General features: G+C 46.8%; 1 protein-coding gene across 1 annotated transcript; it reads right to left on the bottom strand.

The window, feature by feature from the left end:
* Positions 1 to 22,757: 22,757 nt before the first annotated feature.
* Positions 22,758 to 59,101, bottom strand: LOC135400571 (uncharacterized). The gene is made up of 4 exons (XM_064632409.1): positions 58,958 to 59,101; positions 32,349 to 32,431; positions 27,376 to 27,459; positions 22,758 to 23,054 (listed from the first exon to the last, which is right to left on the bottom strand). The coding sequence occupies exons 1-4, from the start codon at positions 59,077 to 59,079 to the stop codon at positions 22,912 to 22,914; spliced, it is 432 nt and encodes a 143-aa protein (XP_064488479.1). The 5' UTR covers positions 59,080 to 59,101; the 3' UTR covers positions 22,758 to 22,911.
* Positions 59,102 to 72,089: the final 12,988 nt, after the last annotated feature.

A 72,089-nucleotide genomic window follows, 5' to 3' on the forward strand; every position in this document is an offset into this window, starting at 1 on the left:
GAGATTTCCTTCACCTTCAGACGCCTGTCGCTCAGCACTTCCTCCTCGACGAGAGACAAATTTTCTTGTGTCACCACTTCCACTGAACGACCATCGCGTGGATCATCTTCAGTGGACTCTCGCCCCAGTCGGAACTGCTTAGCCCAGTCCTTTACCTTTGTGTACGACGGAGAGGCTTCCCTGTACACGTTGTCCAGTCGCGCTTTAATTTCTTTAGGCGAAAGTCCCTCTTCTCTTTTGTCAAGAATTTTATCACAGCGCGGTACTCGATTTTTTTCATTTTAACTGAAGAGTGCACTCTGGCTGTTTGAAATGCCGCTCTCCAACCGACAAAAGCATGGAGAGGGTTGAGGGTGGTGCTCCGGCCCTCCAACAGATGGCGCCACGCGTGCTTAATCCCATTTTCAAATTCGCGCGCATTTTCTACCTCGGGCCGGAAACTTATGGAACCACCCTCGTATATATATATATATATAGTTGAAATAAATGGGAGACAGAAGACGAAAGTAGGGGAAGTAACAAAAAAGGGGTTTATTAAAACTTAAAAATCATAAAAGTTAGGGAGGATGTCCACGTTACGGCGGAAGCTCCGCCTTCTTCGGGACAAAAGAGCTAAATGTGGCCACGAGGCTGATAAGGGGCTTGAGACATTTAGCTCTTTTGTCCCGAAGAAGGCGGAGCTTCCGCCATAACGTGGATATCCTCCCTAACTTTTATGATTTTTAAGTTTTAATAAACCCCTTTTTTGTTACTTCCCCTACTTTCGTCTTCTGTCTCCCATTTATTTCAACTATAATTACGTAGTCGTCCGATCCAACTTTTCAAGATATATATATATGTATTTTCACGATTTTTCATGTATTTTCCCTTGGTTTTATGAACCCTGGATTTCGGAACAGTGAACACGTTTTGTGGGTACGAATAGGAAAACCCAACGCTTTTTCTCGATTGATGAACAGATTACGGTCGGTCACTAAAAGGTCAGAGATGAAATTTGGAGAATGACTTGTCCGCGGTGTCCACGGTGAGACGTGGCTGTTTTGAAAGTTGATACCACAGGGGGATACTATCCCAGGAAACGTGACTCATCCTTGGTGTCACGGATTGGCAGACCTCTAAGACAGCTCCCATTTGTTGTTCGGATTTCGAAATGAACACGTCTGGAGTAGCGAGGCGGAAGCGCTCAGCCCTATCGCCGTGGTGAAAAAGGAAATTTGCAAGTGGAAGCAGGCACACCCTTCAGCGACGCTTAGTTGCACGGTAGACTGGATCCGTATACTGAACTGCATCCAGACACAACTGCTGCAGACTACTGTACTAATACCAACGGTGAAGATGTGTTTGAGCCACTCGAGGGTGCACCTTTCGTTCAGCTGGCAAGGAACGACAGCAGTGGACCAAGTGGAGACAGCAGTTACGATGGTAGTGAGCAAAGAAAGTGTAAAAGTGCTACCGTGACTAGTAGATCCGCACGGGACCACACTGAAGCTGCTATAACGTATTTCGAAGAGAAGAACGACCAGTGAAGCACTTGACATCCCTTCTCAGCAAAGTAGACACAAATGAAGGTAATGTGCAGAGCACTATAGACTCACGTCACTGCGTGACGTCACAGCGATGCGGCGGTGCTGCTGCCCTGTTTGGTGGGCAAAAATCGCGTGATCATTGAGTCACTGGGTGTTTGCGGTCGTTATTAATGCCATGCCGCAAAGTGCTGTAGCTATTGCATCTCCTACGCCGTACAGAAGGCCGAATGCGCCGTACACACCATGAGGTTTGCTACTCCCGTTTACCCACCAACGACGCCAGCTCTATGCGCACGCGCAAATGTGCCCTGTTCTTTACAATAGAAGTGGGTCTATAACTCAGTTTTTCTCAAAATAAACGTCTCTGGAAGGTTCTGTCGTTTATAGTGCTGATCGGTCCTTTTCGTTCCTGTACACCTCGCTTTATGAACCCCTCGTTTTACGAACATTTTTGGTGGGCACGGTTGGTGTTCGTGAATCGAGGGTTGACTGTATACGGAAGGAAGGCAAAACGGGCTAAAGTACAAAATCCAAAAGCACTCTGATAACAGGCAGTAGCAAAATGCATTCCAATGCATAACGCATAGAGAAATTCAATTACAAAATATGTGAGATAAAAAAGGCCTTGAACACAGAATCTGATAATGTGACAACGGAGGATGGCTAAACAATTCCACTCAGACATTGCACGGGGGATAGTGGAATTCAGGAAGCTTCACCTACGCACTTTAGGACAGACGACATGACAAGAATGCTTTACGCGCGGATTAGACGGCGTGAAGGAGGAATCAGTTTTAAACGTTGAAAATGAACGACGGAGTAGTACAACTTTTGGAATAAGCACAAATGAGCTATTTTTCGTCCAACTTCGAGAGAAGGAACACCAGCATTAGGTTTCAACGCTGTCACACTTGCGAACCTGGAATAATTCGATGTAATAAACCTGACTACCCTGTTTTGAGCAGCTTCTGGTTCAGCGACGAGAGTGGGTTGATATAAGGGCTCCATATTGCTGCGGCATATTCTAGCTTTGTGCGTACAAAAATTTCATAAGCCATCTGTTTCACATCTGGGGTAGCAGATTTCAGGTTGCGTTTCAGATTGTCCAATAACTTGTTAGCGCAGGAGATAACATACTATATGTTGCATATCCAATTCAAATTGGAAGCAAGATAGACGACTAGATATTTGTACTGAAATCCTGAACTGAGGACGATACCATTTGTACTGTATGAATAAAGAATAAAGGTAAGGTATGCGCCTCCGATTAAATGGAAGGTACCGACACTTCGAGGCATTCAGTGGCATCAGCCAAGTGTCGCACTACTCCTGCAACTGTATATTCACATATCGCAAGCACGGGACCCCAAGAACGCTCCTACGATTTCAAACAAAAGCAAAAATAGACAAATGGCGTTCAATTGCGAATTAGGTTGTGTTCGTTTATTGGACTGGAGCAACTCGAGAGTCGACTCTTGGTTGGCGAAAATAGCGCGGTGCGGCTCTCTTTACGTCATCCCCGTGGCAGTGACTCTCGTTCTAAACTTACAGAATTCCATACTAAAGGTGTTCGAGAGCCGACTTCCACACCGAATACAACTCATCTTACCCTACTTCGTTGAACATTTCGGGATGATTTGATGATGATGATGATATATGATGATATCAGCGACTCTCGCCTGGAGGCTCTTCCTTTTAAGCGGTTGTGACATTTTCACCAGATGTGGTTCATTACATCATGCACAGATTGATTGCACACCGGAGCATTGAGGAAAAAATAATTATGTATCTACGTGTCATACTTGGGAGCGATATATAAACCCTTGAACACACGTACTCGTCAAGCTCTGACATCAGGGCTCCGGCCGTTCCCATTGGTAGTCGTAAGCACGTGACCTCTCTCGCGCTTCCTCAATGGGCGGAGATGCCTGCCGTGACGTCAGGGCCACATGAGTTTCGGTATTCCGGGTGCCGGTTTTTTTACGTGCCTATTCCCCATTTTTTTAGTTCTGCGTTAGAGACGAGAAGAAACTGTGTCTATGAGTTGCATACAGACGTAGAGAAAGGACGGCTATGAGGAGTGGGGAACAAGGGGTTAGTATGCGTCCTGGGCCGACTTCAGATTCCCCCCTTTGGTGTAAAACTTGGAATGCAGGTTCACATCGATACAACTAATTGAATTTTTCGTTTGTCCGGTATAACTTCAGAAGAAGCGTCGCAACCCCTTTAACATCTCTGGATGATTGTTTGTTAAGCCCAATAAATGGATCAACACAAGTAGAAGCGTTGACCCATTGCATGTGTTGCGTGGCTCACTAAGGAGAAATGAGAAACATCTTTTTCTTCACATCGTCATCATCATTATCATCATCATGAAACTGAAAGTGATGCTCGCAATCATCCCCGGTAAATGTTGCGATAGCCCAGCAAAGCTGAAATGAAAAGCAAAAACTGTGCCGTCCCCGCCAGACACCATTCTGAACAATAGATCATGATGGAAAGTAACTGCTCTTGTGGCTAGACTAGTGTTGGAATTCAGGATATCCCGGGACTCCCGGCTGTTTCTCACGTCCCGAAATCCCGGGATTTCGGTATTTGCGGTGAATCCTGCAAACGTATTGTTGGCGTAGTCGCGGCACAGAACAGCGTAACGATTACGAAGTATTTCATTTCTAGCACGCATTTTGAATGACAATTATTTTGTCCTTAGCTGCTTCTCAAGCAGTCTAAAAGCATACGCGTCTTTTTCTATTCCTTGCGGTGTGCCGGTAAGCAGGCTTCAATTGTTGACGCTTGTGACACACGAGCCGGAAGTTCCCTCCGTAAAGCAATCGCTTAAGGTGTATCGGCGGCGTCGAACGGCCTTTATATAGGGGCGCGCGCGTGAATAACAGCACAAAGAAGGGGAGAAAAGCGAGTGTTTTCGAAAACAAGCCCTTTCCTGGACATTAAGCTGGTGGAGGCATCCACATGCTGTTGCTTGGCAAGTTTTGAAACTTCTGTTTTTGTGTCTCTGTTGCGTCCTTTACCATGATGCATACTAACGAACATGCTTTGCACGTCCTCGCATTTTGTGCTTCTGTTTCTCATTTCCCTTGCAAAGTGGGACCGAACATCCGTCTAGGCAGGGCAGCGAGTAATGTTACAATAAAAAAATACAAGGTACACAATAATACAACATAAATAAAACACACCCACCCACACACACACCCACGCACAAAAAAGAAATCGGCATATGGTGCAAGAAAGAATGCAAATACAAGATGGTAAGAGCAAGCTCTCCAATAGGTTGCCACGTAACAGGCGCTTTAGTTCGCCCACTGATTTGCTGGTACCAATAAGGTTTTGGTGCTCGTTAAAAAGTTCGATCGGCAATAAAAAGTTTTGGAAGTCGAATGTTTGTTTCGTATGCAGTGCCAGTATGAAAGAAATCGGTAGACGCTATGCCTGAAAACTGTCATTAAAAGCAAGCCTGAGGAGAACATAAAACGGGCCTTGTTTTTCGATAAAACGTGTCGCACATTAAAAACGAATGTTTTGGTTAACACGTAGTGACAAGCTACCGAGGAGACAGACACAAAACGCACACAGGAATCATTCGAGTTACTACACAAAGGCTGTATGCGTGCTGTTTCGGTTTCACATCAATCCTGAAATCCCGTCTCAGGATCCCGCCACTAGTCAGGAAAAAAACGAAATCCCGGGATTGTAATAGTGGTCCGGTATTCCCAACCCTAGCTAGAACACACAAACCTCTATCATTCTGAACATTTAGTGTATTGTAGCACGCGTATTGGTGTAGCTACACCGAACATTAACTACAAACGTTGCCTCCAGAGGGACGTCAATGTGATTGATGCGCCGCGCATTGTGTAAGGTCATACGTACCTTCCCAATGTTTTGATACCGTTGTAAATCTGGTCGTTGAGCAACTGAGCTGCTGAATGCTCCACGACAACAAACTGCGATGGCCATAAAACTGACGAGCAGCATCGTGCTGACTGTCCGCAGTACCGTCTCTGTACCAGGCCTCAGAAACACACGGCGAATCAGTTTTCCCTCCCTTATGAACATTGTTAAATAGGTTAACCTCAGAGATTAATGAGATTGTTAACCCCGGAAACTAGTCCGAAATACTTCCTACACGCGAACGGTGAGCACGCTTTGCACCCCCCCCCCCCCCCTTCCCGTTATGTTTAATGTACGGCTACGGAGCGTGTTGGAGTTTATTCATTTGGTTGCCGTGCTTTGACTGCACAAATGTAGGTTGTGCACCACACTGTGCTCGTGTAACTCTGCCGGGCCAGATGGCTTTTACCCTGATAATAGAGGGCGGAAACCAGGAAATCTAATGGTATACGTATTTTTACTTTTTACTTTTGAAATACCCTATTGAAAAATATTACAGAAAATCCCACACAATAATTCTTACGAGATTCTGAGAGAATTTGCGTAGGACTGCGTGGATTTTTGGATTTTTCTGCGTGGAAGGAATTTGCGTGGATTATTGGACATTCTCGCAGGAATTTATCTCACACTATCTCACAAAGCAACCTCTCCGAATTACCCTGGCCCCCTAGCTCCTTACAGGAATCCTACGGGATCTCCCTTGGACTTTCCTAGCAGGCGAATAAGAGCCACCAGAGCCGTAGCGACGGGGGGGGGGGGGGGGGGGGGGGGGGGGGCGAAAGGGGCAGCCGGCCCGGGCGCCCTCGCGAGAGCCGAACGACAGGCCCTTGCAGGTTGGTCGGACAGGATAAAGCACGGACGAAGAAAATTTGAATTTACGATCGCGGCAGTGCAAATAAGCGTTTTCATTTCTTTGTTTGCAGGGTTTGTGACGACAGTGGGTGAGGGGGGGGGGGGGGCTTTAGATTTACCCTGCCCTGGGCGCAAACTTGCCTCGCTACGGCTCTGAGAGCCACACAAACCAGCACATGTGCTTTCCATTCTTTATTCACATTACTTGGGAAGCTTTTCATGTGAAACACGGATGAATCAAGCCTTCGTTAGATGCCACACAAGTCAATAAATAACGGCACCAAGTAACTTGATTCAGTTTTACTTACCTTTGAAAATCCATCCGTTTATCATCCACGCACACTGCCGTGAAAGCGCTCAATGCATGTTCAAAGCGACGACCAAACAATTTCTTCATGTGATTATGCCCTGTCTGTGTTTCGCACCTTGGGAACTCCCGTCCAGAAAGGCTTTCATGCGTAAAATCATCATCCAACTTTGTCTAGACGCGAATGAGTTATCGCCACCACCTCGGATCACATGCCTGCCTGCCGTTTCTTACCACGTTAACCTACAAGAAATAGCAATCAAAAAATGACTGTACTCTTTGACGCACTGTCAAAGGCGCGTGAAATGCGACAGCATAACAACAGACGACTCCATTTCGGATGCGAAAGTAGCACACTTTCGGGAGCTTTGGCAGATCGGCAGCGCTCTACGGAAACGATACGATAAAGGATGCTGTCAAATCAAAGATCAACAACATCATGTAATACCCAAAATGCACCGATGCAGGATCCACATCGCGCGCAATCGTGATTAGGCAGCGATTGTGATCGCCCTCAGGTGCGGACAAAGCGAGTCTCGGCGACAGAGATCAACAACGCAGACACTTGTCCCCCGTTCGCGAGCATGATTACACACTTCAAGGAGAGGGTTGGCGCAGGCGCAGTGGCTTCCTTTCGCCCTCGCCTTCTCGCTACTCGCACTGCCGGCTCCGGGTTGGCAAGATGGCGGCTATGACCGCGGCCCGCACGAACAAAACAACATCGACAAACGCCGAAACAGATGAAATCGCATTTGTATTAATGTGAATTTCTTTAAAGTAGACATCCTGGACCAGTGTTTTCTTTTAATTTTTAATTTTTGGGGGTATTGTGTAAAGCTTCCATCAGACGGCTGCAAATGAAAACCAAGATCACGAACGTGAAGTGCGGACGGTACGACGGGCCCAGCGGGATTACGACGACCAGGATTGCGGACCGATCCAGATTGTGTGCGACAGTGCGTTTTGGGTATTAGCCACTTCAAAGGGAGCAGGCATTTAACTTATCATGTTAGCCGAAGCGTTACCGTTAAGACCTTCAGATCTGCTAGAACTCGTTATTTATTCCTATGACCATGAACCTGGGGGTTCATGGCCTGAACCTGAACATCGGGGTGGGGGGATAGGTGCGACCAGCCTGCTCTGGGGTGGCGGCTCGGTGCACCAAGGGAAGGTAAAAGCGAGGAGGGGAGGGTGAATGAGGAAGGGAAGAGATGATGGTGGCAGAGGAGAGGGAGAGGTGTGCTAACCTTCTTGCACCGGGATTTGGGTAGTCCAAGAGACCCACCACAGAAAACATGCGAGCATCCCTCAGTAGTCTTCATTGGGACACTCCCTGTACCACAGTAACCGCCAGGATTATTGGCGAAGTTAGCCCATCAACCTGAGCGTAGACAGGAAAACACAGCGCGAAAACAACAACCACGGGAGGAAACATAAGACACACACGGGCGCTAGTGTGTGTCTTAGCATAGCGCCCGTGTGTGTCTTATGTTTCCTCCCGTGGTTGTTGTTTTCGCGCTGTGTTTTCCTGTCTAGCAATGAATTACCAACAAGCCCAACATAGCATTTTGTTGAACCTGAGCGTAGAGTGTTACCGTACACGACGACTCGGGCGATTCCTCTTCGTCTGGGTAGTCTCCAATTCTGGCGATGCAGAGAACCGGTTTGTGAAAGCTGTAGTAGGGGATGTAGTCCATGCAGCGCACACTATAAACGTTGGTTCACACTACTGCGTTTGTTTGCGCCCAGACACATGCGTGCGTACGACATAAGGAATCCGCTGGACTGTTCAGCCAATGCACACCTTTCACGAAGAGTTATGGCGCAAAGTTTGAAGTCCACGTTTGCTCCTTCGATGCAGCGAAACAGGAACAAAGACAAACACGAGAGACACGCTACTAACGAATCCACGTTTGAGTTCGGCGTGACGGAAACTGCAGTTAGTTTGTGTGTGATTAAAGTGTTAAAGTGTAATTTATCCTGCATCTTTCTTTCTTGCAACCTTCACGCACCCCAAGTTTGCTGCGGCCATGTTGAAATTCACATCACACTGAGGAGGGAGAAGCGCTTCAGCACGCAAATTAGAAGTCGGCAATTGGTTCACGCTTGCGGCTCGATGTGTACGTCGGAGAAGGTTCAGCTCCAGCGAACTCCATGCGTTCTCCTGCAGAATGTTTTGCACGCATCTGTTGCCTAGGTAACTTACGTTCGTCCGCTTCCGCACGTAATCAAACGAAGTAGTGTGAACCATGCTTAACACTTCTCGTGAAGACACAGTATATCGTTGTGTCGTTGCGTGTGGTCGGCACGTTTACATTCCCGGCTATGTCCAAATTTAATGTCTCCTAGCCGCTCGGGGCTGAAGCTGGGTTTCTGTGTGTCGGCGTTGACGTTCGACTTCGGCCGGTGCGTGTTTGTCGGTTCGGTTTGGCAGTGCCAGTAGGCGGGTAAGGAATACACGGAAGGTATAAGGATTACAAGTATTTCGAAGTTTAGTATGGTTTAGTATTTATGCAGCGTCATGCGTATTTGGGCTTCTACTTCGGCAGCAATGGCACACACACACACACACGCACGCACGCACGCACGCACGCACGCACATTCAATGATGATGAGGTGGGCGATTCACCGCCGCTGTGGCAGTACACTGCCCTATTTCACATCGGGAACGGATGAGGGGATGATGATGGGGGATCACTTTCAGAGATCCGTCACCAGGCCGGTAGATCACAAGTACTCCGCAAGAAGACGAAGACCTTGCGTCTGGTGGGCAGCATTTGACCACAGACCGAGGATCTTCGCGATGTTGAACGGCCGTTTGTCAGTACGTTGCATAGAAACTTCCATCAGTGCACGCTCGTGGTGATACTGCCCACAAGCCAGGATGACGTGGCAGAGGTCACCGTGCACTTCACAAGTGGGGCAGAGGGCAAGACGAAGTGGAGCCGAGACGGTGTTTAAAGGCAGGTATAAATGCAACGTTGAGCCTCATGCGGTGGAAGAGTTCAGTAAAGGGGCGCGGTAGTCGCGGAGGAATTTTGAGAGAGAGCGTGGGGTTTACATCCGAGAGAAGGGAGTGGGCTCAGTCGTGTTGCCATTGAGCCTGCATCTCGGGGCCGGTGAGTGTCGAAAGGAGGTGTCTTCGGTTGCCCGGAGACTTCATTATAGGAGAAACAGCTGCGTACTGATGGGCGCTCAAGGCGGTTCTGTGAGCTTCTTCATTACCGCTGATGCCGACATGACCGGGGATCCACTGTAATGCGACAGTGTGCCCTGCAACGGCTGCCTTCTTATACACTTGCAGGATGTCAAAGACAACAGGACTGAGGGACCCGCGTACACCAAGTTGGCCACACACTGGAGCGCGGGTCTGCCCAGGACTGAGAGACCCAGGACTCTGCCCACGACTCAGGACTAAGCTGGCCTGGCTGATATTTGTTGCGCTGATATATTACCTACGCAGCAACGGCAGGGCGCTTTGCAGCACGCCGTTTCCTGGCATTTTCGGGGGCACGTCGCCTACGTTCGTTTTCTTTGGCGAACGCGTACGCATCTCCCGCAGCAGTGGCGGTGAATGTGCATGGGTGGTTTTCAGTGGAGCTGTATGGGTAGCTTTCGGTTTGAGAAGTGGCGCTACGCATGCTGCGTCTTCTGCGGTTCGAAATTTCGTTCAGTTGGAACAAAGGAAAACTTTAGAATGTCTGGCTTAAACGACAACCAAGATGAGTTCGCATGGGACCGCATGTCCCCAAAGAAGTAAGATACTTTAACAAATATTTCGCACGCACTTCTGTTATGACAAAGTTTAGATTTCGTGACACACCGTGCATATTTCGTTTTGGGCTCATATGGACCAATGAAGCGCGATTCGGTCGCGACGCAAATGCTAACACCCAGAATCGGCACTACTGGGCTCTTACTAACCAGTACTGACTTCTGCTCGGTAAGCACCAGTGGCAGTGGTCATTTAATGTCTGTTGTGGCATTCATGGTGACCGTGTCATTGGCTCATACTTTTTTGACGGGCACCTAACTTCACATACATACGTCGGCGAAGTGCTCGGAAACGTCGTCCAAGACTACCTCGAAGAAATGCCTTGGTCCGACCTACGCGGCGTCTGGTATCAGCACGACCGCGCCCCAGCCCATGCACCGCGAATGTCCTGACTATGGTTAGACTACGTTTTCGGAGACAGTTGGATAGGCGCAAGAGCTCCTGTTCCCTGGCCAGCCGGATCCCCTGACCTGACTCCCTTGGACCTTTTTTATGTGGGGATACACAAGGGACAGAGTGTATGAGACCGATCTAGTGACGTCGGACAACTTGAAGCGAATCATCGAGGAGTGTTGCGCACAGATAACCGTGCAGCAGCTACGAGGAACCGTGGAAAGCGGAAAAGCGTTTCCGTACGTGGCTTGCCGCGGAAAGGAGGCATTTTGAACGTGCCTTGTGATTTCTGTGCCACAATAGACCAGATTCGTGTTTTCTTAATTTCGTGGTTTGAACTTAGGAGTTTGCCTTCATTGTAAGTGAAGAACGAAATTTCATTGCGGCTGCAAGCACAAGAATACACCGTGGCGGCGCACAGGGAACACATCGCCCTCAGTGTTATCGCACCACCGTCGAAACATCGTCCAACGGTCATCTATGCACCGTATTTCATACTTCAATCAGAGAATATGCCATTACAGAAGCGTGCCACGAAACCCTGTGGGGAAACGTCCCCAGGCATGACACGCATACTTTACAAGAGAGAAACTGATGTTCTGAGGCTGGAACAACATAGAAGGGACATATACAAACAAAGCCTCAAATTGCCTAAGAAATCAACCATGAAAGATGAAAGTCACTGAAAAGGTTAGCCAGCTGTAGGGATCGAACCCACATCTTCTGGATTACCGGTCCTGGGCTCTACCAATACTACGCATACTTTCTTGACGCAACACGCGTCTCCTACTTGGAAATTGAAAGTGAATAGAAGGTCAATAGTTTGCTCGTTATTTCATGGTGCGAAGGCTCAGGACAACGACGGAGCCCATTTAATTCCCGGTTGACACCTTTCTTTTGCTTGTTTGTTTTGTACCTACATTCTTTGTCATGGCGAGAAAAGCTAGTTATCTCGACTACACGACGGCACTGTAGAGCCCACTGTACATCAATCAGAAAAACAAGAAGGGAGGATGGCGAAGTGGGTTCTGAGGCAGGTACCCCCCCCCCCCCCCCTTTTCTATCAGCACCAGACTTGTGCGTAACGCGTTACTAGTAATTGCGTTACTTGTAATCAATTACTTTTCTGAGTAATCGATTACTCAGTAATTGATTACTTTTCCGGCAGAGATTAGCTTATCTTTCAGATGTTCTGCCCGAAGTCAAGCCCCTGGTGCCAGGTTGTTCTACTACAGCAAGCGGAGGTTGTAATAACGTTGTAATTGTAATAACGTTCTGGAATCTCTCTCTGAGAGATCTCTCTCTGAGAAATAGAGTCTCTCTCCCTAATCTCTTCCTACGCCAGCGTGTGATGGTACCTGAAGCTTTGCAGGTTTAGTGAGTCACGGGGAAATTCCACGCAATGCTCTTCCACACTCGGGTCAACGTTTTCCCGGGCGATAAATACAGTAGACGTACAGACCTCCTTGTCTACGTGTTTTCGTTCGTCTTGTTACTTCAGCTGTTCCGCTGTTGAACCTTTTTCTTTTTCTGTTTTTTCTGAGGCACAACAAAGACGGTTATAATTTGCGTGATTGCAGAGTAACGACCGGAATAACGCGTTACTTTTCTACTCGTTACTCAATTACATTTGAAGTCGAGTAATTGGTAATGCTAATCAATTGCTTTTTCCACAGAAGTAACGGTAACGGTAATCAATTACTTTTTTCGAGCAACGGGCACAAGTCTGATTCAGCACTCCCTACTGTCAAACATGCGGAAGAACACGTAGTTGCTAGGCGGATAGCGCTGTGGAAGAACTTGTGTTTGCGGTCCTACGCGAGGAAAATATGTAAATCTAGACCAATTAATTACTCGCGAAAATGAGTAGACCCGATTTTTTTTTCTCTCTCTCTCTCTGAGGGATATGTAATCAAGCTCCCCAATAGTGTCTAGTAGATGTCGCGACACCGTCAGACGCCCACTTTGTAAGCTGTCACATTCGGGAATTGATTTTTAGTTTTAGGTAATTAATGAGCGTGCGAACATCAATTTCACGCTGCATGGCTGATTGACGATATCTCAGAGATGGTTACAAAAAGAAAATTTCCCGATAGGTGGCGCCGTTCTCGAATTATTCATCCCCGGGATTTATCTGAGACACCGGCATACAGGGTGTATTTTTTTTTTAGCATTTACAGAATTTTTATAGAAACACCATGAGAGCGGCATAGATGTCGTTTTTGGAGTCGAGTTCTACGGCAGGCGGACGACCTCTCCAAGAAAGTGTGCAATTACAAGATGACGACCTACTTAAAATTCGTTAATTAACTTTTTAATTAGAGGATTTCGAAAAGACCACTCTGCGACTGCAGAGGTCTGCAACAACCCGGTGAAATGCGCGATCTGCCTTGGAGAACACCTTGTGTACTCGAGATCTTGCCCCCGATGGCAAGACGAGAAAGGTATTATGAAGATAAAGACCACGCAGAACTTATCCTACAAAGCTGCGAAGAGTCAGTACGACTTTCAGAAGGTAGGAACGTTCGCAGAGGTGGTGCGCAGGTAGGTTGTCCCGCCGCTAGTCCTGGCAAAGACCCAGGCTACCCAAAAGGGCCCTGGGACTTCGTCGGTTACCTCCCACACAAGAAAGCGTGGCACGGAAGCGCCACGCATGGCGTCCGTGGCTTGCCTGACGGATGCGGACAACATGAGGAAGGTAGCAGGCCCTGCGGAGGCTGCTGGTGCATCGTCCTCTTTCGTATTCACTCCAGAGTACTTTGCACTTTCGATGGCAACTGTTGAGGCTGATGAGTGCATATCGCAATATTCAGCTTCAAACATTTCTAGTACACGTTTACAACAACTAGCTCCAAAAGGAAGATCTTCGAAAGGCACAGGTAGAGGTGCTATAGTTACACTCTCACAAAAAACGCCTAATAAATAGGCTGTATCAAGGCCACTACGTACAGTTACGCCTTAACATGAGCCTCTCCATAACACAGTGGAAGGAGGAGGACTGCTGAGCAACATGGAAGATGTTTATACTATATCAGAACGACACAATTCTGTTGTAATCTGCCTACAAGAAACGTTTCTTTGTGAAAACAGCGGCAACCCTTTCAAATACTTTGATTTTTTTTTTCTAAGCCAAGGGCGAACACTGTTCGACCTGTGGGTGGCGTTGCTATCCTCACAAAGAGGTTCCTACCAGTGAAGCAAGTGCTACTCACAACGGCTTTTGAAGCTATAGCAGTGCAGATGTGTTTAGACAGGTTGCTCACAATTTGTTCCTTGTACATCCCACCAAATTTTAATTTCAGTGCTGATGAGCTGGAGCATCTTATATCTCAGCTGTCACACCTTTTATAATCCTTGGCGACTGTAATGCGCATAACCCGCTCTGGGGTAGCGAAAGGTGCGATGTACGAGGTAGAGATGTAGAGGAAGTCATACAGAACCCCTCTCTCTCTCTTTGTTGAACACTGGCTCTCCCACATACTACAGTACGCAACATCGCAGTTTTTCATGCATAGATGTATCCCTTTGTACAGCTTCCTTGTACCAATCTCTCCAGTCGTCTGCCGATGACCATCCATATGGAAGCTACCATTTCCCCATAAATGTGAAGTATTTGTCGCATCGCTCTTGCCTTCCTGAACGACCACAACGATGGAAGCTGTCCAGAGCAGACTGTGCATTATTCCGAGATATGTGCAGACTGGAATCCGTAGATACAGGATCTGACACTATAGATCAGACATATCGAAATATCACCGACACCATACTTTATGCAGCACGTAAAGCTATCCCCCAAACCCCAACATCCTTGCCAAAGAGGCCGAAGCCTTGGTGGAATGATGAATGCAAGAACTCCTTTAAATGTCAAAGGAAAGCATGGGGAAAGTTTCATAGACAACCTACATGGGACAACCTTATTGACTTTAAAAGAAAGCCGGCCATTGCAAGACATACGCAAAGAGAAGCAAATAGGAAGTACTGCCACGACTTTGTAGCATATCTCAATAGAAACACCTCTCCCAAAGTTATATGGGACAGACTGAACAAAATACGGGGAGAATACCGAGGTTTATCTTTACCGCTAATACATACAAACGGAGTACCATGTAAGGATTTAGAGGAGCAGGCAAATGTATTGGGAGCGTATTTTGAAAGAGCATATCACTACAGTTCGTATTTTAACACAAAACAGTCTCGGAAGCAAGGAAGCTACGTAGAAGCTTACCAAACGCCGAGCCGTAGAATACGGAATATACGTTAGAAGACCTACGACGAGCCCTGCATGCTGCTAAACCCACAGCCCCTGGACGAGACACAATCCACGTTGACATGATTAAACAACTGTCGGCAGAATCACAAGCCACACTATTAGATTTCTTCATTAGAATATGGAAAGAGGGGCAACTGCCGTCATACTGGAAGGAGGCTTTTGTTGTCCCCATCTTAAAAGCTGGGAAAGACTCATCTGCCCCTAACAGCTACAGACCTATTGCTCTAACTAATGCTGTTGGAAAAATACTCGAACGTATGGTTAACAACCGCCTGATGTTTGTACTCGAAAGTAAAGGTATTCTCAGCAGATACCAATGTGGTTTCCGTAAGGGTCGCTCTACCACAGCTCATCTAGTTTATTTAATTAACTAATTTATTTATTTATTAGTCATCTCTATTAGAAAATACATACATGTTTACATACAGGTGGAGAACCCAGTAGGAAACAAAATACCTGTTAAAGGGTTCTCCATAGTGATTAACAAATACATCAAAGACAGTTCACCAAGCATTAACATATATGTTAATGCTTGGTGAACTGTCTTTGACTCTAAATCTCTAATCGTTTCACACCTTTAAAGGTGTAAAATAGGTGTATTAACAAAGATCACACCCCTTTCACACCCTACAACATTGTTTTGGAAGTTCGTGAGGGTGTAACAATGGTGTACTACACCCTCAGGTGAAATATATGGTGATAGTGTGTCGCCTGGGTGTAGAAAGGGAGTACGTTTGTTTTCGTTCACATGAACAAAAGTAAATATATACAACAACAGGGAGCAGGAAGTTACATTACAAAAGTGCCTGCCCTGGATTTACAACACGTCTACCATCTGGTAATGCATGCAGATTTAGAAGATCTGATGAGATAGTGCTTAAATTTCTTGAAACACGTTGCCCCTCATTGCAAGACAGAACAAATACATGATAGTGCTCATCATACTCAACTGTAGTTAATGTTTGTATGAGAAAAATGGTATCAGAGTTAATAACATGTATGCCTGCACTCTCAATGAACACGGGTAAGCCCTCCTCGGAAGATTCTTTGGCACGCCAATAGCAAATGTGTTATCATTATCAACTGTACTTTTCACATAGACTATAGATTCTGCGTGAATATCACGGTCATGAATGTAACTCTGAATTGCTTCTGGGGCATGTTGAAGTAGTATCTCCTTGGAACCATCAGTAGATGTGGCATTTCTCATGAAGGGCTGCGACCACACATACATTTGATAAATTTGATGTCTTCTTGCTAATGAAAGGGTTATGTTCTTAAAATGTCGATTTTTTCTAGCAACATCTTTAAAATGCTGGTGTTTCCCTTCGAAACGCGTACAACCATACAGATAGGAAAGGACCAAACATTCCGATGAGTCGCGGATAATGAACAGCGTAATGCATTTTACAGGGGTTAGATATTTGTGGGTACAACACTGCAAAGCCTTGAAGAAATATGCAGCGAATAAATGCAGCTTTCTAAGTAATGAACATGCATATGGGGGAGGTGCCTTCTCATGAGAAGGTCTACAGTTTCACGAAAAGCTATATACAGCTGCCATGCTTCATTGCCATGCACAGCTGCCACGCCATACATGATTGTCTGTATGTCGGCTGTGCATGTTTACACACATATTTAGTCACCTTGATGTGCATACATATATGGACCTCAATGTGATTATACGCAATATGCTGGTAATTGTGAAAACACAGTTACCAGCATACTGTCACAAACACAACAGTTTTATTCGGCGTTACACCCTTTACACCCCAATTGCCATGAGGGTGTTAAAATACACCTTAAAAGGTGTGCGCCATGAACATTTTGATTTACACCCTTTAAGGTGTAAAACGATTTAGAGTGTACATTAATTCGGCATCACACTTCTAGAAGGCTTCTGAAAACTGGTTAGAAGACACTAACACAGCTAAATGTACACAAAAAAGCAAGCGATCCGTATAGCAACTCATTACATAGGTAAAGAAGATAGCAAGAAGTTTCTAGTTTGGAGTTTAAACGCTCTGGGGCTTGCAATCCTCCTTATTTCAGGTGGTAAATGATTCCACTCGCATACACTGCTGAAAAGAAATGAGTGCTTACCGTAATTAGTTTTTGTTAGACTGGGTTCGGCTGATATCCCAAATCCGAGAGGCTTTCGTCCAAAATAAATATTGTGTTTCTATTTTTGCCGACCTCGAAAAGGCCTACAACACAGTATGGAGATATGGAATCATGAGAGACTTGCAGTTGTATGGTTTTTGTCGCCGTATGTAAAATTTTATTCAGAATTTTGTTGAAGACCGTGTCTTCTGAGTGCGTTTGGCAACTACGCTTTCGCGCCTTTTTATACAGGAACCCCAAGGATGTGTCCTAAGTGTCACCCTATTCATAATCAAAATGAATTCTATAACCCAAGCAATTCGCCGCGGTATATCTTTTTCACTCTATGTGGACGATATTCAGATCTCCTATAGCTCGGTCAACTGTGCAATGGCCGAAAGTCAGCTACAGATGGCTACAAATTGCCTTTCCAACTGGGCGGAGAGAAATGGTTTCCGTTTTTCTGCTGAGAAGACTACATGTGTTGTGCGGCGAATTTCCCCATTCATTATCATTAACTTATTTGTTGCTGTTGTTGTGTTCTCCCGTAAACGCGGATTGCTACCGGAACCAGAGATAACCCTAAATGATTATCGCCTACCTGTTTGAACGGAGCAGAAATTTCTCGGTGTTATTTTTGAATATTTAATTATATAAGTTAATTAATATAAATAAATTATTAATTAAATAAATAATAAATAAAATTAAATAAATAAATTGAGTTAATTTTATAAATGTCTCAGACGGAGGTGCAATAATCCCTTAAACGTCATGAAGGTCGTATCCAGCAAGCTATGGGGCGCAGGCTGTGCTACACAACTAAAAATATATAAATCTGTCGTACGACCCATTCTGGACTATGGAGCTGTTGTCTATGGGTCTGCGAGAACCACAGGATTAAAAATCCTTGAAGCTATCCAAAACCAGTCTCTTCGTCTGGCGACAGGTGCATACCGCACCTCTCCCATAGATAACCTTCGTGCAGAATCTGATACCTGTAGTCTGAACAGGAGAAGACTGTTCCTATCACTCACATATGCCGCAAATGTAACAAGCAACCCAGGAAACCCTGCCTTCGAATGTGTCATGGGAACACGGTACAAACGCTTCTTTACAAACAAACCGGGGGTGATACCTCCACTAAGTATTCGTCTTGAATTGGCATCACAACTATGGAACTTCCCTGAATATCGAAACCCAGTTTTCGGATCGGTGCCTCACATTGCACCATGGGAATGGAAGAAATTTACGTGTAATCTCATGCTGACGAAATATGACAAAAAGGAATTTACACCCCAAGTTATCTGTACAGGAGTTCCTGTCTGCTAAAAGAAACTTTGGGGAACATCATGAACTATACACAGATGGCACAAAGTGCTAATCCGGAGTTGCATGGGCCTTTGTTAGTAGTAGTTTCATGAAAAGGGAAAACCTAAACAGTAGTATTTGTAGCATCTTTACGGCACAGCTATATGCGATCAAGATGGCTGTGGCCCATATCCAGGAAACAAACCTGCACAAAGCGGTTATATACAGCGATTCTTTGAGCGCTCTCTCAGACATTGAATCTGACAGACAAACAGCAAACCATATTGTGAGGGATGTCCAGTCAACAGTATCTTCGCTCTTGATGCGGGGATATAACGTCAGTTTTATGTGGGTGCCAAGTCATGTCGGAATTAAGGGAAATGAGTTGGCTGATCGCCAGGCGGCGCAAGCAGTAAATAGCGAAATTGGTCAAAAATGTGTCCAGCTGCATGATCTGAGAACAGCAGCAAAGAAAGCTATGTATAAAGATTGGCGAGAAGAATGGAATGATCAGATGAATAACAAATTACACTCAGTGAAGCCAACCTTACTATGGCCTGACATGACTAAAATGGTAGATCGCAAAAGGCAAGTAATTCTCAGTAGATTGTGGATTGGGCATACCCGCCAGACTCATGCATACCTACTAAGGAAACAATACCCACCACTCTGCGAACACTGTCACGAAACTCTCAGTGTAGTTCATGTATTACTCATATGCCCTAAGTTCCAGAGGCTTCGATACAGGCATTTTCGAAGGCTGTACAATATGTGTATCCCACTTCACTTGACACTCTTTATCGGAGACGATCCGCTCGTACCGGTGGATATGGTGATTGATTTTCTCCGTGACAGCAAGCTCCTCCACCTCATTTAAATCCCCATTGCAACGCTATCGTCCAAACAAATGACGTAGTCCTTCATAACAGAGGTACGTGGAACATGGAGTAAGCCCTCGTCTGGGGGATGATCCGAAGTCCATACGGACAGAGAAGTATTGGCGACTTCCTCGCCTGGTGCTCCCCCAGAATTCCTATAGGGTAGAGAGCCAGGTAATCCCCTTGCCCGGCGTACCACTAAAGCTCCCCATGTGGAGAAGAGGAATATTGGTGACTCCCTTTGGGGTACTCCGAAGTCCCCCCTACCCTATTTGATCAAGTCACATTGACATTATCGTTATCATCAATCATCAGACCGAGTCCAGATGGCACAATATTTTTGTTCTTCATATACTGATTGATTTACCGTGAAATAAGCTTGACCACATGTTGTACACGGTGGCGTAAGTGACGCTACGGCAATGGTCCGGGTGTTACTACCAGGGTGTAGAACCACACAAAAAATACGGGTTCGTTTCGGGTTCGGGTTCGCGTTGCTTGGATTTCGTTCCGGTTCAGTTCCGGTTCAGCCACGCCAAAAACCGAACCGGTTCACAAACAGCTTCGCAGCCCCGAACCGGTTCAACGCTTCCATTTTAAAAGTGGAAGCGTTGAATCATCTCCCATAAAACTGCTTTTATCAGGAAATGCGTGGCTAATAACTTACTGCTGTTGTCTGCATTGACGTTTTTAGTGGTCAGGTACTCCATATAGCGAGAAAAAGGAGAAATGAATGAACACTTGCAAATAGCGTCCACGCTGATGACGCAGTATAGCCCTGCTACTTTGTTCCCAAAATCACTTTTTTCACACGCACAGTGCCAACAAGATACACTTAAATGAACAACAACTACATGAATGACGATGGGATGAGGCGATTCACCGCACTAACTGCGGTACCATACCTGAGGGCAGAGGGTTAACATATGAGTGGGATGACGATGAAAAACATAAGGCATACACACTCGCACACACACACATGACACACGCAAATGAGATATCACACACGCAGGTGCGTCGTAACTGATGGGGATACTAGTTCATCAGGTCGGCCACCGGACATGTAGTGCCGTGAAGATCACATTTCCGCATTCATGGGAAAAGATCTGGGGTCAGAGGAGTTCAAGCAGGCTGGTAGACGTCAAGAACAGATAGAATGAGTGCAGACATTGACGGTGCTGCACAGGGTTAGAACAAGGACCCAATTAAAATTGCTGCAAGGTTGAGCGCCATGTTGATATATACGGGTCAGTTGGAACTGGAGCATTGCTCTCTCCGAACTGTATAAAGGGCAGTCGATGAGGACGTGTTGAACGCTTGCCACTATGCCGCAGTTGGAACACGAGCTGGTTGAAGCATACCCTAGTCTATGTCTGAACGCTGAGGAAGCGCAGTGTGCCAGGCGATACCCGTGAGACACCTGGACCGAGGGAATAACGAAGACGGCCGATGAACTTACAGGTGTGGAGGACCCGTGGGTGTAGACGGCAGTGTGCTCAGTGTATACGCTTAACATCATGTCCAATAACATCTTTTGAAGGACTGACGGTGGCGCTTGCTTTTTTCTAACGTTGAGGCCCGGAATGCCGGGCGAGATCGAGGGCTGTGAGAGAGACCATGGGGGAGACGAAGACACTGTTGGCTTTACTACAAACGAGGGAAATTTAGGCTTTGCTTCTGCCATGTTCTGCCATGATTTTGTAGAGGTCGCTCTGCTTGCGCCAAAAAAGTTTTGCCAAAAAAGTTTTGCAAAGTGATGCATAGGCAGGATGACAGATACTGATGGGACGGAGGCACACTGTAGGTGAGAGGTGCACTAGAGTGGTCTTTCCGCTAGGCCCATTTCTTGAAGAAAGCGCACGAGGCCGCGAGTTTTTGAAAGTCGTTCTGCACAAGAACCTCCGGGGAAGAGGACGTCCGTCAGAATGCTAGGCCTGGCAGATCTGGGCTATTGCACTATAGTATTGCACTGCCAGTAAGCAGAACTACATTTAGTCTTCAAACCACGACCAATCAAACAGGCACCGTTCTGCGTACGCTCCTTCGCTCCACTACTCATGTTTCTGACTTGTTTAATTTTTACTGCTCACGTGTAAAGGGAAATTTTGGGCGCTTGCTTAGTCACGTGTCCGTCCTATAGGGCTACACAACTGGCTTACTCCATTCCTGCTTCATTCGTCTGCATGGCGCCTCCTCTCTGCAGAGCAGACGCCGCAGCACGTGCGTGGGGCGCTAGCGGCGACACTCACAAGGACAATTGCGCTTCAACGTGTTAAAAAAGACGCTGAAAGCATACTTACTATACGTCCTCGTTTGACAGCTAGGTGAAAATTTGCGGAATGCAATATAGAGACCGATGTGTCCTCGTTCGGAGATTGACAGGCACTTGAACTCTAATGCTGACTTCGTTTACGTCCGAACCGTTTTGTTGTGAACCGGTTACCGCTATTATTGTTTTCAGTTCTGTTCCGGTTCGGGTTCAACAGTAGTGTCATAAAAATTGCGGTTCGGGTTCGGTTCGACACCCTGGTTACAATAATGTGGACAACAACTCACCATAAATGCTCCTGTACACTTTCTATGTACACCTCCAATGTATGAACACCTATGCCTAGGAACATACCCAATCTCAATGGAAATGTCCTGCTCTTTGTACAACTACTTCGGCGCAGCTTGATCTGCGTTATCCTTGCGCCAGATAAATATAAAATCAATCACTCAATCAAGCGACATATGTCTAAACCTTAAATCGCAAGGGCACCCCCTGTAGAGGGTACACTTGTGAAAAAGTTTGGGGGGTGTCACTGAACATTTGGGGTGTGTTAGGTGGTGTCGGGGGTCTGGATAAATCACTGTTCACCTCGGCCGCAATTTGTCGCACTGTTACTCGCCGTTACTCACGTAGCTAGGATGACGTGTTCATCAAGTGCGATATTTGCTGGCGCGACTGTAGATGGACATGTAAAACATGTTGGACATGATGGACGACCGTTTTGATGCGGTTCATTTGTCAATAGCTCTCGTCCTTCGCCAAACTGTTGACACCATTCGTACGCCCGTAAAATCGTTTGTTCCCCTATCACTTGCTACGTTGTCAAAACCTCAGGTACGTTAACGCTGTCCTTCATAAGAAATTTTATTATGTACCTATGCTCCATAACTAGTGACGCATCGCTCAGTGCAGGCGCCAAATATGTCATGCTCGGCGCAGAAAACTCCAGGAGGAAGACGTTATGTCCTCGACAAGTTTTATCGTGCTACAGTTATCCACGGATTTTATTTCGCACAGAAGTCTAGGTCACCCTTGAACAACTCTTGTGCCACGGAAAACACTGTGCTGAGACGAGCAGCGGTAGCCTTATCGTGATACGACATACCACGCATCTCCTTTCTACAACTGAGAATATTGGTTCCAGGCATTAAAGAATAGTAACTAACTAAGATTATCATTCGATACAAGAAGTTTAATCTCTCAGTTCGTGGTATCGTTGAGTGCCTCGCTGATTTACCATTACGTCTGACACAATCTGCAACTTTTAATGGATTTAACTTGTAATCAACGCTTGTTTCATTCTGTACATGCTTGCATTCTATCTGCCATTAGGAACCAAGGCACAGCGGGCGGGGTCATACGTTGATATCTTCTTGGGTCCACAGAGGAGGTCGTAGACGAACTCGCAACAGGGGTCCACGGGGGCTTCCAAGTTGTTTACCATCAAGAAACATCCAGTGCCTGCGAGGACAACGCATACTGTTGTTAGAAAGTCGTCACTACAGTGTTGCTGATATTTTTGATCAGATGTATTAAATGGGTGAAACTGTTTATTCCTTTCCGCGCTTTTAACATAATCTATCGAATAATCCTGGATTATGAAGCTGGTACTGCCCATGAGCGAGACAGCACAGCACAAACTGCGTGCCAGGGAGATTTCAGAGCGACGCGAAGCGCGTTTGTGTAAAAGGCAGCAAGGTGAGCGAGCGAGAATATCTTGCGAAAACGACGAAGACTTTGTTTGTTTTAACAAAAAAAAAAAAAAAAAAGAGGAGAGATTGAACTCGTCTTCCGACTTGACCTGCTACGACGAAGAGAACCTGACCGTATTTGACCGCTATGACCATAAGCGACGCCACGGTGCTAGGTCGGTGATCTAATTTTGCCCATTGAGTGTTCCTTAACGTGTGCAGAAATCTCAACACACTTCACCCCGTATTCCACGTCCCTCGCGGAAGACGGTGTATCAAAGTAACTTGTACGCTGCCACCAAGTTGCCGGCGTCCTCAACCTCGTATGCCCGCACCCGGAACCTTGGAATCAGTAGGCCAACACGCTACACACTGAGCTGCCGAGAATGGTTCTTCTACAATGCGAACGGGATGTCCGACAAGTGAGGATGCTTCCTGAAACCTACGAGGAGCGGCAAATAGGTCTATAAAACGGAACCGAAAAACCCGGGGTACCGACTCCGGAGCAGTGCACCTCCGAAAGATCGCGAACGTGCGTTGTGACCGACAAGTACTACGAGAAACATTTCCTAAAGGACCCATTTGGCGTGCGTGTGGAATGTGAGACCGCTTGTGGTTCAAGAAGGACGTCGGTGCTGTGAAGCAGCACGAGTTCCTGGTGTGCGCAACGTATAAGACGACGTTAACAGCCGGCAGGATTCCTTTTCTACCCAACAGCAACGACTTCGTGTACCCCGCGAAGCCTGCTCGCCTGCCACCCGTGAACTATATTGGGGAAAGGTTGTGTTGCCTAGGATCCGCTTCATGCACATCCGGAGATCAGTTCTGCATCGTGGGACATCAGTCAGCGTGGCTGTGGAGGTGGTCAAGGTGGACGTGGATTCGAATTCGGGTGCCGAATGCGCTGTCTTAGTGCTTTCCCGGGAATTTTCTCAGACAAGACGAGTGTCGGTACTGTTCCCTGTGAAGTCTGCCCAGGACACACGATTCCCGGCAGGCAGAAATAGCACACACAGAGAGAGAAGGAAGAACTGAAGCTATTGCTTGGGTTCCTATGCCACAGTACCCTGTGTACTGATATAATCCCCACAGCCCGCACGGGAACTGTTATAGACTGTGTCTTAGACCGTATGTCTGTATAGACTCTGCGTCAGGAGCAAAGACAAGCTACTGACGGCCAATTCCGTCAGCCACTTCACTCTCCATAGGCTTCTGCTGTGTCATCGTCAGGGAACGCCCACGATGAGCCCATCAATGCTCTCACATTTCACTGCAGTCCGGACAGCAATTTCTGTCACAACTTTTTTTCCTTTTCTCCTGTTGCAGTTGTAGTGGGGACAGTGGCGTATCTAGAGCTACCTGCGCCCATGGCAACATGGTTAACATGATGTCCTTAGGGATGCATTTTCGTGTGGTTCGCACTAGGTTTCACACTACAACCTCCCTAATGGCGGTTGCTTTAAATCATTTATGAATGTGCCAGGTTGAGTGCCCGACCCGGCACATTCACACCCGACCACATAATGGCGCCCCTGTTCACCTGGCGCCCATGGCACCTGTCCACACCTGCCACACACTAGATACGCCACTGAGTGGGGAGCGTATTTCATAGTGGAATGGGGTAAATATGACATGGTGCCATCTGTTTATGGCAAAAACGTGACGTTGACTTGGCAAGTTTCAGGGTTGAATTCAAGATATAGAATCTATATCAATTTGAATTTGATCAAATTACTTGCATTACGTGGCAAAAATTCCCTACAGATAAATAGCGTTGATCCTATATTTTTCCCCAGTGTACTTTCTTTGTGAAAATTTCTGATATAGTTACTGAAACATCCTCTATACCATATTTCACATATTGCGCTGCCTGTGCGTCGGAAGAGTACTGTGATAGCCGCTCGAAGAAACAGGTGATGATATCTTGGAGGCAATTCTCGTTCGATTAAACTCTGCTTCAGCCTCGCGACAAGAATAACAACTCAGCCAACTGCATTAGAAGTTCAGGAGTTAGTTATTAGAACACACTGGGCGTGGGATGCGTACAATACATTGGATACATTGTAATTGTTGCTATACGCGGCACATGTCTTCTCAAGGAATACGAGTCTGACTCATAAATACTGATACCTTGAGAAGCTTTTATGGCAGAAACGACATATGTCTTCAATATCCGAAATGAAGTCCCATATGTTCCTTGTTTTTTTTTTTTTTTTGCTTTTTTTTTTTGCCAAATTAACGTTGAGTCAAATTCTGGATCCCAGCGCGACACCCCATCTTGGGTTTATAGCTGCAAACTCTAGCTTTCACTATACTTTTGTATAGAACTACCTGCCATGAGGAAGTGAACCATGGACCAGAAAGGGTGCTTATCACAAGGCTCGAGGTCTGGGCTGTATGCTGAGAGAGACATTTCTTTAATACCTTCCAGCTCTTGAGTTTTTCCTGGGTCCTGGAGATGCATTGTCTTGCTGCAGGAACGGTGTACTTTCGGGACGCAGCAGCACACATTTGGGCAGAGTACAACTCGGCGGAGATGTCACGGCCATTTTGGACAAATCCGTGGTGCACCATACTATAAAGGTTTCATCGGACGAACCCTGCCCATTGAGAAAGACACTATGCTAGAGGCATGTGTCGAACCACTTATTTCCCGTATTAATATTCCCGGTGTATTAAAATCACCACGAAAAAAGACAAAATTATTATCACACGTCATGATACGACGTTTGACGAAATGTTGTCAGTCTGGATTTAAAGGTATTGTCGACACACTCACTCCTCCCTGAGTTTGCAAGATGTCAATTCGTGATGGACCACTAGGGAGCATACCTGGGTAAATTACTTCTAAAATGTAATTAAATTACATAGCTCATTACTCCAGTTAGAATTTAATTTAATTAAATTACATTACTCATTAGTGCAACTGAAATGTAATGAAATTACATTACAATTACTACGAAAAAGTAATAACATTACAACGTCATTACTTTGCCATTGTTGGCACACATGTTCCCGAGTTTTGTGGAAGGCACAAGGCACAAAAACACAAAAGTTGACGAAATTTTCCTTCCCCGAAATTCGGGGAAATGTATGCTGACACTATAACAACAGTTAGCTTGTACTGTTCTAGTTTTCTCTTCTACGTGTCAGGCTAGTGTGCCACGTATGACGTATCGTTCCACAATGTAGAGACGAATGTGACACACAGTGTCACGACAGCAGGAAGAGTGTCTGGAGGATGGGGCCCGCAAACAATGATTCTCCAAGGCTACAAACCGTTGACCGCCTGAAGAACGTTTGTTTCTGGGTGCCCTAACTAAAGCAACTGGCTCGTCGAAAGGAACTGACGTTCCCCGTGCCGATTGAGTGCGTCACCGTTCATTGTGGGCGTTCGAATTCTTTTAACTCGCCTGTCCCCAACTCTCTGGCAAGTGCAAAAACAGAACACACACTCGATTCTTTTGCAAAAAGGGATGAGTAATGTCATTAATATTACTGCCCAAATGTAATTAAATTACATTACAAGTTACATGATGTAAAAAGTAATGCATTACATTACAAATTACCGGGAACAGTAATTCATTACAGTAATGACATTACTACCCAGGTATGCTGTCAACGGGCTGGTACACAAATCATGTCACCTATTGTGAGCCGCCCGCCATTTGAGTTCATTTACTTCTTTTAATTCCATGTTGGCGCCGCGAGGCAACTGTGGCTATGAGCAGTATACATAGATAGAGTCTGGACAGCAGGAACGAGCAGGGGATAGAGTGGTTAGTATGCGTCCTGAACCGACTTCAGGGGGAACTGTGCCTACATTCCTTTGGAAATTCTGCCGGAAAATCCAGGGAAAACCTATGAGAGCACAGCCGGTGGTTGGATTCCAACCCAGCACCTCCCAGTCTTCAGCATGACCTTGGCTGCCACCAACGAACGGATGCTTTTAATTGATCGGTCATGCCGATGTTGGAAGTTCATTCAGGTGCCCTCTATTTACACTAGATAAACCTGACATCCGGCGGAAAAGCAGCTTGGTAACAAAAACGCCTCGCTCACCACCACTAGATGTACTGTCAATGTCTCACCGTTCAGCTGAGGAGCTTGAACCACAGCACATTTCCCGCAAGTGATGAACAAGAGCCTGTAAGACACGTAATCGGGGCTGGAGTCTGCAAAAACAAGAAGAAAATGATCACAACCGCAACATTTATACAGGTCAGTCGCGTGAGCATGCACGGTGATTTTGTATTTGAGAAAAATAAGCTTCGGAAGAAGGAAAACGACTGTTTCGTAAATACATCCAACATGGCGTTGCGAGGATAATCATCTAGTTCAGCGAGCAGATGATGACGATGAAGAAAAAAAAGGGGGCAAGTAAGTCGCGGCAAAAACGAAAGAAAGAAATGCACAATGCAAACGCGCGTAGCAAATAGTGCGTTTTGTGTGTGCCGGCGAAAAACACCCCGTCAGAGATGGTGTTTTCAATCGCGTGATTGCGGGACTGCGCGCGAAGCGTGCGAGCCTCAACCCAACCGCTCTGGACAAGCTTATACTGTAAAACCCTTTTATTTCGCGAGCTCTTAATTTTCGCGAATTTCGCGAATCGAGAAAATTCGCGAACTTTAAGGGCACGCTAAAATTTCAAAGCAGAGAAGGAGGAGCTCGAGGAACTCATCTAGCGCGCGAAATTTAGTGGTTGCGAATATATCTCTACTCGATTCGCGAAAATTTAGGGCTGCGAAATTAAAGGGTTTTACAGTATATTCATGAAAACTACAGCCTCTGCAAAAATAGTATTCAAAGACGTGGTGGGTGCGCCTTATGTCATATCGTTTTCTTACGTTTGCATATTTACATATATTTACTATAGTTTCTCAAAAAGAGCCACTGGATCAGTACACAGAGCTTTTACGCGTCGTCGTCCTGTGAACGTTCGGCAATTGCTGTAACTATTACGTGCGGTTTCCATTAACGGGACGGCTCGTCGTTCTGACTGTCTATCTATGTTGTTTTCTCCAGTGATATTGACTGGCCCTGACGAAGTTCCTGGGCGACGACCTTTTTGAAGCGCTTTACTTCGCCTAATATTCCTATGTGTGTTCTGGTTTTCTTTCATAATACACGCTTATCCAGTGCTGATGTACTTGTTTGGCGCAAGGTACAATAAATACTGCTACCGTCTGGGTGTCTACGATGGAGAAAACACCCACGCTCTGAGGTGTCGGTGCGTCCCCGTCGGAAAAGACAACACATATTGACAGCCCACGGGACCCACATAACATAAGACACCCATAAGGGACATAAGGGACCCATAAGACAGCATCGGCGTGACGCCGCCGCCTCCTTCAACGTGCTCTACGCCGCCGCCGGTAAAAACGCCCACGGCGCACACCTCTACTCTGTACCCCTATTTAGTGACTCCATGGGCGACGACTGCCGCCAGTATGTTGGCCGGAGCGCGATTGTTTTTCGGTGGTGGATTCGGATTTGGTGTCGTGCCGTGCCGGATTTCATTGCTCTCCCGGGGAGTCGGGTGCTCACTCTAGATCGACCAGTGGGATTCGCCATAGTCAACATACACTACAACAAACACTTGACTGGTCAAAAACTTTGCACCATAGCTCTCCTTCCAAGCATGTTCTGTATGATTGTATTTCATGGTGGTCTGGATGATTTAATGATTGGTTATAACATGACATCGATTCACTTAGGGGCGTCGGAAGTCCTTCACGGCAAGGCGGGGTGGGGGGTGGGGGGGGGGGCTAACCTAACCCAACCTACCCTTATGGAAAATTGATTTTTACTTTCCACAGACTTCTTGTGTACTTGTTGTCTCCTCACTTGACAGCCTATCGACTTGGACTTCTTGTTGATCAAGTCAACAGGATCTTCTGTGGATCACGTCTGTACTGTTTGATGACTACATTATGTTTATTCCCTGTAGAGGATGCATACAGGCAGCGCTTGTTGAAATCTTGTTGACTTCCTGTACTCCTTTTCGGGAGCAACGGAAGATCTCCCCAATGACCATTTCGAAGTCTAGATACAACGATATGGTAGTTGTTGATGCGCTGCATTCCTTCTTTCCCACTCGAACCTGGGGCCGACCCGGAAAGTCACTTGGATAAGGGAGGGGGTATTGACGGAACGCGTAACTAGGGAGGGGAGAGGGGGTACGCCGAGGGGGGTACGGGAGTATGATCCACATATCAAAAGGAACATTCAAAAAGACAGACGTTTCACAGAAGAAATTCCGTTTTACAAAGAAGATATTCCTGCGCAAGCGGGAAAATTTCGGTTGGAAACAAGCAAGTTTCGGTTTCCATTCTGATGTTCTTATGAAATAGCTCCGCACAAGAACATGATCAAAACAAACATGGCTCCTTGAGCAGAAAACGAATTTAATAAATATTCTGAAGATAAATTACGACTTAATCACGTACAGTATCTGCTTCTAGTGTGAGATAGGTGGTTTGAAATATGAACTTCTACTGCGACGCTTTCTTTGTTTGGTTGTTGCACACGGCACGGTGCAAACGGTGTACATCCTGCAGGAAGTGTTCCTTTGATCTGTTTTGTACTAATTGTGCCGCCGTACGTTCCTGCCGTTGTAATTCGCTTCTGTAATCCGGCGATAGTTACTCAGTGTCATGTTCACATGAGCGGGCATTGTTTGGGTGTAGCCATCAATGTTGAGCGTCAATCATGTTAGGACGTGGTTTCCGTTACTAGATTTCTAGTCGCCGCTGGAGGCACTGCCGCACTAACCTAACCTAACCTATCACTAAACTAACCTAAGACATCATAAAGTGGATAGTTTTTTAGATCAGTCTAGTGCGGCTGTGGCAGCTTGCCTTGCCTTCCCAAATCCGTTTCGATAATGAAGTGAAGTCAACTTTCAAATGGTGACCCCTGCCAAAGGAATGCCGAAATGCTCTTCACTTTCATCCTGCATTGCAAGACTCCTCTTTTAACATTGTGTTCTGATTAAGTATATAGCTTACAAAGATTTGTAGAAGTAACCGACATTGTACTAAGCATAGCAGCGACAAAGAGGAGTCAATGCACAGAGAAAAAAAAGCCGTGGCAGATGAGGCAATGTTCCTAGCAGTACTGGCTATAAATAAGTGTTAGTGAAGTGCAATAAGGTATTGCGTTTCTTTTTCCGGTGTGTTTCCTCTTTGTTGTTTGCATATTTATTTTAGAGGGTCAAGTGCCGTACGTCGTTCTCATTGCGTACATGTTTCATGACTGCATTGTAAAGTGTAGTGTGCTGTAGCCAGCAAAAGTTGCAACCAGAATTTTTCAAGTAAATTCGCAGTGCCGAAATCAACTTGAGTACAGGGAGTGAGCGTAGTACATAAGCTGACACAAGAAAAGAGGAGTGCATCATAAGCCAGCTGAGAAAGACAGAGCTGAAACAGCTTCAAGCTAAAGAAAGGCGTCATGCCGACTCATCCTGTTAAGCCATGTGGTGCAGCACAGTAAAAAGTGGTGGCTATGGAAACCTGTAAAAAGTTGTATTGTAAATAAAAGAACACGCTACGCGACCAGTGGTGAGAAATTTGTAGAACGTATTCAAGAAGGCAACACAGAAATAAGTTGACTTTCTGCAAGCATTTGTCTGCAGAAAGTAATGGGCCATAAGTCAACAGGAAATAAACTAGTGTGGTGACACAAGAGTTGTGTGGAAAGTCCATAGAAAAATGCAGGAACTTTCTGCAGGCAAATGTCTACAGAAAATAATGGGCCACAAGTCAACAAGAAATAAACTAGCTATGTCAACACAGGATCAACTGCTAGTCAGTAGAAAGTATGTAGGTTCTGTTGAGTTTTGTCTGTCGACTATAAACAGAAAGATAACAGCAATTTTTAACCTAACCTCGAGCAGAGCATTACGGTACATGGCTCTAGATTGAGAAGTGCGGAAAAATACAAAAAAGGGGGCCATTGATAAACTTATTAGTAATGACTCGTTCAAGGAATTTGATGGCGTTGGATGTTGTGATGTTCATGGGGAACGCCATCTCGCGTTTCTGATTACCTTGAGGCGAAAAATAAATTGTTAGAGCAGCAAAAACTGAAACAGTTATTGTTGCGGTTTCATTAAATGTGGTAAGACAAATTTCGAGGAGTAAGCGAGGGGTGGCGTGTTTCTTTATTTTCTGTTTTAGTCCTCGTCAACAGTGAAATGGTTTCGTCTGCAAACGAGAATAACAACAACAACAATAAATGAGGAAGTGATGATGACATGGGATGTTTCCCCGTGGTAGCCACAGGACCCTGCCCCACTTCACAGTGGTTAATATGAGAGGATGAATTATGGTGAAAGTGAAGCGACGACAGGTCGGAGTTCTGTTTAGAGCTCTTCGAGGACTCGTCTCGCCCACTCTCCATCGACGAAGGGGCGCTGCGTATGAAAAGTTCTGGCTCGTGCCATTTTTACCTATGGGTATGGGAGCGAAGGAAGAGAAGAAGATACGATAATAAAAGAACCCGTGTTGTTCGGTAAAGCAGGTGACCACGGTGGAAAAGACACAGTGTGAATAACGGCGACAAGCGCAATGGTGTGGATTTGGGCAAGTTGGTGAAGATCCATGACACAAGAAAACGCTTGGTTTGTGTAATTCTTCACAAAGACGCTTGGTTTGTTTCCTTCTATCTGTCCTCGTCTCTGCGTCGTTTTCTTGTGTCATGGCGACTAGCGACAGCAGCACGTCGCCTTGCCGTTGTCGTTCGCCGTCCCCGCTCTTGCCGTATGTGCGAACTAGCCTTAAACGTGGTGTGCCGTGTGTCGAGATTTCGGCGCCAGTTAAAGAACCCTCAGGGGGGCAAAATCAATGCACAGACCCGACCACTGTGGCATCGCTCATGATCACAATTGTCTCGCGACGTAAAGCCCCAGATTATATTATTGATAGTCACAACGAAGCTACTGTGGAGATCAAAATATGTTTCCATAGAATGAAACAACGGGCAGCGCATCATTACATAGTCATATGAATACGTCTGATCATAAAAGTTGAAAGTTGTAGTGTACCTAGTGCTTGATACCTACCTTTACCAAGTGGAAATAGAACGTTGTTCTTGACAGTGTAACACGGTGATGACGCAACACCAAAGGTTTTGTCCTCCACGATACTAGAATCACAGAGCAGTGTTAGTCGGTGAACAACAGCTGATAACACTCAACAAGTTGATCGGGCAAAAGTTTTTCACATGTAAAATAATTTGAACGAACGTACACAAATGACACATGAACGAACGTGTGCGTGATCCATTCGTTGTCAGTATACCTGGAATATCGGTATGTGTGACAATAGCTAGGGCTCCAGATTTTCATGTTGAAATCTGAACAGCATACGCCGGTAAAATTTAAAGCAATTCGCATTCACGCAGAAAAAATCCGCTTTTGGGTCCGGTCATTTGCATGTCAAAATGAAGAACTTCATGTTTCTATTAAAAAAAGTGAGGTTCGCTTGGCAGTGCTCAAAGTTCGATTGAAAAAAAAGCCTTCCTAAATGGCGGGCAAAGTTTCCAAAGGTAATTGCCGAAAGTCCCACAATGCTCCGGCGAGTACGTCGCCAGTTAGATTTTTTTTTTTACGTTCTGTGAAACACCCGGTATATTATAGGGTGTCCCAGAAAACGTGTAATCGAATTACAATTAAAAAAAAAAAAAAACTACGCCACGTAGAATGCGGTCAACGGCACTTCTTCTTACTATATTTTTGCCACCTCCTGATGTGAATGTCTCGAGACGTCATTGTGTCGAAACGTAAGTTTTATTATGTAAATTTTTGCGACCTGAACTCGGAAATTTGCCAATTAAAGGTCGCTTTTCTATCCCATCAATATGAAGAGCGTGCCGAATTTAGTCAAACTCATGGTAATTGCCAGGGATATTAGTGAGTTTTAGTATACCGTTGATAAGGTTATCGTGCCTATCGGAACCAATCGCAGTGGTGCGTGACTCAGAATCTTATCCACTGATTGGTTCCGGTTGATACGGTTCGACGCAAGCCACGTTATCAACGGTCTGCTAAAACTCTCTATTCAGGAGCTACCCGATCGAAAAAATAGCGGACCATCATGCTTTACGCAGCCCGCAGAGCATAGCGCGCGACGAATTTTAAATGCCATAACATTTTTCGAATGCACTTGTGGGCCTCCGAAGTGTAGCGTCAGTGGAGAGGGGAACTACACTCTTGCGATGCGTTCCCCCCTTGTTTTTTTCGCTATTGGGCGCCTCAGCTGATAAGAAACGTCTCGGCGAGCAGAGATTTAGCAGATTGGAAGATCTTCATGATAGCGGTTCCTCAAACACGATAAGCCCGTATTTCTTTGAAGTGGCTGGCATCATGTTATGGATCTTTTGTTTTGCCAGCTTCCTTTATTGTATCGTTTTCGTAGAGCGCTGGCGACGTGCTGAAACTCTCTAGTGACTGCACAGTGCGTTTCGTTATGTCGTCAATGTCGTCCGACACCAAGGAGTTACAGTGTGAACGACGTGATCACGACAAATGTCGATGCGCACGACGGCATCGTTAACGGTTCGATCGGGACTCTCAAATTCATCGAGAACGATGGAGTACGTCGCATCGTCCGTTTATAGCTCCGGTTCGTTGGTGGAGTAACGGGTTGCACCGCTAAAATCAAGGCCGCCTCACCACGTACCATCAACCCTTGTCTCAATCCGGACAGGGCTCCCATCAGCCTGAGAACGGTCACCACCACGATGTTCCAAAAACGGGTGTTGCCTGTAAACGCGTTCACTTCCCTCTCCTCTCGGCCAACGCCATGACCATTCATAAATTGCAAGGTGCGACCTACAGCGAGGAGGTGTACTCCTATGGCTAGTCAGAACCGCAACTCCTCGTCTATGTTGCCATGTCGTGAGTGACTAGCCTTGAGGGCCTGTACATCACTAATGTCGACGGAGACTTGGCGTTCTATCACACCAAGCGCAACGCACGCAAACGAGGAGTTTACAAGACTCGCGCGTCAGAGGCTCGATACCGTTACGCGAAGCGCAGAGAAGTTTATCGGGTTGGCCGCAGATGACGAAGACAAGCGATCCTGGCATCATGTTTTGGCGCATACCAAGCATGTGCTCCTCGACTGCCATCTTTACACCTCCCAAAGAGCATCTTTGCAGTGTCGCCTGCAATCGATCGCGGCCGCACTATTCACATTGGCGGCCATCCTCGACCCTTAGTCTAACCAGATCGACGACCACCAAGCTCATGAGAGCTCTCAAGCTCCTTTAAGATTTTTCTCCGTGACACCGGTCTCCTCTCTACCCTATGATGTGCCTGCGTACCTATGTGCTGTGTGTGTTTTTGTGTGTTGTCTTTTTGCCTGTCATTCTGTTGATGTCTGACTGACTCCACTGACTATCGACCCCTATTTAGCATTGTTCATCACCCCATCATCATGACACATCTCATCCTGTCCATTGTTCCTTGGTGTAGTGGGCCGTACCTCATGTGGCGAATTTCCCCGTCCGTTATCATTAATTTATCTGTTGTTGTTGTTGTAACTCTGACCATGGTCCTAGCGAACGTTCAGATTTTGCGGACACGCAGAATGGAAGTTCAGAGTGATGTAATTCTTTCGGAGGCGCACGTGGTCGGGTTGACAGAAACGTGAACTGATGATCCGTGTGAGATAGGCGGTTGCATGTCGTTCCGCATGCGGGAAGACAGCAGAGCGGCTGGTGTCGCACTTTACGCCGAGCAAGGGAAAAGTGCGGTACCTCCATGGAATCTGCCATCAAAACGAAGCGAGAAGCAGGAGACATGTGTGCGTAATTGAGAGCACTATCAATGGTCGGAGAACCATCAGTGTCACTGTCTACCTCTCGCCAAACATTTCACGAAACGACATCAAACTCTTACTCACTTGGAATCTCCTGCCATGAACTACTAAAACGCAACTAAAGTTTCCCGAGACAAAAACGGCGCACTGTACCGAGGTACTTTAAAAGCGACAAAAAATCCCGTGCCGAGAAACAAACAAAAATACGACACAGCACACAGCACAGACTGATGAACACGGTTCTCTTTTAAAGTATGAAATACGGAACAGCCCAATTTTTAACCATTTTCGACGTACCGACGTGCCGTTCATTGTATGTGGAGAATTTAACATTAACGTCAGGGACGGCAACAATGGGTGTTTTATCGACTATATGAAGGAGACGTTCAATTGGACATCGTGTGTGATGCGAATGTACCGGCCACACGCAACAACGACAGACTGTGTTCGCGAGAAGTGCATGTTAGTGTGTGCTGCATGGACTACATATCCTACTATACAGTACCCACAAACCCATTATCTGCATCGCTAGAATTGAAGATCACCCAGACAAAGAGGCGCAACTACCGCCCAACTTAGCGCAACTACCAAAGCCCACAGATGTTCACTCACTGTGCCTGTTTCTGGGACTGGCTAGACATTTTCGCGCCTTCATCAAATAATAATAATTGGGTGTTTACGTCGCGAGACAACTGAGACCAGCCATCATCAAAGACTTTGCCAAAAGGGCAAAGTGTCTCACAACGCTAGCTCAAAAAGATGTCCCTTTTCTATGAACTAAAGAGTGTGACTATGCGTATATGTGTCTCAAACAGGTCCTTCCTTCAGGTCCCGTTCTCACTCTTCCGGGCTTTACCTTGCCTTTCGAACTAAACACCAATGCTTCGCATTTTGGAACAGGAGCAGTTCTATACCACAGGCACGACTCAGAGGCAAAGTTGAACGGACAGTTGAACGTAATAGGATATCTACTTTTAAAAAGAGCGACGTAAACTACTCCACGACGGAGAAGGAAGCACTGGCTGTCTTGATGGCTCTCAGGCACTTCGGGAGTTACCTTGAGGCGAGGCCGTTCAAACTTTTCAATGGCCACCAGGCCAGGACCTCAGCTATTCTGAGCCAAAGGGGAGGATTGCTCGATGGATTGCCCAGTTACAACAATTTCAGTTTGACGTCACACACAGGCCAGGCCCTCACGATGCCGATGCACTTCCGCGCCTGCCGAATGTGTGTTCACCAGAAATTGTGCATTCCAATTACGTTAAGTTATGCGAAGGGACTGAGAAGCTTCAGCAAGTTGACGATAGGTTACTGGTTCCAGACACCTTGACGCAAAATGTACTGCATCTGTACCATGACAGCCCGGAGTCTGGGGGCCACGACGGTTTCTGGAAGACTTATCAGGAAGTACGGCAGAGGTTCTGCTGTAATAACATGAAAATGACCACTGGAGAGCACATGAAGTCGTGCCTCAAATGCCAAATGCACAAAGCCAAATTTAGACCTACAACTGACCGCATGATAATAACCCATTATTCAGCGAGTTCTTTTGAAACTGTACATTTAGCCTTCGCGGAGCTGATAAAAAGGTCTGAAGGCATAGCAAAAACGCAATCGTTCTTGATTGCTATTGACGAGTGTACCAGGAGGGTCGCAGCAAAACTGGTAAAGGAAGATACCAACAGCGTCATAGGTTTGCTGGAACGAGACATGAGACATGGTGTCAGATAACGGGGCAGCGTTAATTGAAACTTGCACTAACTACTGACAGAATATAACCTTTAAGTAGACCATTTCGGGAATAAGTATATGCAGCAACCGTTTCGAGGGAAAATGATCCACGAATATTTTGGTCACTTTCTCGTCCTCTTTGAGCTGTGTTTCGCAATCCATCATTATTTTATGTAGATAGATTCTGTCCATTTGATACTATTATGTGTTGTGAAATGTTGTCATGTACATTGTTCCTCCTTCCTATGCGTCCTTCAAAACCGATGTAACCAAGTGTGTGTCGTACCATCAAATATTTTTTGTTTTTTGGTCTCTTGTTTATTTCTGTTTTTATATTTGAACATGGTTTGTGTCGTGTGGTTCTTGTAGTGTAATGTATTGTACTGTATTGAGTAACAATGACTTATGTCGGGTGCGCCAATAGTATAGCCCCTGTGGCCGTTCTTGGGGATCAATAATACGTTTTATTATGATGATTATTACTTTATTACACTCCACAAGCTAGGATGCATTTTAATTGTTGCGATATGCGGCACATGCTTTATGACATGTTAATTGGACATTAACCTTTCCTTGAGCCTGCCGGTGTCCGTGCCAAATGATCATTTTCTGGTGACTCTAGCACCTGAAGCTCCCAGTCATAAATATTGATACTTTGAGTCTTTCAAATGGCCCTAGCCTTTAATCCTCGAAGTAAAGTTTTATATCTTTATGTTTTAGCCTTATGTTCGTTGGTTTGTAGCCAACGTTGAGCCAAACTTTGGATCCCGGCGTGACACCACCCCTTGGGTTTAGCGGCGAAGATCTCCACCTTCCACCTTAGCTTGGCTACGGAACCGCCTGCCGTGAGGGCAGTGAACCATGGACCGAAAAGGGTAGTTATGACAACGCGCGAGGTCTGGGCTATATGCTGACTGAGGCATTTCTTCCAGCTCCAGCTCTCCGGCATACGCCTATTACACATCTGAGGGAAACCCAGGAAAAACCCCAGACGGCACAGCCGGCCCGCGGATTCGAACCGCGGACCTCCCAGTCTCCAAGCGCACGCGTTACCGCTGAGCCACCGGAGCTGGTGAGAGTTCCCGCGATGGGCGAAATTAAAGCATTCCATGGCAGAGGCGAGGGAGAGAAAAAAAATGTGGGCGTGCTGATACGTCACGCTTCGCAGATATGATTACAACAGACGGACACGTTCGCGTTTTGGAATGTTGTGGTAAAGGCAGCGTCTCAATGCGTTCCAAGGAAAGACATTCGGCTTATGTTCCGTTTTGGGACATTGTGGGAGGTTCCTAAAATTTTGGTGCAGGATTTTTTTACACCCCATTGTTGTACAGCCCAACATAATTGCGCCTGACGCATGGTGCAGTGATACACTGGTGCACTATGTATAAAGTTTTGGGCGCGAAAGACTGATCATCGTGACACACGCTCTGAAAGTCACACAAATCCTTGGCATACTCATGCTGAAAATTCGTTTTAGCCGCCATTTCCGAAAACAGTGACATGTACTAATACATGCAGAGTATTTGGAAAATGAATCAGATACCTGAGCCAATTCTTGATATCAAATTATGCAAGCTGAAGAACATCTCCTGATTTACTTCGCATGACCAGAATTCAGGGACACCTCCTGTGATGCAGGTTCTGCCTGATAGCAGAACATGTAAGAAAGCCAACTTGGAAGAAAAGTATGAGGTCAGGAGGAAGGAAGATGGAAAGAGGCGTGGGCAGACGAGAAAGGGACGGAGCCCGGCTATCAGCAGCACTTGCCCAATGCAGAAGGAAAACGTGATGAGTCAGCTCTGATAACTTTTGCCAAGCTTTTCTTTGCTGTACTGCTGCTCAGAATTCTGGGCTGCTACTGGTAGCGTGTGGAACGGGGTGATTGGCACTCGTAAGGCTGGTCCTGATCCTTTTTTTTTTCTCTCTGTGGCGAATGGGGATGCCGTCGACGATGAGAATTGTGTGTTCTGGGGCGACTTCTGAGGGTACTGTGCCGGCATATGTGTGACAGCGTCTGAGGAAACCCCCAGAAATTACCCTACATTATGATGAAAAGAAATTATACTCTATAAGCTACGAAAACAAATTCAGTAACTGCACTTCAATTTGTTACTTGCACCTTGTCACTCCGTTATCACCGTATCATACACTTCAGTTTGTTCTTGGCCTTACCATGAGGACATTTCAATTCTTAATTTCAAATGTTGCGTGCTACAGTCTCTTCCCGCCACCATCAAGAAGGGTTGTCCGTTACCAACACCCTCCCCTAAGAAAATTAAAATAAATAAGCAAACAAGCGGAAGAGTGCTTCTTTTCAGAACATCTAGTGGTGGCAGCAGAGTCACGTTCGACACAAAAAGTGATTGGTCAACCAACACCTCCTAGATAGCGTCGGGCCTGCGCGCTTACGTCACCTATGGAGGCCTGTCCTGCTTTGCGATCTGCTTCGAGCTTTCTTCTCGTTCGCTCTTTCATTTATTTCACAGCAGCATCCACAACAGTAACAGCAGGCCTAATTCCTGTGTGACGCAGCTCGCAGGCCTTCTCCTTATCTTGCAGGTGTTGGGTAAACTCTGCTCAAATAAGTCCGAGAAACTGAGAAAACAGAACAACGGTGCAATCGCAAACGGTGGTGGTAAAATGGTAGGGACCAACGGTTAGGCCCCATATCCTCCAAATGCCCAGTATCAGTGGATAATATTCTGAGTCTTACATAACTGCTTTTATGCGCTTGCTATTGATAACCTGAAATAAGAGACTTCAACTAGCCAGCAACGACGGTCCTCACAGTCCCATATGAAGACACTTGTAATATGCGAGAAACGGTGAAGAAAAACATGGGGGGGGGGATGCAAGTACAAGTTTTCTCACTCGTCGGAAGCACTGTAATGCTTAATCCTCCGTCTCCGTGGGACGTGCATGACTTGATATGATAGTTTGATTAAAATGCATGGGAAGCCTTGTGAGTGCCAACAAGAGTACATTGTTAAGGATGAACAAAGAAAATGTAAAAGAAGAAACAAGAATTTAGGCCCCATGCGCCTTGCTGTTGTAAAGATAGCAGTTGGTGTTCTGCAATGTTAACACCTTGGCATTCTGCAAAGCGGGGACTTCCTATAACGATGTAGTAGGTTCGGATGCAATGAAAAGTGGTCTACCTTTCACATACTAGTCATGTTATGTCATAGTGTCTAATAATAGGCCATCCAGGAGGAAAATTGTGACGCTCTTGCCTTTCCGTAATCTCAAAACTCTCTTCATAAAAAAGAAGAAAGGCATAACCATCAGATCGAACCAGGGAACATGAAAGCTAGAATCGTCATCTGCACCACTGAACCACCAGCCCAGAATGTTGTCATCGTGAGGCACCAAGACGCAACAGGTTTGGAAGGCACACTCAGCAACTGTTACTTCGTTCCTCGTGTAAAAAAAAAAGAAGAAAAACAAATAACAAAAAATCTGGGGCATACTACAGTTCCACGAAACGAACCGCAGAAGACAGTTTCGCCTTTCATTCCTGACATGAACACTTTCGAAGAGGACGACACTTTCTGGGGAACAAATTTCCCGAAATACAAGCACAAAGACACGCCAGTGCATTTGAAACGGCGAAAATTAGTACCACAGGAAAAAAAAAAAAAAGAAACGATGCTGACGCACATGCGCTTCCATTCCAGTTGAACACCATCGTGGTACCTGTCATAGAAGTACAGGTTGTGACAAAAGTTTACGGAACACGCGAGCGGCGTACTTTTTCTTCGGTGCGACACCCTAACGGCTGCAGGAAGCGGGTGAGTTCACTGTTTCGGAGGCGTGGAAGGGTACGCTGTTAGCGACACACAGCGGTAGCTTCCACTTCCCAAACACAACCAGGCGATACCGGAACTACCGTGGTGTCTCTGGCATCGCACGCTTGCACCCCTCCGAAGCAGTGAACTCATCCGCTTCCGCCAGCCGCTAGGGTGTCGTACCGACGAAAAAATACGCCGCTCGCGTGTTCCGTAAACTTTTGTCCCAACCTGTACCTAAGTGTTGACACATCTTTCTAAAGCTCAGGGCCAACTTATATTCCAGGTGAAATGCATAGCTTCAAAGAAGGGCAGCGTGTACGCCGGTCAAGTCAACTTGAGGAGGGTGTGTCGTGCAATTCTGGAAATGACTGAAATATCAGAATCACGTAAAAAATCTGTTCATATGGCGAGTGTAATCCGCAGCGCTTCCAATTGAAAATGACGACCTGTATTGCGATGTCTGAAACTCGAGTGAGTGATATACTAGTGTACTGGGGGCGTCACTTGAGACTGACCAGAATTTTATTAAATTCGCGGTTTGTTTTTCTTTGCAAAAAGTCGTTGAATATATCTATTCCAGACGGGGCCTACTCAATGGTGGTGGTGTATCACTAATTAGTGCAACCGTTGATTACTTTTATAATGAATATTCACAATTCCTGAAAACAAGTTGAACGCGCAATTCCAGATTTGTAGAGCACAAACCTAAGAAGTCTAGTCAGCAAGAATCGAAACAGTAGCACGTGCCCTTAAAAAATATGCGAAAATGCATTATCGTCGAGCGTTGCGCGAGTTCGGCGGCCGCTTTTTCCTGTCGCGGAACGAAGGACGTTTAATCCACAAGTTCGAAATTCATGTTAAAGGATTGAAAATCATCTACATTACAACAAACACGTGTGGCACTTTGTGCATCTTATTTAGTTTCACCATTTGAGCGCGTCCAAGTTGCCTCGCGCGACGACTCCGTCGCCACATCGATCTCGATGAATGAAAACTTGATGAATTTCGCCTTGACAGGGAACAAAGGACGTTTAAGCCACAGGTCCGAAATTTATGGCAAATTATTGACAAGCATCTACACTACAAGAAACACGATTGATAATCCGTTCATCTTAAATACCCTTACCATTAGAGCGCGTCAATTTGTCCCGCATAATTGGTTCCGTCGTCATATCGACCTTGACTTCACAGGCATCAAAGGACGTTTAAGCCACAAGTCCGAAATTTATGTTGAATGATTGACAATCATCTACATTACAGCAAACACGCGCGGCACTGTGCAAAACGGGGATCCCTGTAACGGTGAAGTAAGTCGGAGTGCAATGGAAAGTCATCTATTCACATATTAAGTACACAGGCGATCGCAGAGCATTACCCGAACTAAATCCAACCGAACAGCATGCAATATGACATAGAGCCAGTACGGCATTATTAAGTCAAAACTCTGACGCTCTCGCCCTGCCGTTACTCTCATAACTCCCTCTACAAAACAATTAAAAAGAAAAAATAAATAAGTAAATAAGTAAAATAATAATAAAAACTACGCAGGCCGAGGATCGAACCACGGCCCTTGAAAGCTATACCCAACGTCGCCACCAGTGGGCCAACACCGCCCGTTGCTATTAAGGAATGAAGATACAGACGCTTCGCACTGCCTCAGGGGGGTGGACGACTGCGCTCTTAGCGACACACAGCGGTAGTTTCGGTATGATTACTGTTGTATGTGCCCGCAAAGTGAGTTGGATTTTACTGTTGTGCTCGCCAGGAACACGTGGTTGAACGATTGTTGAGACAGAGAGCTCGCCGCTATCATCGTGATAACAAGGATGAATCATAGTGGCAACACTTTACAGTGTATTGCTTTTATTGGAAAGCCATGATATGTAGACAAGAGAAAGAAAGGTATCTGGTAAACAGTTGCTTTATTATGGACGACGCGTGACGTGCTCATAAACAATTGGCGCTGACATTGATAATTGATTGATTGATAAACAACTGACGTGAGTCACGAGTTGTTGACGAGCACAACAGTTTAATCCAACTCACTTTGCGGGCATATACAACAGTAATCATACCGAAACTCACGCTGTGTGTCGCTAAGAGCGCAGTCGTCCACCCCTCTGAGGCAGTGAACTGGCCTGATTTCGCCAGCTTCCGCTTGCCGCTAGGGTGTCGTACCGAGGAGAAAATACACCGCTCGCGTGTTCCGTAAACTTTTGTCGGGACCTGTACGACAAAAATAGCACACCAATGCATTCTGCCCCGAAGTCAACACGCCGAAAATAAGTCCTCCAGGAACAAAACTGTGACGTTCTTGCCCTTCCATTCCACTTGTACGCCATCGAAGGGCCTCTCACAGCAACACCCATGTGTGGGCATTTCTTTCTAAAGCTCAGGGTCCATAGATATTCTAACAAAACCAGATGGATTGCATTGCTCCAATGGAGGGCGGCGAGTACGCCGGTCAAGCCAACTTTAAGAAGCTGTGTCGCGCATTTCTGGGAATGTAACACGTAATCGCGTCGTTTGACAAGCAAAAGTCGCGGTGTACTATGTATGTGTCACGAACATCTTACAAGAGGTTGTGGAAGGTGACATCCTGTTTCGACAGAAAGTCCCATCCGGTAGGAGCGCTCTGCCTCTTTTATAAGTTCATCGTACAAGCAAACGCTTTCGCTTACGATTTCAGAACAGGGTTTATACACTATGTGACTTCTCTGCTCCCTTTCCCGGCTTTTCGCGATGCCACAAGCTTTCTATTGAAGCGTATGAACACCAATACACAAAACTGACGCCGAAATTTTATTTGACAGGTAATATGTAAACAGAACGAATCAGCTGGGCTAGAAAGCGTCGTACCAAAGGGGAAAAATAAAAACAGTGCCAGCACAAGCGACTCTTCCAACTGGCTGAAGTGAGCGTTTCTCAAAACGAGGGCGCACTCTCAACGCAGCAGCTCTTAGTGTTCGCTCCATGCTGAGCAGTGACCTGTACTTTGCTTTTATCGACGCCACCACAGAGAAGCCAAGTTCGCAAAGTACATCATGACAAAGAAAAAAAAACGAGAGAGAGAGAGAGAGAGAGAGAGAGAGGGAACTTTCATGACTTTAGTGCTCAGGAGCAGGTACACTCCTAACAAAGCCGTCCAAATTTTGGAAGATGGCTTCAGCAGAACCAGCAGCCCCAAAACGAGCCACTTCGCGAACACTGCTGAACCTGCGGTGACCCTCCTGCGGCTAGGGTTCATTATGTGTTAGAATGTGATGTGCCGTTTTATGCTGGCATACCATGCCGAGACTGGGAGGTGACACGGGTTCGAATCCGGGCGCAGGCTGTGCCGTCTGAGGCTGGGCTTTCCTCAAACACTTGAAGACAAATGTCAGCACAGTTCCCTGTGAAGTCGGTTCAGGACGCTCACCCCCCCCCCCCCCCACTCTCTGCCCGAGCAACATGAGCCGTCAGCAGGCAGATAGCTCGGTATACAGACAGTGTATACCGTCCTCTTTTGATAGAGCATCCAGGGTTACCCCCGTAATCTCAGGAACACTTATCTTTATCACTTCCAGAAAGACATCGTCTCTCGCTGTTATCAGGTATCATCATACCGTTTCTTAGCCGGCGCGGTACGAACCTCTGAATTTCACGGGAAGGGCATGTGACTCAAAACAGAAGAGTACATCAGATCCGCACAAAAATCCTTCCGCAAGGCGCGCAGCGAGCGTCAGCGCAACAATGTAAACAATCGCACGTGGCCGGGTGCTCGACCAGGCGCTCCCATGCATTGGGTAGGCCGGTAATCACACCAGTCATTCTCGCTCACCATAATGAGTGGTTGCGGCAACAAATTCGCTACGCGTCAGAAACGGCAACTACATGGAACGTCGTTTTTTTTTCCCTTCAAAACGCAAGGGAGAATACAGGTTAGTAAGCAGACCACTCCACCTTCCCGTAGCTGTGGGAATGCCGATACATTTGCTCATACAGAAACAGCTGTAATGGCATTATCCCTAAACTCCGCGATCGATCCTTGGAAGTCTCTCCCGCACACACACACACACACACACACACACACACACACAAATAGAGATACGATAATGAGATGGGGCTGATGCCGGCCAGCAGGCTGGGCGCTGCCCCAGTGCCACTTGTACGTGATGAGAGATGATGATGGATATGATAAGGGGTACGGTAATCAAAGCAGGGTGGAGAGGCCTGTTGATGACAAGAAGTCCCAAAGGTGACGCAGACCTTGGCGTGTATGAGCTGGACTGGACCATCGGCCCAGCACCTTGCCTATGGTAAATGGGCGATGATCGATCGCATGCAGTTCGTGCTGCAAGATCGCACGCTCCCGCTGGTAGTACGGGCAGTCCATAAGTAGGTAGTGCAGGTCTGCACGCACACTGCATGCTGCGCAAAGGTGCGAGGGCGCGCGGCCAAGACGCTGCCTCATAACTGGTGTAAATGCAACATTCAGCCGCATGCGGTGAAGCAGGGATGCGTAGTGTCGCGGAAGGCGATGAGGAAGCGACAGTGAAAGAGAAGGATCCACTGTGTGGAGCAGAGAGTAGGGTGTAATGTCATGCAGCCACTGTGATATTGTCCTGTCTGCAGAGAGAGCACGGACGAGGGCCTGACGATCACCTTTGGGCAAGATGATAGAGTGGGCTGAAGCTATATGATGACCCCGCAGGGCCGCCCGGTCGGCCTCTTCATTGCCGGGTACGCCGACATGACCAGGTACCCACTGTAATACTATGCAGTCGCCCAGGTCCAGCAGCTCCTTGTAAGTTTCAAGCACGTCAGCAACAATGGACATGAGAGGACCTCGAATGCCCATTGTTGCGAGGCATTGGATAGCAGCTTTCGAGTCTGTGTAGAAGACCCATGGCCGAGCTGAACACTGCAGGATCTTGCGCATGGCAAAGAGCAAAGCATGTAGCTCAGCACATGTTGACGACGTCAGATGCGAGAGACGGAAGATACCAGTTATGTCTTCGGACGGAATAATATAGGCGCATGCAGAGCTGGATGTTGTGGACGAGCCATCCGTAAAAACTCAAGTAAAGCCTGCATACAGCTCGCTCATCATATCCAGTTTGAGCGCCTTGGACACACCTGCAGCGACATCATCCTTTCTCTGCAGCCCGGGAACGGATAGTGAAGCAGATGGCAGAGGGAGGGTCCAAGGTGGAGTTGAACGCGCCTGGGGTTCAACTTGAAAACGTGGCAGGTGAGACTTTAGCTGTTGAATGCAGGACCTGAACTTGTGATTCCTGCGACTGGAAAGCTTCAGCAGTAAAGGGTGCTACCGGTGATGAGCCAACAAACGGAGATAGTGACGGCTCGTCTCATTAAAGCGCTGGATAGCAAGCGGAGTCTCTCTCGCTTCTGCCATGACTAAACAAGTATCCGTTGTTCTTGGCACACCCAGGCACACACGAAGGCTACGTGCCAAAAGACACTGAAGCTTGGACTCGGAGGATGGCGAAATCCCGTGTAATACTGGAAGGCTGTATAGGAGCGGACCACGCACCAAGGCTCGATGAATGGCCAAAAGAGATCGCGCATCGCAGCCCCACCTAAGGCCAGCAATGTGTCGCATTAGGGCGATCCCTTTGGAGAGTTTCGCCTCTAGGCCCACTACATGTCTTCTCCACGAGTGTCGGGAGTCCAGCGTTACACCCAAGAACTTACATGAGGTGGAGTACTGGAGCTGCTGTCCAGCCACAGAAAGACGATATGGAAGCATGTTCCTTCGCGTGAAGGCGATGACGTCTGTCTTCTCCCACGAGATATCTAAGCCTGCCGTCAACAGGTATTGGTGTATGGAGTTAAGGGTTGACTGCAGTCGCCGCTGAATGGCGGGGCGAGATTTTCCGGTAGTCCAGATGCAGATGTCGTCAGCATAAAGAGAGAAATATACTTTCCTCCCTATGCAGTCCTTAAGACCGGCCATAACTACGTTGAAAAGAAGCGGGCTAAGCACACTTCCCTGTGGCACCCCGTAGTCTGATGGAACAGGCGCAGTATCTCCCTTAGCTGTGCGGATAAACAGGGACCTACCGCGAAGGAAATCCGTGATCCAACGCATGGCCCTTAATGGCAAAGAAGCACAAATAAGCCTGTATAGGATGAAAATGCGACTGACGGTATCATACGCCCGTTTCACATCGAGGAATACAGCCACCATTATCCTTTTGCGGACCATTGCTTCCTGTGCTGCGGACACTAAGTCCATGATGGAATCCAGCGCTGAGCGGTACTGACGGAAACCCGACATTTCTTTGGGAAAAAAGGATCTCTTTTCGAGCCACCATTCAAGTCTGTGAAGTATCATGCGCTCCAACAGCTTCCCGACACAACTGGTTAGGCTTACCGGCCTAAATGAGGACAATTGTGAAGGGATCTTGCCTGGTTTCAGCAAGGGAACGACGCATGCGCGTTTCCAGGCTTCGGGAAATCTACCTTCTCTCCAGGATGCATTCAAAGCTGACAGAAGACACCCCCGTGACTGCTCATCCAAGTTACGGAGCGCCAGATATGATATGTCGTCCGGACCAGGAGAAGACCGGGCTCGAGAGAGATGAAGGGCGTTCATAAGTTCAGCCAGCGAGAAGTCCATATCCATGGCGGGATCACTGACTGGAGCGGCATCTGCAACTTGCGCAGTTATAGATAGTGATGGGAAATTCGGTTCTTTTTAGTGAACCGGTTCGTCCGAATCAGTTAACATTAGTGATTCGTTCGAAAGATTCGTTCGTGAATCAGTGTCGTCACTGGATCATGTGGCCCTGTGATGGAGCCCCCACCATTGCCAGTCACGATAGTGGTGGCGCCAAATTCGAAGTCGGCAGGAACCCGAGTTCGGTCTAAAGATTTTCTCAGCTGTGATCAAAGCACTGTCAAATACTGGTTTGCATCCTTCTGTGGTTTATCTCGGAGCCTTAAATTTTATAAGCGGAAACCGAGAGGAAGGTAAAATGTAACGTCATAAGAAAAATGGAGCATGTTCTGTTTTTAACTTAGGATTTTTGAACCAACGTTAGAGATTCGAAAACCAACTTCCTTAAACTGCAGGCTGCGGAAATATTATCACGAAATACCTGGGAAGCACGTCCGCCAGCCCACGTTATAAGTCAAAAGGGATTTGTCCAGTGCACCTCACAAGCAACTTGTAATTATCCAGTGAGCATAGCCAGCGATGCGGAGAGCGAGCACACTTCTGATTCCGAAGGCTTCCACCCATACAACGACCGCCATAAAGCTCGACGTCGACGCGCCGAATGAACCAACGGTAAAATCCCAAACGCGGAGAGCGAGAACAACGCGGTTCTACGCAGAGTAGCTGAGAACCGAATACCCCATGAACCAGTGAACCGTTTGCTCCCAAACGGTTCTGCTGCTCCTCGATTCATCCCGCGAGTCAGCGGCTCTCCGTCTTATCCGATTCAGCGATACGGTTTAGTTGTTTGGTTCTCTGTGGTTCTGCGATCACTTCGACTCTCCGATTCATCCCGAATGGTGAGGTTCGACGGCTCGACCAATCACGATCCCGTCAGCCCTCCGTGTTGCGAACAGTCGAGCCCGTCGAGAGAGGGTCTATGTTACATTTAAGCCTGGGAAGATTGCAGACAGATGGCGTCCGCACCCGAATAGCTTTCAGCCGCGGGGCCCGAGGGAAGGTCGGTCTCGCTCCCATCCTTCCATCCGCATTCGTATCGGAAGAGAAGGAGCAACATGTGATTGCAAATTTGTCTAGCGGCGTACGGTTCATCTGTGCTCCACCCGTAGATACCCGTGAGATATTGACTCATGAAAAGTGTGCGAGCTCAAAGAGGGGTTACGTGATGAGTGAACATTCCATATCTAAAATAATTAAAATTCGAGCTTTGAGAACACATTTTCTGAAGCGTCATGACTTGCGTCGTACCTCGTGGGTCCTACAGGATGGCTGTGCTTCCTTCTTAATGCGTCTGTGGCCGATATTGGAGTACACCTGAGTCAGCAATTAAACAGTTATGTATCACAATACTTGTGCGTGTATTAATTAGGACAGTCCAGTGGTGCGCATTCAATCTTGGTAAGAAGCATAACGGCGGATATGTTACCCCTTACCTCAATGCGTTATTGGTCATGTTATGGACGATGCAAGCAATTAAAGGGACGGTCTCTCGTACAGCCGGGGCGATTCCGAAACTTTGCCACAACTATCTTCACGAGTACTGTACACATACAACCGTCAAAGTTTCATTCGGAATAGCCAAGTCGTTTTTGAGGAATTTGTCGAAACGTGCCGTAATAGCAGACGACAGAACATGCGCTTCTTTCTCATGCAACGTCACGCATGACGTCGACCTGCGGGTACGTCGCCGTTGCCATGGCAATCGAAACCTGGAGAAGGATCTTGGGTTGAATCATCACCTTGCTCTCGAAATGGGGACACTCAGACATATACCTCCACGAGCGGAGAATGTAGCCCGTTCATTGACTGTGGGGTTCTTTCCCCGAGTATTTAATTCGTTTTTTAAATAAACATGCACTCACTCTCCATGTACGTCGTCAGCGACACTTCATTTCGAAATATGATCAGTGAGCAACGGGGAGTGTAATGGAAGCGCGCGTAATATATTTTTGGTCGGAGCTGTAATGCGACCGCGCGCGCCGATGGCCGGCGACTTCAGGTATGTGACTGTGAGTGGGGTGGTTTTGGTTCTGCAATTTTTAACTTGTCTATCAAAGTTAACATAGTTGATCTAAACCACCATGTAGGCCATTTCTTAGAATGTGCATTTTTCGCCTGAGAACTGAAAGAAAATGTACGAGAGTTGCCGCGGTCCCCAGTCACTTCTGAAAGTCGTCTCCTCACGTAGGTGCACTGCTCGCGCAAAAGCAGACGACTTCTGTATCCTATCACGGACTTCCCGCAGGGCGACGTAGCCGTTCGGGTTGTTGCCAACACAGACCGCGGCATGCTCTGCAATCTTCATCAATTTAACCCGGTCATTTAATAACCGTGACGTGCTTTGTCGGGTAAGTTTGGGATATTCCATTTTGAACAAAGGGTAATCGAATGATACACTTTATGAAACGCTCGTTCAATGTACAATTCGCGCAATATGCTCTTGCCATATTCGGTGGTCATTGATCTACAAGGAATGAAATGACACCACAGTTTCGAAATTTCTCCCTCTCTATTGCCTTTCTCGGCACTGGGACCTCACACTCATTTCCTGTTATACCTTGTTCGTGGCTGCCACTGCTCTGTCTCCTCTATCCACATCTCGATGACATGGCGCAGCAGGAACGAAGTTTGTCGCGAAAGCGAAGTGCAATCTGGACATTGTTTACGCCCGCTGGAGACCATGTTGCAAGATGCAATTTTTGTGGCGCTCTTACGTCCTACAAGGGGGGAGCAACGGCAAATCTCTGGCGTCACGCGCGTACCAAGCACCCTACGTTAACCGTTTCAAGAGCATCCGTCCGAGGCCCACAGCAACAGTTAGTTGTCGAAAATGTGGACGATCCTGGGTTGCTGGACCCCCTGCCCTCCGCGGCTGCGTCAAGCTCGGAAGTAGCCTCGGCAAGTTCGTGCACAGTGACAACTGTCTGTGCACCATCAACTTCATCTCAGCCAGTGGCGTCCGAGGGACGACGAAGGGAAATTCAAAGTACAATTTCACAGTTCGTGTCACGATCACTGCCTCACAGCAAGACAGCCAAGCTTGATGAGGAACTTGTCAAATTAATAGTAAAGGAGTATCACCCGTTCTCTCTTGTCGAAGGTGAGCGGTTTCGTAGTTTCGTGCGCGCTCTCAACCCGGGATATGTCCTTCCAACGAGAAAGACACTGTGCTCTACACTTCTTTCGTACACAAAAATCTCGGAAGACGTAAGAAGGCAGCTGCGATGTGCTACGCATGTTTGCTTGACAACGGATGGATGGACTTCACTGACAAACGAGAGCTACATCGCTTTAACAGCGCACTTCTTTGATGAAAACTGTGATCTGAGATCGTGCCTCATTGAATGCTTTGCATATAGTGCAAGGCATACTGCAGAGAACCTCGCAATAGAACTGCAACGAGTGGCAAGAGAGTGGCATGTGGAAGAAAAAGTGTCAGCTGTGGTAAGTGACAACGCAGCGAATATTACTGCCGCCGTACGCATATGTGGTTGGCCCCACCATCCCTGTTTTGCGCATACACTGAACTTAGTTGTTCAAACAGGTGTACGCGAAATTATCACCGTTCAAGCTAAGGTTAAAGCCATTGTTCGTTTTTTCAAGCAGAGTGCTCACGGACTGGCGAAGCTCCAATCGATGCAGCAACAAATGGGTGCACCGATGTTAAAATTGAAACAAGACGTTCCAACAAGATGGAATTCCACATATGAAATGTTTTCAAGGTTGATAACTTTGAAGGAGGCTATACAGTCGACACTGGCCATCCTCGACTCCGGGGTGGAGTCACTCTCCCAGAGTGAATGGCATATTGTGGAAAAATCCTGTGACATACTGAAGCCGTTATTGGAAGTAACCACTGAAATGAGTAGCGAGAAGGCAGTGACAGCATCAAAAGTAATTTTGCTGAGCAATGCTCTTATGGCCCACGTGGGAAACGCCGCAAAAGATGAAAGCCTCCCTGAAACCTGCGCAAAAATGGTTCAGGTTCTTGACGAGCAAATGAAAAAGCGATTTTCCGATGTGGAAGCCGTGAAAATACTAGCTGAAGCAACGTTTTTGGACCCTCGTTTCAAGAGACACGGGTTTCGTAAGGAGGTCACATTCAGAAATGCCTACCGTTGGCTCACACAACAAGCAAACTCCGTTGAAGTTGCAGAGTGCAACCAATCAAGATTCCAGCTTTCTGCACAGGAGGCAAACCAGGACTCTCCGTCCATTTGACAGACTTTCGACACAACCGTGTCGAGCCTCGTCAATCCCGCAAATCCAACTGCGGCTGGGATACGCGAACTAGACAAATACTTGCAGGAGCCCATGATTCTGAGGAAAACAGATCCAATTCTCTGGTGGAAAGAAAGGAGACACGTCTATCCGCGTCTTTTTGAAATAATGAAGAGTAGGCTGTGTGTCGTCGCAACGTCAGTCCCATGTGAAAGAATCTTCTCCAAAGCTGGAGAAATTGTGACGGAAAGAAGAAACCGCCTTGGGCACAACAAGGTTTCGAAAGTGCTATTTCTGAATGCAAACATGCAGTGATGTAAATATACCTGCACAGAAAGCACTTTTTCCGCTATTATATTTTGCCTAACCATATCAACCTTTCACTTGTTTCCTCGGTTTGCTTTTATTAACCTCTTGAATACATTGATTTAGTTTGTTTTGTTTGTTACTTTTGCTTGCTATCAACTAGTGCACGAGTGTGTCACATATATTTTTTATTTACATATACTGAGTTTGTACATACATATACGTATCTTGAGTGTGTAACATTTATCTTTGAATAAAGAAAAAAATCAATGTATTTAAGTGTGTTCTTTTTACAGCCGCACCGTTATCCCGCTAAATGAAACAACAAGCTATCATTGTTTACCGTCATTCTAAGGAGCAGCGACCACAATGCCCGCTAGAACGTTAATCTTCAAAGTGCCGATGTCCGTTGCAAGCGACACGAGAAGAGCGCCACAACGAAGTGGTTCCTCGCATGTGCGAGCTGCGAGCCACATAACCAAGCCACCAAGCGTCCAGTGGTTGACTACGCGAACCACGCGAACGAACCACTCTCCGCACGAATCAGCCGAGAACGACCGCGCCAGTGAATCACTAAGTCGCGATCGTTTCCACTGGACTCCTTCGACTATCCGTCTCTTCCCAGTTTGCTTCGATTCGTTGAGTGCGGTTCATTTGGGTCAGTACGATGGTACGATTCAGTGGTTCTCCGATATCTCTCGGCCGTGCCGGACACAAGCAGAATGCACCAATCATGAACAGCTCTAGCTTCTCCCTTGCCTTAGCACCTCCCTCGGGCAACTCATGTTCAGGACTTCAACGTGTCGTCGAATCCCCTCTCATCCTCCCTCAGTGTGTTTGTTCCCCTCTGTCCTTCCACAGTTCCACAGCCACAGGCGATTGAATGCGTAGTTGGCGTGTTGGCGCCGTCTGCTGCCGGACGACGATTGGTTCAAGCTTCAGAGGAGAGTCGATAGATGGCGCGGTGTAACTACTGAATCTAGTGCTCTAACCTAACTGAACCACTTTGAACCACTGAACGAGGATTTGCGGGACGAGGAATCGGTTCTCGTGGTTCACTCTTATGATTCGTTCGCTGCGAACGAATCATTTGCGAACGACCCATCACTAGTTATCATAGGTGGGCATTTTCCTGCGGCCTCACTCATCCTCACCTCACGAAGCACGGACTTTATCAGCCTCACTCACCCTCACCAAATTTCCCTCACCAATAACTTAACCTCAGTCGCCCTCACCCTCACATTCCATTTCAAATTTTTCCCTCACGAACCTCACTTCAGGGCATCGGGATCCCGAAAGGCCTCACTATCCTCATCCTCACATGCCTTCCCCTCATGAGGGTCCTCATCCTCACTTGTCCTCACCTCATGAGGGCTTTCATGGCCTCAGCAGTCCTCATCCTCCCGTGCCCTCACCTCATGAGGGCCCTCATGTCCTCACGGCGCCTCACGTACTTTCGCGTAATGAGGACCCACATGGTCTCACGTGTCCTCATCCTCACGTGCCCTCACCTCATGAGGGCCCTCATGGCCTCACGTATCTTCACCTCATGAGGACCCACATGGCCTCATGTGTCTTCAAGTCACTAGGAGACACGTACGTGAGCCTCAAAAGAACTTTCCGTCATGTTCACATGAGACGTCGGCGTTTATCTACTGTGTCGGTAGTTGGTACTAATGATACTGCGCGGCATTAAACTGTTTACAGGGTTTCGTGCTGTGCTTGGATAAATGTGCTGACAGTTGTTACTGTCACAGTGAGGTTTAACAGTGTTTGGCACCAGTAAAGTGGAGCCCGAAATACTACAGTGCAGATGTACCGTTACGGAAATGATCGGGTGGTGGCGGGGAATAGTGCTTGAAGAGATCCTGTACTCGATTCTCAGAACCGTATGACGCTGCTGCCAGAATCGGAGGATACGCTCACAGCTGAAGTGTTTGGGCACAACGATGGTACTTAATCGCACCTGCAATCAGGTCGTGCCTTTTTGTTGTTGTTTTTTCTTCTCCTTCTTTTACATTTCAAAGGCGCGCTACAGTCACGGAGATTCCAGTTTTCCTGGCTTCGTTTTGAGGAGACAAAGAAAGATTTTGAAGATTCTTACAACTCCATGATGAAAAACCCGAGACTGGGGAAAAGATGAAAAACAGACGACGCACACACACTCTCAATTTCAACGTCTGTTTTTCGTCTCTTCCCCAGTCTCGGGTTTTTCATCATATATCTTTTTTATTGTTATTTGTTTGTTCTGCTTTGTTAGTTCCTTCCTTAATACTTCCTTCATTATTGCTGTCGCAGAGACTTTAGGGAGCCCGGTAAAGGCTGCTTTGTATTGAGCTTTATGCTGTTAAGAACAAGAGATGTCAAAATAAAAAGAAAGCCTCGTTACATTCCCAGCAGCGGTAACATTTGTTTAAAAAGAAAATACAAAAACACCGCACATGGCACCTTTGGCACGACACAGCACGCGCGTGTCCAGTTGCAATCATTGCATCATCGAAATTAGCGGGGGAAAGCAGCTGCACGCGCTTTCGAAAACGCGGTACAGGGCCTCTCCAAACGAGGCTGTTATTCCAGTAAACAGGCAGAAAAACGAATCCACAAGAGGTAGTGTGGCGCTCAAAACACGACTTCGAAATCGTGTTCCCTATTCTCGGGGTTTTATCTTATGCAACAACATAACGTGACCGCCTAAGAGAATCATGACTTATCTGTAAGGTCACTTATGAAAAAGTCGCATGCCCCTTTGAAGTGAGATTCTTCATGGTAGCCTTCATACAGGGTGGTCCACCAACCCTGATAGAAATTCATAGTAAAAAACGTAGGCCCTGGAGAGACATGCGGTGAAGGGATTTTTTTCTGCCAGCAACTTTTGTCACATACTTATAATATTTTTATTTCATTTCAATTGACGGAAAGTTAATTTCCTGAATTGAACTCCGAAATTTCCCAAGGCAATCTAACGTATTCTTTGCGGAAATGGATTCCCCGACGTCATTTTACTCAGTATAGCGCATAACCGCACTCGTAATGCAATGGCAATGGCCGAAATAAATTCGCCGAAAATCGTGGAAATGAGAGCCCTTGGCACCGCCTCTTTTTTGACGGCTCTAAGTTTGAGCGCAAAGCTGCGAAGAAAGGAGGTTACATTGACACGCCACACGAGGGGGAAAGGGTTACAAACCCAACCCACAGAAGAGTTCCGCTGCCAGGGATCAGCTTTGCCCACGTCAGTTTCAGGGTCGCGCTCTTTTTCCTTTATTCGTGTTTTGCTCAGTGTGTTTGTTTGCTTTTGGGTGCGTACGCGGCTGTTTTCACTATGACCGCTGATAGCGGTCTCGTAGTTTTTATGCACCACCTTATTGTCATGAACCTGTGTATGTGTGTGAGAGAGAGAGAGTTGTATGCGCCCGAACGCCTGTCAGCTCTCTTCTTTTTTCAATTCGTTTGTTTCAACATATGCTACGGATTTCTTTACATTCAACACACTTCCTGTGTACTTTGATTAGGTTATCATTAGCGTAAAAGCGTTCGAAGCGTTCTCCATCTGCTGCAACGCACAGGTGGACTCTCCGAATTGTATCTTCCATGGCCCTTTTTATTTCGGATCTGCAAAGCGACGAGCAGAAAGCAGTGATTTTCTTCTGCTGGTCAGCCTGCGATCGTGGTTCGCTTTTGTATACTTCTTTGACGCGACCCCAGAGGTAAAATCCTCGTTCTTTTTGTTTGTTTGTTTGTTATCATTAAACATATCTCCCCCCCCCCGAGGTAAAAGTCCATCGGCGTTAAGTCAGGAGACCTGGCGGGCCATGACACTGGACCAAATTGGCCAGCCCACTTCTCACGGAACATGTGACGGAGCAGCTGTGCTGCACGGCGCGCGCTGTGAGGTGGAGCCCCATCGTGCTGAAACCACACGCGGGTTTGTTCAGCAAGAGGCAGGTCATCAATAAAGCTGAACACGGCATCTAAAATTTCGCTACAGTAGCGGTTGGCATTTAGGGGTCCCGTGAAAAAGATTGGCCCAATAATGGCTCCGTTATAAATCCCGGCCCATACATTCAATCCCCACTCGTACTGATGCTTGCAGCTCTGATTAGCTCTGATTCGCGCATTCACCGCGGGTTCTTATTCCGTGGGTAAGGCTTGTAACCCTTTCCCCCCTCGTGTGGCGTGTCAGTGTAACCTCCTTTCTTCGCAGCTTTGCGCTCAAACTTAGAGCCGTCAAAAAAGAGGCGGAGCCAAGGGCTCATCTCCACGAATTTTCGACGAATTTATTTCGGCAATTGCCATTGCACTACGAGTGGGATTATGTGCTATACTGAGAAAAATGACCACGGGGAATCCATTACCGCAAAGAAAACGTCAGGTTGCCTTGGAAAATTTCGGAGTTCAATTCAAGAAATTAAATTTCCGTCAATTAAAATGAAATAGAAATGTTACCAATATATGGCAAAAGTTATTGGCAGAAAAAAAAAATCCTTTGACAGCATGTCTCTCCGCAGCCAACGTCTTTTACTATGAATTTCTATCATGGTTGGTGGGCTACCCTGTATATGGAGGAATGAAACCTAAGAACGGAACATGGCGATCCTCGAAGATCTTCGAATTTCCATTGGCCCTTCGCGCAGAGTGATGTCATCTGCCCCACACCTTCTCCAAGCGAGGGGATACAGTGGCTTCCCCTTCATCCGTGAGGCTCTTCACGAATGGACCCATGACCTCATCCGTGAGGTTCCTCACGAAAGGCCTCACGGCCTCATCCGTGAGGTTCCTCACAAAGGGCCTCAGGGCCTCATCGGTGAGGCTCCTCACAAAGGGCCTCACGGCCTCATCTGTGAGGCTCCTCACGGAATACGTTGTACCCTCACGTATTGATGGCCTCACGACGACTGGCCTCATGAGGGCCCTCACGGTGGGCCTCATGAGGGACAATGCCTCACGACTGTCCTCATGAGGAACTTTCAGCGTGGTCTGGCCTCACTCACCCTCACCTCATCGTCGTGAGGTGAGGGTGAGGCGTCCTCATGAGTGAGGCCGCCCAGCTATGCTAGTTATAGAAGATGCGTAGCACCGGAACGCCGTAGTCGACATTGCTTGTGACCCAGCTGTCTCTCCCGCACATGGCGGTGAAGCCCACCGATTTCAGCGCCTGCCTTGCCGAGAAACTCAGGTCTGTAATCCTTTAACGTGACCACTTCAAATGCAAAAGGAAAGGGCGGTTGAACCTAAATTTACAATGACAACTCTTTCGCTAAACCTGAGTGAAACCTTGGAGGACAAGGAACAAATACACACGGTCGGTTATGACGTGGGCTTGACCCCGCTTGCAAACAGCTCTTTTGCGTGTACGCCCGCTCATTGGCGGCCAAACACCAACGTGATGTTTTTCGTTATTTTGTGGAAGTCAAGTGATAGTGCTCTCAACGAGCGGCATCTGTTGTTACCGTATATTTCTGTAGTTTTAAGTACTTCGTTATTCTCAATGGCACCTTGACTGGTGTGTATCTGTATAGTTGTATATCTGTATGTCAGCAGATATTTGTACAAAATTTCGGCGAAATTATCAGCGAAATTTCGAAATTACCCCACGTGTGCGAGTCCGCCCCTTTAACAGCCCACTTTCATTCGGAAGGTTCCTATACGAAGGTGTGCTTTAGAGCCCTGCACTGACCGACTTTTCGGGGTCCCGGCCCGGCCCGGCCCGGCCCGGTTATTCAGCGAGTAGAGCCTGGCCTAGTATTTCCAGCCATGACTTACGCGTTTCTAGCGCTTATCTAACGCTTATAAGAAGATAAGACAAGGCCACAAACATACAAGAGCTGGCGGATTAACACCGCAACAGTACGGGCCCAAATGATATCGAGAACGGACGCGGCCAAGCGCGTCATCCTTACACTGCATAATGTAAAACCCTGAGACTAGGGAACACGAAGGGACAGTCACAGTCAGCTCACAGGTATCCTGTCAAATGCCGTAAAATAGTCTTGTTTTCACCATGTCCTTCCTTCTGCGGAGAGTCAGCTTCTCCGTTTGAATGACGCTGGTTATCCTCAACATATGTTACTTGGTGCTTTAAAGGAGCATTAAAGTGGTATCCAACATGGCCAAAAACTGCTGCCATCTTGTAAAGCAGTGTGTGAAAAGCATTCATATAAAACATTTCTGTCCAAAGTTGTTTCACCGCGGCGCAATTAATTTGCAAAATCGCTGCCGCGGTGACGGGTCGGAGCGCTCCAACAGCAGACCACACAGCTGCAGACCAAGGACAGTTTGGGGTTTTCGCGTGGTATTTTCTTAGCAATATCTTTTTCTCGTCTGTGACACCAGGGTGAGCACAGTCGTTGTCTGGGCTTTGAAGTAACGTGTTGACGTTCTGCACGCGGCTTTTTAGAAAGACGTGAGACGCTGTTTTGCAGATGTGGTCGAGGTAAGAAAGGCCCTTTTTTGTCCCATCTGTAACTTTCGCGAGCATTGTCTTCCAATTTGCTCATTTCTGCTCCTCGGCTAATAAAATGTGACATCACCGTTATGATTCTGTGTTATTGCCCTGTGTTTCCATGTGCAGTACTCGTGGCTGATCGTTTCGGCTGGCCGAAACAAAAGACAAAATTTAAACCCGGCAATAATTTTCTGATGCCCTCAACTTACCCATGGGGTGGGGTAAGTTGATGAAAATATGTAGCCTGTCATTTTTGGCTCCTAGGAAATAAACATCTGGTTTAGCACCACAGTAATTTGTGGATCATTTCTCAAAAGTTTGAGGATTCAGTTAACGAATTGTGGTACAATTTAGGCGATTATTCTGACTGCTATTAACAAAATAGTTCAACTGTCTTCAACAGAGACCAACTTACCCTATTGGAATGTCTGGTCTATCGAATGAGAGCATCACCACCAGCAATGGGGTAGAGTATCGCCTCTGGCGATGAAACTCCCCATTCATCATCTCACAATAAAGTTGTTGTTGTTGTTGTGGCACATATTTTTGTCAGAACCGCCACAACCCGAAAATTGGCGTTCACTGTTGTAAAACTTCATGTTATTAACGTTGCTAACGGTAAAAACACTGGCCTCAGGAGCCCTTTGCCACATACCACATTGTACTTACACAGAGCCATTTAAGATGTACGCTAGTTGAAACTTCACAGAGTTAGCCTTGATGCGGCAGATTTGTTTCACCCTGTAACAGTCCCCGAGGATGCCGTCGTAGGGGTAATTGCGGTAGACCATATAGTATGTCAGCACTGTTTCAAAACACTGCAAGGAAATACATGCGTTTTAGTCAGATATCACGGAAATATTTTGTGTATGAAATCGATTGTACTGTGAGTCGGCACAGTATTAAAAATCTCAAAGACCGTTTTCTGCGCTGGCCCATGTTGGACCGCAATCTCAAGAACATACAGGGTACTCCCGATCGAAAAATCCATCAGAGTCTAATTGAATGGCCTAATGGGCCTATAGTAATTTCGGACATTTCCAATAGGACTAACGGTTTAGCGGTCTGATGGGACTATTAGGACCTAAGGGTCTAATGACTTGACGGTAGCTCCACAATACGAAACGCGCACTTTTAGTAGAAAACAGCGTGTGTTTTTTCTGGTGTTTTGCCAACCTCTGTCACCACACATTTTGTTTCCGCCTGCTTCTGTTCTTTTTGTTTTTCTTTCCCGGACTTTTCATAATGGACAATGTGCGCGGCGTTTGAAAAAGCATACAGAGAAATATAATAACTTTCCAGGACCGAAGTCCAACAAGCTCGCTCAGAAAGGCAGTCCTAAGACAGATAGCACAGATTACTCGTCTGCTTCGTCGAGCTTCGCCGAATCCGAGAGTCCTGTTTGCTGCCCCGGTCAAAGAGAAGAGCGAGGTGTCTAAACTAATTTCATCTACTCACAGAATCAATATAGAATCAATATATTGAAGTGAGGAATTGCTTGGGATATTGACTCAAGACAAATCAAATCACATCAACTCAAGACCTGACCAACACATCGTCTGTGTTTCTTACTGCGTTTGGTATGAGACATTCTGTAGGCACATCGAAAATCGATCTTCCACAGTGCAATCGCGCGTTTCTTTGTCTCTCGCAACACGTGCTCAATTCCGTCAGGCAATTCGGAGAAGCCAGATAATTTTTTAAACTGCCGACAGGCGACATCCAGCGGATATACGGTCAGGGACGTCCGTCTATGAAGATCCCAATCGTTTTATGGATGCTTATTCGAATGACGAATGTCACGTGGCTTGTTGTAGGCTGCGTGCGTTGCGCGATGCCGGATCGCCTTTACGCGCTGGCGCGGTGGAACCGTCGGTTTCTGACCGCTAATCCGACAGTTTTATGGCGATCACATGTGACGAACCATATTCAACTGAATCCTGAAGCAATATTGGAATATCCCGAGTCCCAATGAATCAGACAGCATAAACCATTAGCGGCCTGACTGTCGGCAGTCTATCGGCCGAAAACGACAGTGCGTGCTACTATATTGAATACTGTAAGAATGTCGGCTAGTTCGTTGTTGACTTCTTATAATCGCTAGGACTCCCAATGCAAGGAAACACTAAAGGAGAAGACTGCGACAGGACAGGATGTGGTCTCCATCTTGTTTTTTGTAGTCCCGTTCTGTAGTGTTACCTTGCATTGGGGGTTTTAGAGATTGCAACCTATTCCATATCTCTGAGGTCCCATTAGGTGCTCCTGATCTACTATGAGGCGTCATCTGTTGGACCGGCAAGCCTCGCTGACGGACCATTGGGTTCTCCTGTGAGGCCACTACGCCCACCTGATGGACTGTTAGATAGTGTTACGACTCATCTCGCCATCTTGGCTACCTTGTTTCCACCGGGACGCCATTTCGCCAAAACACAGCTGCCCACTCGTGTCCGTCACAAAAGGAGAAATCGAGAGCGTCTTCCACGAAGTGCCCAAGGCTGCGACCTCTTTCCCAGGCTCCGAGGCTACTTAAGCGGACGCGCTGACCCACTGTATTCAGATCCCTATTTTGTATATATCCCGAAATACACTTTCCCTTCGACCTGTTTTCCCTTCGTCCGTCTGCCTCTCCGTATTGCCCCAGGATGTTGGGATTCCGGCCTCGCTACCAAACGGCGGTTCGCAACAACTGGTGACCAGCGGCGGGATAAAGTCCACGGCTTCGGGATGCAACGGGTAAGCGGTTTCACCTTATTGTCATTTGGCCAGGACTAGGTTTTGTGTAAATTCAAATCTATCCCGGGGTTCCCTCTGTGTGTACTAGCTGGGATTTTGCATTGTACCAAGAGGGTGGGCCAGCACGGTATTGTGAGAACGGGACTTGCATCATGGATTTGGCGCGCGTGTTACGGGCAGATTTATTCTACGTGTGCAAAGAATTTGGGATCCCCATAGGCAGCACGGCAAGGAAGGCTCAGGTCATACAGGCGATCATTGATGCAGAACTTGAGGACGATGAGATTAAGGAAACCCTCAAGGCATTAGAAGCGAAACGGCATGAGGAGGAAGAACGGGAAAAGCAAAAAAGGGAATCTCAGGCGCTCGAACTGGAGAGGACGTAACTGGAACAGATTAAACAAACCCAGACGTTCGAGCTGGAAAAACTAAAGTTAGAACTCGAGCTTCGAAGGGACGCTTCGAACCCTTCTGAGAACCGCCAGTCAGTCTCCAGAACGGAGAACTTAGACATGTCTAGACTTTTGCAGCCTTTCAAACTTGGTCAAGACATAGGACTCTTTCTAGTCAACTTTGAGAGGGCATGCGAAAGAGAGGGGTACGCGAAGGAGACATGGCCAGCTCGGTTACTAACGGTTATCCCGTGCGAAGCAGCGGACAGTGTGGCTCGCCTCTCTGCAGAGGACGCGAAAAACTATGAAAAAGTAAAGCAGAGCTTAGTCAAGCGTTTTCGTCTTTCCGCAGAGGCGTTCAGGTTAAGATTCCGCGATGGTACGGGAAGGAACGTAAGCAGCTTTGCCGAACGTGCGTTCGACATTAAAGCAAACCTGCGTGAGTGACTAAAAAGTGCAGAAGCTTTCGGGGATGCGGACAAAACGGTAGAAGTAATTGCATTAGAGCAATTCTTTCAGGAAATACCCGAAGCAATCAAAAACTGGGTGCGAGATAAGACAGGCATAGCGACAATAGAAGCAGCCGCAGATCTCGCCGATGAGTATATCTCATTGAGAGGTATGGACGCGAAGGAAGCCAAGACGCCCACGAGACAAAGTAGGCCAATTCCTAAGAACGGGCACAAACGGGAACAAAAGGAACGCGTCGACGACGAAAACCCCCACAATGGTCAGTCGAAAGGGGACCATAAAAGAAAAGAAGGGCGGGAGGACCGTCAAAAAGCGAAAGCGTTCGAAAAGAGGCAACCGGTCGTGTGCCACAGGTGTAATGAAACGGGGCACATATAGCTGTCGGTTGCAGAAACCCGCGTGTTGCGATGGCATACCAGAGTGACAGCGATAGCGAGGAAGACCTAATGAAGCCTTACTTGTACCAGATGGAAGTAAACGGGCAACAGTGCACCGTGTTACGGGATAGTGGGGCGACGTTAGACCTAGTTCATTCTTCATTCGTATCGCCAGAGAATTATCTGAGCAAATGCGTATGGATTCGGCAAGTGATGCAGGAAGAGACAATATGTCTACCAGTAGCCGAAGTAACTCTAAAGGGCCCATTCGGAGAACTCCGCACGGAGGCGGCAGCGAGTGACAAGCTACCACAGAGATACATGTACTTGCTTTCTAATCGAACAGCACACTTGCTACGCAATTCGGGTATGAAATTGGAACCGGAAACCATTTGCGCATTGACTAGAGCGAAGGCGCGAGAGTTACAAGCACTGAAAGATGCTGACGACGCAAAAGAGCAGGAAGCCGCGAGCAAGAGAGGTAGAAATAATGTCCGTGAAAATTCGCCCCCTCTAAGCAGTGACGACAGCAGAGTTGTTGACGATGAGCCTAATGTAGGACAGTTTCTAGCACCAGCAAGCTCAGCTCTTACGAACCTAGTTAAAATTGACCGGGAAACTCTCATCAGGCTACAAGGGGAAGATGCGTCACTAGCGAAAATGAGCGATGTTCATGACGAGGGCATAGCCAAAAAGAATGTGACAGTGTGTAAGAAAGACGGGGTTCTTTACCGTCACTATAAGGACCGGAATGGAAGGATAGTCGATCAGTTGGCGGTACCGAAAAGTTTGCGCGGCGATATCTTAAAGCTTTGCCACGACAATTCTTGGGCGAGGCATCTCGGGACCAGAAAGACGAAGCAGCGCTTGCTTCAAGAGTGGTATTGGCCCGGCTGTTTCAGGGATGTTGAAAATTACGTGAGGGCCTGCGACGTTTGTCAGAGGGTGGGAAAACCCAACGAGCGCACCAAAGCACCGCTAACGCTTGTCCCTATCATCACTGAACCGTTCCAGAGGCTGGTTATTGATGTAGTTGGTCCCCTTCCCGCGTCTAAAACGGGGGTAGGCACGTGCTAACGATGATCTGTCCGGCTACTAAATTCCCGGAAGCTGTGCCTCTGAGGGAACTATCGTCACCTGAAATTGTGGACGGACTGTTATCCGTGTTTGCGCGTGTTGGATTTCCCAAAGAAATTCAATGCGATAACGGGTCCGTATTCACTAGTGCTCTAACCACAACGTTCCTGGAAAAGTGCGGAATTCGGATTGTTCATAGCTCGCTTCACCATCCTCAAAGTAACAGTGTCGAAGAATGGCACTCCGTATTGAAGCGCGTACTGAGGGCATTAACGTATGACTACAAGGCAGACTGGGAGGCGGGGCTTCCTGGTGCACTGTTCGCGTTGCGATCTGTGCCTCATGAGGCAACCGGCTTCAGTCCGGCCGAACTAGTCTACGGACGGTCGCTTCGTTCACCCATGCGTTTGATTAGAGAAAGCTGGGAAAGCAAGCACATGGACACCACTGTAGTAGAGCATGTTCTCGATCTACTGCAACGACTGCAGGATTCACGTGAAATGGCTGAGATCACCATGCGAGAAGCACAGAAAAGAACTAAGTCGTATTACGACAGGAATGTCCGACCCAGAGTTTATAACGAGGGCGACAAAGTGTTAGTGTTGCGGCCCACGAGAGCCAACAAACTACAAGTACACTGGGACGGCCCATTCAAAGTGTTGCGCAAGCTTTCTGATACCACCTATATGGTAGAATTCAGGGGGAAGCAAAAAGATGTGCGTACTTATCATACGAACCTGATGAAGCCCTACATTAGTTCGACGTACGTGGTTAGCGTGGCTCTAAATGCGCCCGAAGAACAACCGGCTGAGATCCACGAGTGGGGTGACATAGGGGATACAAAGCCGACCGTAGATGATATTGTGGACACGGTTGTCGGCCATGCCGAGCTATCGAGCAATCAGAAAGCTGATATTGTGCAACTAGTGCGGGTCTTTGAGGACCTTTTCTCAGATAGACCGGGCAGAACTGAACTATTGACCCATGACATAGAGCTTACTTCGGACACCCCTGTGCGCTCACGCCCCTACCGAGTTTCCCCACGTCAGGAACAGATAATGAGAAAAGAAGTCAAGCGCATGCTTGAATTGGGAATAATCGAGGAAGGGGAAAGTGATTATGTTTCGCCGATGATAATCGTGGAGGTAACAGGTAAAGACCCCAGACCTTGCATCGATTATCGAAAGTTGAATGCGATAACGAAAAACCAAATGTACCCGATACCGAACGTGGAAGAGAGGGTGGAGAAAGTCAGCCGCGCGAAATACATATCTACCCTAGACCTCGTGAGGGGGTATTGGCAAGTACCGATGTCTGAAAGAGCGAAGGAGTACGCGGCATTTACGACCCCTTGCGGCACATTCAAACCCCTAATGCTAAGTTTCGGCGTTAAGAATGCGCCATTTTGTTTTTCTAGGCTCATGAATCAGGTGTTACGCGGAACCGAAAACTACGCTGTTCCCTATTTGGACGATATAGCCATATATTCGGACTCATGGGAAGAGCACGTAGATCACCTTCATGACGTGTTCAGTCGCTTGCGGAAAGCGGGGCTAACGCTGAAAGCCAGCAAGTGCCATCTAGCCCAAGCCGAAGTACTGTACCTGGGACATCGCGTTGGCCAGGGAAAACGTGCAACGGCCGAAATGAAGATAGCCGCGATATCCGAGTTTCCGAGACCCCAAACTAAGTCGGATGTTCGCGCATTCCTAGGTTTGACCGGATACTACCGGAGCTACATAAGGCAATATTCCGAACTGGCGAGCCCACTGACGGATGCGCTTCGCAAACATGCTCCAAATAACCTAATCTGGGATGAAAAGAAAGAAAAGGCTTTTCAGAGCCTGAAATCTGCGCTGACCAAGCCTCCAGTTCTCAGAGCCCCAGATTTTAATCGAACATTCTTCGTCCAGTGTGACGCAAGTAATCGGGGAATGGGCGTAGTTCTGAGCCAAATAGATAATAATGAGGAAGAACACCCTGTCTTATATGCCAGTCGTAAACTCTCTCTCAGAGAGGAAGCCTATAGCGCGTCGGAGAAAGAGTGCGCCTGTCTGGTTTGGGCGACTCAGAAGCTTTCTTGCTACCTTTACGGAGCCGAGTTCATTTTTGTTACAGACCACTGTCCCCTGACGTGGCTTAATCAGATGTCTGGCAAAAACCAACGCCTCCTCAGGTGGAGTCTGGCATTACAGCAGCACAATTTTCTTGTGCAGTATAAGAAAGGAAAAGCTCACACCAATGCCGATGGCTTGAGTCGCGCCTGACATACGGACTTGTTTGCTTCATGTCGTCCTGCCTGTTGGCCAAATTGCGCGTGGGGTTGTATCAAAATGTCTTTGTTTGCCATGAGAAGTGATTAGCCTCTGAGAAGCGTGTCGGAGAAATTGATGCGGGTTCCTGTTTGCATAATATTGTTCTATGTTGAAAAATTGCGGGCTGCAAAAAAAAAAAAAAAATTGTAAGGTTAGCGGAAAGTTTTGCGAAGAAATAAATATGATCCTGGCTGTGTGACAATGTGGGAGGGAGCTGCTGCCATGTTGTAGACTGGGTTGTGGTGCCTTGTTTTGTTGCTGTTAGCCACGTTGAAGTGAACTCGTCTAAGACACCCATGCCTAACCCAACCCTGATGAGTTACGACCCGGAGCAGAGCGGGATCATCGGCAACTTCGAGCCACCTGGGAGCAGCCAAGGTCTAGGAATTTGTCCTCGCCTCGACGTTGCACGCTACAGCGGCATACGATAGAAGCTGCGCACCGGACAACGAACCTGCCCTTCATTCGAGCACTGAGGGTCACCAAACGAAATGGATATTCGGGTGGTCGCATGTCACCTCTTCTGGACTCCACTGTTGGACCGCAGCCCATCCGAGGTCAACCCCGGGCGCCGTCGAGCTGATACGACTCATCTCGCCATCTTGGGTACCTTGTTTCCACCGGGACGCCATTTCGCCAAAACACAGCTGCCCACTCGTGTCCGTCACAAAAGGAGAAATCGAGAGCGTCTTCCACGAAGTGCCCAAGGCTGCGACCTCTTTCCCAGGCTCCGAGGCTACTTAAAGGGACGGTCTCGTACACCCTGGCCTATCCATAAAGCGTACCATTCGATTCCTCATATCTGAAAACGTAATACTGTGAATTCACTCGTCCAGAATCGCCACGGTTATTAAATAAACGAATTAAGTTGATAAGAACAGCGCCAGCACATTGCGATTTCTGTTGGCAACAGCGATATCCGCTACGATGGCAGACCGCTTATTGGATGAACAAATCGTCTGCTCTCGCGCCTTCTTGCAGCGGTGAGAGCAGACGACTTCCAAAAGGTGCTCGAGGATCACGGCGACGGCAATAAACTTGCTGCATGTAGTCTGGTCAAACGAAAGACGCGTATTGTAAAATGTGGCCGAACAACAATGTCAATACGTCTCGCATCTTCATTTCGAGCGGCAGTTTCGTTGGATGACTCCACCTAATAAAGGCAGTTGACGCTTATTTACTAACTTGTCTCGTATCGTTTGGTATTTTGAGCACTTCTAGTTCGTCTTACCTGCGAAAAGAATATTCCGTATGGAAGTGGTGAAAACGTAACCCGGGTGTATAACAACTTTTTTGTCGACGACAATGTGACGAAAGTGGATATAGAAAAGCACCTGTTGGGAGTCACACACTCGAAACATCTTCAACAAAAGGTCTGATTGTCACACGCGCGTGCGTGTACTCCGCACGTTTCGTTCACGATGCATATGAGGTAAAGAGACGTTCTGCGGGCACGATATGTATGGGACGGCGCCGGACGCAGCTCGAACTAAAAGATGTCGGCCGTCACGCAGTCAACTGTTAGCGGCAACGGTGTCCAAAGAACTGGATACGCGCAGTATTGAAATGTAGGTATTACTTTGTTGATAATAGCCAAAAGTGATGTGTACAGAAATTGTCGGCACCGCACGCAACGGCAGTCCCGCGTACCTCGGAAGGAAGTGCTTGATCCAGCAGGCTACATCAGTTTGTTTTGCATATAGCCTCTCTATAAGGTATTATCCCTACCGGAGCAGTATATCGCCAAACTATGCTCAATAATGTTGTCTTGTGCCCCTTCAGTAGCTGACACTAACTGATGAGAGTGGCACTCCTTCCTGTGCCAGAATCAACACCTATTAATGGGTCACAAATATAACAACTCCAATTCGCAGGTTTCACAGCTCTATTTAATTTTTCCCTGCACATTGCTGATGTGAGAAAAGTATTGCATAATATAAATATGCAAGTTATATCCACAAATCAGTGTTGTGATTATATGATGTTCAAGCAACAAAAGACAAGACAACCTTGTTGACAGGACAGGACGACAGGTTGCTCAGAGCTTGCTGCTTGAACATCATTATGACTACCCGACACCAACAACCCAATTTTAACACAATTGGTCAGCCCTGTGGACGTACATTACAATAAGAGACAATAAAAGATGACTACATAAACACTCAACTTCCGCAAACTTTATATTCAACGTGCTGGACATGTTAGTCTGCAACCCCTGATATCGAATCAAAATGTGAGCCAGTATGGGCAACAATAAGCCAGACGACATGTAAACATGTTGCAAACCGCTGTTCCATCTTCCAAATTTGTCATGGATGTCTAGGTATTTTTTATATTTTTGAAAGTTTTTAAACATTTCCAAATCTTTTATATTCAACGTGCTCGACATCTTAGTGTGCAACCCCTGACACAATCAAAATATGACCCAGTATGGGCTCACGAACACACCAGTGTAACATGAGCAACAATAAGCCAGACGACATGTAAACATGTTGCAAACCGCTGTTCCATCTTACAAATTTGTGATGGACATCTGGTATTTTTGATATTTTTGAAAGTTTTGAAACATTTCCAAATCTTTTATATTCAACGTGCTGGACATCTTAGTGTACAACCCCTGATATCGAATCAAAATGTGAGCCAGTATGGGCTCATGAACACACCGGTGTAACATTAGCAAAAATAAGACTGACGACATGTCGACAAGTTGCAAACCGCTGTTCCATGTTACAAATTTGTCATGCACGTCTAGGTATTTTTCATATTTTTTAAACATTTACACATCTTTCATATTCAACGTGCTGGGCATCTTAGTGTGCAACCCCTGACACAATCAAAATCTGAGCCAGTATGGGCTCACGAACACACCGGTGTAACATGAGCAACAATAAGCCAGACGACATGTAAACATGTTGCAAACCGCTGTTCCATCTTACAAATTTGTGATGGACATCTAGGTATTTTTGAAAGTTTTGAAACATTTCCAAATCTTTTATATTCAACGTGCTGGACATCTTAGTGTGCAACCCCTGATATCGAATCAAAATGTGAGCCAGTATGGGCTCATGAACACACCGGTGTAACATTAGCAAAAATAAGACTGACGACATGTCGACAAGTTGCAAACCGCTGTTCCATGTTACAAATTTGTCATGCACGTCTAGGTATTTTTCATATTTTTTAAACATTTACACATCTTTCATATTCAACGTGCTGGGCATCTAAGTGTGCAACCCCTGACACAATCAAAATCTGAGCCAGTATGGGCTCACGAACACACCGGTGTAACATGAGCAACAATAAGCCAGACGACATGTAAACATGTTGCAAACCGCTGTTCCATCTTACAAATTTGTCTGTGGTCTTTGATGCAGATATGTTGGATGGTCCTGAAAAGGGCTTTTTTTTTTCATAGGCCAGGGGTAATTGAAGACGTTGAAGTAGATCAGCTTATCCTTGATTTTGTCATTTGCTCCAGGTGTAATGACATGAATGGAAAGCCTTCACTTATCACGTTGACAACCTCCTACCGCTTGCGGGAATGGATAGAGAGAGCAGCTTTCTTCAGCAGTCTATCCAAGTTCTGATACATACATGACCAAATCTGAAATTTTGCATAACGTACCATGAAACACACATTTTTATATGCAAATAAAAAGCTGCGCAACAAAAACAAACCTTACAACACCTTTCAGGAGAATAGAACACCATGTGTACGTGACTGATCGAAACAGGTTCCAGATTGTGCGCACAACACACATGCTGGTATTGGCGAGCAGTGTCTACACACACACCTGCAATGTTTGTACAATTTAGAATGGTGTCACGATCAAGCGGAACATATATACGCAAAAAAGTGCGCTGTTATGGATGAGTCTTACCCGCGTCAGTCGATTCCCGATCATCCACTACTTTCACTGGCTAACCACTTTGATGTTGCAAAGGGTCAGTAGCTAAAGGTCCATCGACGTCCCCGGTTCTTCAATCGATCGGCGCCGATGAGCTCATCTTCACCGCTTAGTGACAGGGACCCGTCACTATCGCTAAATTTGCTATCAGACATTACGACGTCGCGCGTGACAACTCTCAAGCGCAAAGCACATACACCTCCGACTGTATTGTGCATTGCTCTTCGGTCGCCCAATGGGCAAGCTGCCACCATAAATACCATAACCACGTCACATTTGACGTTGCATGAGAGGGAGTTGAATCCAGCTGCGACTTTTGAGGAGAAAAACTCATTTGGGTAAGGACAGGAAAGGCATAAGCCAACTAGGCCACTTTAAATCTGATACCTGTTGTGTACCTCTTGTGTACTTCTCCAAATATGCGGTGATCCGTGGGATGAAGTACACAAGTGTTACACCGAAGCGAAGGCCGTTAGTAAAGCGAAGGCCGAAACTGTAGTTTGTTTTACTATTACTTCAGTATGGTATATCATTCCAAGTTGAGCCCGCTTCAGGCGCATACGAGGTGAAGCTCGGTGCCTCGCCTCGCCACGAAACGACGAAACAGCCCTCGCTACTGATATCACCCAAAAGTTGTGCAATGAGGGCCGGCGAGAGGGGAGGGGGCAGCCGGGGCTGCAGCCCCGGGACCCGGGCGCCTTCAGGGGCCCGCCCGGCTCACGTCCCGACGGTCGCTAGCACCAGGGGCTAAGCCGATACATGCGGTATACTGTGACTTGATGAACGCGTCTGTAGCAGCGTTTGTCGCCAGCCTTACATCTGCCACTTAATTTGCACAGATGCCATTTCATCTGTGAATAATAATAAAAGTGAATAATAATGAAATGTCTCAGGAAAATTTATTGCACGAACAGAACTACACACACACTGTTAAACTAGACAAATAATGACACGATGAAAATAAACTGAAGCTGAAGGAACAGGTCAATGTGCAGTTCCCTACATAAAGTCAACGCGCATATACGTATGTATATATATATATATATATATGTACAATATATACATGCTAAAACCACAGCATATTTACACTATATGTACAGTCACTATGTACGTCAGTTTACGTTTACAAGAACGGTGCGCAAGGAAGCTTGGTTGCTACACACAAACTTTCATATATGCACACGAAAGCCCAATGTGATGTCATCGATTGGGTTTATCTTCCGTTCTTATATTGTGTCATGCAGTTCATAATGACGGCTTGGTTCGTCCCTCAGTTTCATGTTCCTCTTCACTCGGGGTCGACAAGTTCAAACAAGAAGTATTCCAGATAAAAATGTTTCAGGTCAGGAAGGAGCCGTTGCCAAAATTCTTCATCACTCTCAATATGAATCACCTTGAGGTCAGACGGGGAACACACAGCTAGCTTGCAGTACCTTCGGCGAGTGATATTTAGTCTCGCTTGAATCTGATAGATATACTTGTGCTGCTTCGGTAGCTGCAGTATGTCTTTGTGGGGTTTTACCCCGATGGAATGCCTCCTCGGGGAGGAAAATTGCGTGTGGACTACTCCAAGGGAAATGGCTACGAATACCGGTGTCATGTCGCTCCTCCTGGATATAACATGCGCGGTCCCAAGTGGCACTCCTGTTTTACGAAGAGGACAGTCGGAAGGAGCCCAGGTTCTGCCATGATGGAGCTGATCCAATGCGAAGAAAAAGAACAGAGTCGTAGTCGGTGCAGGAGAACATTAGATTTCGGAAAGCCCACGACTTCCAAGGATCCGAAGATCAGGAGCGTTTCTGGAGACAAGGCTTGTGGTTCGCAGTCGGAGAAGCCAGACTTCTACAGTACAGTGTTTGTCACAGAAGCAGCGAAGTTCCTTTCCAGTATAGCAATTATCGCGGAAGAAGCTGAGAACCTTGAAAGGGGTCTACAGTGGAGCAGCGCAGCTCGGCGCTGTGAAAAGAACAAAGAAGAATTAGGATACACTCTAAAAACAGAACTTAACCGCATAGCACGCGGTGCTCCAACCATTGCCAATAATGATAGGGTTATTGCTTCTGATTCGAAGAGCGAAGTGTGTGTGTGGGGGGGGGGGGGGGGGGGCGTACACCTTTTTGTGACAATTTTCACATGTCCAAATTGCCACAAAAAGGCGTCAGAATCGATAACCATATCATTCGGGGCAGCGATTGGCGCACAGCGTGCTATTCGCTGCGAGATCGACCGATAGCGGGCGACACTGTCACCATTCTAGTGTGGATAACACGTGGGCCGATGTTCGGATTTGATGGTTCTTTTTCGTAATTATTGTGTATATTCACCGGAAGATCACTTGTGCCGCGATGGTACGATACTATTCGGTTCCCCCTACGGCACTGAACGCGGAATAAACGTGCAAAAGCAGACGACGCGTCCACACTGCGATAGTTCCCTGTTCTCCGCAGCGCGCCGACACCGTTCGATCTCGGAGCGAATACGGTGAAGTTCTGTTTTTAGAGTGTACCTTCAACAGCTACACACAGTAT

The sequence above is a fragment of the Ornithodoros turicata genome, chromosome 1, assembly GCF_037126465.1.
Source record: "Ornithodoros turicata isolate Travis chromosome 1, ASM3712646v1, whole genome shotgun sequence".
In the NCBI taxonomy this organism is placed as follows: Eukaryota; Metazoa; Arthropoda; class Arachnida; order Ixodida; family Argasidae; genus Ornithodoros; species Ornithodoros turicata.

Bases quoted from the DNA above. Each gene is read 5' to 3' on its own strand.
- LOC135400571 (XM_064632409.1), bottom strand. From the start codon at position 59,079: ATGGTCTACCGCAATTACCCCTACGACGGCATCCTCGGGGACTGTTAC. The intron at 32,432-58,957 runs GTAAGTACAATG...CTGTGATTCTAG, and splicing joins TACATCTTAAATGGCTCTGT to TATCGTGGAGGACAAAACCT. The intron at 27,460-32,348 runs GTAGGTATCAAG...TTGTTTTTGCAG, and splicing joins TCTATTTCCACTTGGTAAAG to ACTCCAGCCCCGATTACGTG.